The sequence below is a fragment of the Lates calcarifer genome, linkage group LG15, assembly GCF_001640805.2.
Source record: "Lates calcarifer isolate ASB-BC8 linkage group LG15, TLL_Latcal_v3, whole genome shotgun sequence".
NCBI classification, from domain to species: Eukaryota; Metazoa; Chordata; class Actinopteri; family Centropomidae; genus Lates; species Lates calcarifer.
In genome coordinates, this window is record NC_066847.1 from 27063372 (window position 1) to 27135460 (window position 72089).

General features: G+C 38.7%; 5 protein-coding genes across 8 annotated transcripts; 1 reads left to right on the forward strand and 4 right to left on the reverse strand.

Annotated features, from left to right (window-relative positions):
• Positions 1 to 33504: 33504 nt before the first annotated feature.
• trmt11 (tRNA methyltransferase 11 homolog) lies at positions 33505 to 43690 on the reverse strand. 3 transcript variants are annotated; one of them, XM_018684453.1, is made up of 13 exons: positions 43581 to 43690; positions 42502 to 42567; positions 42210 to 42283; positions 41994 to 42075; positions 41764 to 41856; positions 41521 to 41655; positions 41274 to 41430; positions 41101 to 41181; positions 40081 to 40245; positions 39571 to 39643; positions 39203 to 39337; positions 36125 to 36245; positions 33505 to 33878 (listed from the first exon to the last, which is right to left on the reverse strand). In XM_018684453.1, the coding sequence occupies exons 1-13, from the start codon at positions 43659 to 43661 to the stop codon at positions 33744 to 33746; spliced, it is 1398 nt and encodes a 465-aa protein (XP_018539969.1). In that variant the 5' UTR covers positions 43662 to 43690; the 3' UTR covers positions 33505 to 33743. The 3 variants fall into 3 exon arrangements, with proteins under 3 accessions (XP_018539969.1, XP_018539981.1, XP_018539977.1); XM_018684465.1 differs by lacking the exons at positions 33505 to 33878; positions 36125 to 36245 and adding an exon at positions 37815 to 38257; XM_018684461.1 differs by lacking the exons at positions 33505 to 33878; positions 36125 to 36245 and adding an exon at positions 37815 to 38260.
• Positions 43691 to 44178: 488 nt separating this feature from the next.
• Positions 44179 to 46388, forward strand: si:dkey-29b11.3 (actin-binding Rho-activating protein-like). Its single transcript, XM_051076248.1, has 2 exons — positions 44179 to 44329; positions 44685 to 46388. Exon 2 carries the CDS (start codon positions 44693 to 44695, stop codon positions 45230 to 45232), a length of 540 nt encoding a protein of 179 aa, XP_050932205.1. The 5' UTR covers positions 44179 to 44329; positions 44685 to 44692; the 3' UTR covers positions 45233 to 46388.
• A 116-nt stretch (positions 46389 to 46504) lies between these two features.
• On the reverse strand, positions 46505 to 49774 carry hint3 (histidine triad nucleotide binding protein 3). Its single transcript, XM_018684441.2, has 5 exons — positions 49588 to 49774; positions 49293 to 49410; positions 48981 to 49050; positions 48306 to 48432; positions 46505 to 47595 (listed from the first exon to the last, which is right to left on the reverse strand). Exons 1-5 carry the CDS (start codon positions 49723 to 49725, stop codon positions 47548 to 47550), a joined length of 501 nt encoding a protein of 166 aa, XP_018539957.1. The 5' UTR covers positions 49726 to 49774; the 3' UTR covers positions 46505 to 47547.
• A 2423-nt stretch (positions 49775 to 52197) lies between these two features.
• Positions 52198 to 56483, reverse strand: LOC108888430 (nuclear receptor coactivator 7). 2 transcript variants are annotated; one of them, XM_018684420.2, is made up of 7 exons: positions 56317 to 56483; positions 55303 to 55498; positions 54433 to 54585; positions 54150 to 54302; positions 53936 to 54031; positions 53638 to 53711; positions 52198 to 53443 (listed from the first exon to the last, which is right to left on the reverse strand). In XM_018684420.2, exons 1-7 carry the CDS (start codon positions 56340 to 56342, stop codon positions 53305 to 53307), a joined length of 837 nt encoding a protein of 278 aa, XP_018539936.1. In that variant the 5' UTR covers positions 56343 to 56483; the 3' UTR covers positions 52198 to 53304. The 2 variants fall into 2 exon arrangements, with proteins under 2 accessions (XP_018539936.1, XP_018539940.1); XM_018684424.2 differs by lacking the exons at positions 55303 to 55498; positions 56317 to 56483 and adding an exon at positions 54799 to 55257.
• An 11830-nt stretch (positions 56484 to 68313) lies between these two features.
• On the reverse strand, positions 68314 to 71941 carry cmtm8b (CKLF-like MARVEL transmembrane domain containing 8b). Its single transcript, XM_018684411.2, has 4 exons — positions 71771 to 71941; positions 70183 to 70356; positions 69360 to 69479; positions 68314 to 68967 (listed from the first exon to the last, which is right to left on the reverse strand). Exons 1-4 carry the CDS (start codon positions 71900 to 71902, stop codon positions 68881 to 68883), a joined length of 513 nt encoding a protein of 170 aa, XP_018539927.1. The 5' UTR covers positions 71903 to 71941; the 3' UTR covers positions 68314 to 68880.
• Positions 71942 to 72089: the final 148 nt, after the last annotated feature.

A 72089-nucleotide genomic window follows, 5' to 3' on the forward strand; every position in this document is an offset into this window, starting at 1 on the left:
TACTGTATTCCACAGTCTGCTGGAATCTGTGTCTACATTGAAACATCACCTTTCTAAACCCGTGTGTTCATGCAAGAATGTATATCTGAAATCTTTGGCCCCAGGACTCACCAGAGACTCCACTGCAATCAGCCATACAATGGGCGTGAACACAGTCTATTTCTCAGTCCGTCCAACAAATGTAAAATAATGTTTCTTGTTTCGGCCTGAAATCCCTCATGTGACACTCCCAGAGCTTGCTGAAAACCCGGCCAGCACCAAAGTTGGACAGCGGCTCAGAGCACACAGTCTAATCGAACATGAAAAAGGCCTCCTCTCTAAGTATTTCCTTGGCCCTGACAGCTCGCTAATGAGGGTATTGATTGCAGTAACACATGCTGATGAAGGATCAGTGGGCCAGGCACAGTATAGTGACATGTGTTAACAATGCTGCATGATTAAATTAATATGTGGCTGAAAAACTCAATATCTCTCACTGGCCAATCACACTGGAGGTAGCTTCCACTGAAAAGAGGGCAATGCGAAAAGAAAGAGAGAATACATATACTCATTGGACACATCATCAGTCTTGTAAAGTTACAAAGTATGTTCAGTAACAGTAACAAGAATCCACTCATCTGCTCATTTCTCTGATAAAACTTGAGATCTAGATGTCCAATGAAATTCTCCATCCAGTTAAAATATATTGTTAAAAACAATCAAGGCCTAAAAAATATATTGTAAAAATGTGACTTATAACCGAATAAAAAGTAAAGACATCCACAACACTGATGCATATGCAAAGGGAATATGGCATTATTGACAGGTGACCAAATGAAACTGACTGTTGCCTTCATTAAAATTATATATTTCTATAGGTTTGAAAATTGCTGGAAACATATGGGATAGTAGAAGTAGACAATTCACTGAATTATATAACTGAAGGTTTAGTCATTTTAAAACATTTTAATGCTGAAAAGTTACTTGTTATACTTTAAATAAACCTATAAGGAAAGAATATGTAATGTGTTAATAAGTGAGCTTTAGAGATGCTGATTGGAAGATTTTTCATTATAATGTAAGAATTGTAAGAACATAGACATTGGTTTGTAAGGAACTGGGAATCGTTTGGGTGGTCTGCATTAAACATATGAAAACTAAAGTATAAACCAAGCCTTTCATGCTGCACATAAAAATACACTTAGAAACACACACACTGTTGGATCTCCTCCTGTCTCACCATTCTTTGCCTCCTCCTAGGATTAGACCAGGAAATTGTCTTGTTTTCAGGGTCTCATCCATCTTCTCCCAGCTCGTCACGAGAGGCTGAGCTGGGGGTCCACACACAAGAGCCTCACTGTGGCCAGCCTAATACAGGTCCAACCAAATACATGTTTACAATGAAAACAAGAGGAATTTCTGAAATTATTATGTCTGCCCACTCATGAAACAAACAGTCCAATACAGGAGGCATCATTAATCATAGAAAAGATACGATATATGCTTCAGTAGTCATGATGGAATGGGCATCTCTATTATTCCTAGAATGAAGACACAAAGCAGGTCTTTAAAGCAGTTATTGTCAAATATCTCTCTCAGCCAAGATAAAAAAAAAATGCATCCTTGCCCAAAAAGAAGGAAGAGCACATAGGGTCTTAGCAGTTTTCCTCTAACTGCTACCTATTATATCACGGGATTCTGCTCCCCTGTGTTCAGTATTTCAGCTCTCTTTCTTTCTGTTGAAGTTTTGAGACAAAAAATAACAATATCCTGTCCGCTTTACTTTGCCAGTACATTTTCATTGATCCACCAAATCCAGAAATTGAGCTGGACAAGCTGAATACATTCCCCTTCCTATTTTCAATTATAATGTTTCATTAGCCTTGAAGCTTGTTAGGTGGAATTGATGGAGACAATATGTATATGAGGCTCCAACATGAGCTGAAGTAAACCTATATACAGACCTCCACGTGCCCTGAGCACACACAAACAACCACAGATTGCCTAAATTTGACACTAACTTGGCAGCATTCTATTTGCCAGATATTTGTCAAATTGAGCTTTGAGGCTGAGATGTTAGATACTGAAAAAATACGGACAGGTTTACATGCACATACACACATTCCCTGTTTTAACACAGTGCAAATGTCCAGAATACCTCTGAACCTCATCCAAGAAAATTTTCCAAACTCTGCTAATGATTTCAATGGAAAGAGAAAACAAACAGGTTTTTCTTGTGTGCCTGCATGATAGCCATTTGGGTGCAATTTCAAGCTATTAATACTTCATTTTCATAATTGTGGGGTCATCTCTGGGGTGTCTGGATATTTCCCCAACAGCTGGCTGCAAAGCAGAGTTTAGTCTGGCCCGGGAGATAATCAAAGCTCAGAGTCTGGTTAGAGTTACACCGTCAAATCAAAGGTGATTTTTTTGGCACTTGTTTTATTAAAGTATACAATGAAGACTGACAGGTGGGAGAGTGACAAGAATAATCTACTGAAACAAACCCCACTGTTTTTAGAGTGCAAAGAATGACTTTTAAAAAGTCTGGCAGAGGATGTATTGCCATTTAAAACAGAATAATCTGATTACATACAGCCTAACAACAGCCTAACAGGACTGATTTTGGTACACAACCAAGCATCTCTCATGTTTTTCATAGCTCTGGCTTAATTTATAAAAATAATTTTGTACGAACATAAGATTTTCTTATGGTTCTTTACTGATTTTCCATTTTTCCACTAGATGAAGAAGCACAATAACCTGTAATAAAATGAAATACTCACCTAGAATGACTACAACCACCTAGGCACAGTTCTGCTTACCACTAAGAGCTCTGTTATAAGAGAGCAAACAAGCAAATAGAACTCAGTAAACTCTCATTAACCTGAGACTGATGACCTCCAAAGGGGGGGGTGAACCCTGAGAAGTAGACAGACTCTTATTTCCCAAAACTCATCCATTTACTACTCAGCACTTCTCTACTGGTTGTCAGCATGTGATTGTTAAGTTAAGAGTGTTGAGGTCTAGAAAATCATCTGTCTGTCCACCACTGTCGGTCTCAAATCGACTAGATGGAGGGAAGGCAGGCTGACAGTTTCACGGCTTCCTCTCAGAATGCAGTCAAGTGTTTTTGTGTTCAATCAACCATCAAACGTGGCCAAGGCCATGCCAGTGTAGAGGGAAAACAACACAATGAGCCCAAAGCCACTGCAACCGCCCTGAAAGCTCTCCACATATAAACACAGGACAGGCCTCAGCAGCAGGACTCAGATGAAAAGTGCTCTGGAGAAGACTGCACTGTGACATTTGCTCAGCACCCTTCTACTCTATGAGGCTGACACTGTGTAAAGTCTTAAAGTCTTTTGTGGTCACTGTTGGTATTTTACATTTGTAATTAATATGATTATTACAGTTTATCCTGAAGATGCAAGATACTAAATGTATCAGCTGTAAGCCTAATGTGAGAACTGACAGGCAACTGTTCTTTTATCAAAGTCTAAATGAATGAATCACAGACATTGTATTCATTCAGAAACCCAGTACAATTAAAGGCTTTTTTCAGTAAAAAAAATAAAAAAAAATAGAGAGACATGAACACAAATGCAGGACTGACAGTGTCATAAGACTGGAGTCACTAGCTAGTCACTGCCAACTTTATCCATAAAAGAACAGGACAGTTGCAAATTGTTACTATACTTTTAACGAACCCCATGACCCCCAGTGTAAAAACAGTGCCAATTAACAATGCCAGTAAAATCATGGAAAATATGTTAAAACCTGTGGCACCAGAGACTAGATCAAACCAGAAAAGAGTGGGCTGATGTAAAAGAACACTCACTGTTTTGCTCTGTTTCTTTCTCTTCCATGACTTTGTTGCTGGATTAGACCCCTGTAAAGCACTGCACCTTGCAGACAGGGTCTCCTTTTACATGCAACAGGGGTCTCCACCTCAAGGCCTATAAAGTACAGCCAGCTGGCCATGGACTGGTAAATTTAACCCATTACTTTACACTGAGAGAGAAAGGAAGTAAAGGAAGTAAGAAGAGCTGGACAGACCTACAGATACACAGATATAAATGAAAAACGGGGAAAGCACCAGAGCAACAAGCAGGGAAATAAGGCCAGCAGATAACTAAGCAACCTTGAAAGACTTTTTAGTCTTGCTAGTGGTGTGGCTCTAAGTAGTAGCATAGCATAAAAATCTGGGCCCTATACATGTGGATTGTCACTGAGCAACCTAACCCTTTTTCTTATGATGTGGCCCTTATTTAAATAACTTTCTCATTCTGTTGTTATGCATGTGAGTGACCACTAACCACCAAGGCCACCAAGTACCAGTAAGACACTTATCCTAAAAAATAACAAAGCACCCATTTACCACATTAGAAATATATATAATGCTTCTCATAACTTTAGTCATTGACGCCCTTCCCGTCATACAGGCTATATGCACACAGTACAAAAACATGTCCACAAACTCTCACTGACCTCCCTGAGGGTCGTATATGGAAATAGACAGTATCCTCTAATATCTATTCCAATACAATGGGCCAGTATTGCAGTAGCATGGGGGAACTAAACGTTGAATGTCAGATTCTGTTTTACAAAAGAGAAAATATTTCACAGAGCACCTGTTTATTACTATCATTAGCCAGCTATCTGAACAAAAGGCTTTGGGTTAAGTGCATCTGGCATGGCTTAATATAGCACGCACACTACTGCAATGGCAAGTAACCATAAAACCACACATGTAGTAGTTAATATCCACCTCGCTCTGTGCCGTTAAAAACTGATTAAGGACTTCAAACAGCCTCCATTACAGAAGCGGTCTTCTGCTTTGGTTTAGGAGAAAACAGTAAGGTCTCTATAAACAGCTCTGGTTTGGACTGTTGTGGTCTGATTGGTGTTCTACAGTATTAATGTGGTCAAAGTTAGTCATTATGATTGTACTGTACTTTGACTGTGTCTCTGTAGGCAGTATATGACTTTAATGTGTTTTTGTTCTCGTACATAAGCATGTTGATGCACTGCCGGATGGATTTAATGACCCAGCCAAACCTTTGCAGAGGAAAGGTGGTTTTCAGAGCTATAGAACAGACTTCTGACACAGCATTTAGTCACATAGTATTTTATACTGCTTTGGCAGGCTTTTCTAATCCTAAAAGATCAGGGTTAAAAGCTGTCTTTAGATCCGGACAGTATCACATAGAATATAAGCTTCTTTATAAATACATGGTATATTTACTAACTCTTTTTTCATCCTTATGTCAACCACCATGTTAAAAATACAAAGAAACAGAATAGGAGGAAAAGCCAGAATGATTCCTGGTTGCTTACTCAGATCAGTGCAAATTCTATCTCACACAACCTCAGATGGTACAAGGGAATTCCAGATAGACGTGCACCTGAAAATAAACTAAAACAGACTACACTTTAAAAGCTGCCGCACAAGTGAGAGGAAAAAGAAAAAGAAAAAAAAAACATTCAGCATATGTTAGGTACCACTACTATTCTTTCACATCGTCTCCCAAAAAACATGAGGTATGTGAAACATCTGCAAAGCATTTGCAGAATTAAAAATAAATTAATAAATAATAATGGGCGTCTGGTGCCCTGCCAGGATTTTGAGTCCAGTTTAATGGCACATGGCTTCATGGTTTGTATTAATTTACCCTGGGCTTTGGCATTTGGCAGCAGGCTGAAATGAAAGAGACTAGCCCTGGGCAAAATACTTCATATTTACTAATAAAAATACATATTGGAGCTGGAGGTTTTTTCTACCTCACTTTTTCCGTCCTAAATTACAGAGCTTGAAGTGCAAATGTGTCCGTGCCTGGTAAGAGGTTAATTTAAGTGTGAATATAATGTTCCAGCTACGCATACCAGCAGTGGATGATAAGAAGTCTGATAAGACATTAATGCTCTTACGGAAATGCAGCTCAAGCATGAAAACTCAAACTTCCAACACTGTTGTTAAGATTTTCTGATATGAACACTTGGTACTTCTACTGCTTTCCAATTGATATCTGAATACGGTATAGCTCATGCATAATATATAATTCAGTATGCAACAGACATTCAGTAATGATGATGTTGATATTTGCTGCAGTGTTTTCAGAGAAATTATAGATGTCCAATATATGAGTATTTTGTGTAGTGGACAGATTTCATATTTATGTGACAGTGTCTTTTATGATTGCTTTTTATACTGACATAAGTTTTATGAGCAGGCGGAAGAAAGGAACCTGCCTGTTAACAAAGGCCATTTATATACTACAGATGGTATCACATGCCACATTCCTGATGAAAGGTTATGGCAATGTTCAAAAATATTTTTTCAGTTTGGTTGAGTCAAGAGGCAGCTTGGTTGCAGCTGCTATTCATGTTTTTATCTGTAGCGTAAATCAAATTGTGACTCAAAGCTTTTACAGTAAACTGTGATGCTAAAAATGAAAATTAAGAAAAGATCAAAAACAGGGTCACATGTTGTTAAGAGATTGTTAGATTTTAATTCATTCACATTGTATGTGTTTGGACAGACTGAGAAAGCTATTTTAAACTCATTTTGTAGATAACCACTACACAAAAAGGGTACTTTTGATAATTAGCAAGTCATTTGCTGGCCTCAACACATTTTTCTACTTTCTGCTTTGCAGTGATGGTGGCTTAAGGCTCTGAAAAGCGATCAAAGACTCTTCATACACCATTAACCAGGAAGTGCTGCCATAACAACTTGAGTTTGTTGCCAGTTTTGACACCCTTTCCTGAATTCTCCTGGAAGTTTGCATTCACCCAGAATAAATCCCTTCAGTTCAGATACACCTAATCTCTTTGTCATAGATTTCATAAATGATAACAGTAAAACAGAGAGGGAAGAGTAAAACCAGCTGTTGAAGCCAAATGCTGAAAATCATAATCAAGTTTAGTTTATCTATCTCAAGGTAAAAATAAAACCTACCGAAAAGAGAAAAGCCCATGTCAAGACAGCAAGATTAAGATGCCTAATATCATGACAACAAACATTAGTCTGGGCTGTCAGTTGTTCCTTGATCATGTTAAAAATGTCTGAATAATTATTCTGTCTGTTCAACCTTTTGCACTTTTATTTTGAAGGCTTAACAAGCAAGCATAAAACTGTGCTCTTACTTCTCCTGCTGTGAATGTCACAGATAAAACTGTATTGTGTAACCTGGTTTTACCATAAGTCAGAAATGTACATGCAGTATGCCTGAACTCAGGATGATATATGTTTGATCTAACTTGGATTTCAACTTGGACCCCCCACTCCCTACATACTTTTGCTCTCAGGTGTTGAGACCCCTTGGTCTTGACTTTAGGTCTATTGAGGTGAAATGGTTTCCAGTCCTCTCTGAAAGGCCTGATTGAGTGCTTCTGGATGTCATTTGGGTCCAAGGGGGGGCAACCTTAGGGCACCACACACACACACACACACACACACACACATCGTAGATTTTGTCTAGCTAGAGGGCTTCACTAACTGATTGGTTAACTATGTGACAAGTGCTGTGTCTACTCCAATTAGAGACCTCCAGCAGATGAATATGGTCAAAGGACAACTCACTCACTTTCACCAGAAAGGACGTTGTCTCTTTCTGGTGGTATTTCTCCTTTTCATACACTTACTCTCATACACACAGCCTGTAGGCTAATCTTGACTTTGTGAGAAGACATCTGTTGACTATTGGACTCTGCAACCTGCTTCGAAAGACCTCCAGAGTTGATAGTTAAGAAACATAAAACAGGTGCATGCAAACACACACACACACACACGCATATGCATACGCATACAAGAGAGGAAATGGCCCCCAGATTCTGACAGAGAATGTGTGAAGGGGGATTTTTCCTGGTTCTGCTGAATATCAATGCATCTTATTCTAAACACCAATACACATGTGCAGAGGTATGTGGGTATTGTTTGAACCACTGTTTGCAAGTGGCAGCGTCGACCAACGTTGATGAAGTGCTTTGAGCTAGTGCTTCGTGTGAGAGAAGATTACCACACTGAGCTTTACATCTAAAACTGGTTAACATGTAGAGGAAAAAAAAAGATAAAGGAAATAGGATGCTATAGTATTAATTAATTCATATAGAATCTATTTTATCAATCCATTTTTTCAGCTGAAGGCCAAAATGTACAGTACACATTACTGCTAGTTCTTTTATTTTATCATCAAATTTCCTTGTGGGTATGTCTCAGATCACTGTACATTATACAAAATACATTACAGTTCAGACTGAGATTAAATGTGAGATCAGTCAGTAGCTTTTTATCTTCTTTCTTTTAGCAACTGGATGAACTTATAAACTGGTGTTTCATTAATATTATCTCAGAAAGCCGACAGCATCAGAGAGTCAGTTCTCTACCCCCTGCTGAGTATACATATATATGTATTTCTATAGTAGGTAGATGAAGAGCAGGTTATTGCAGATATCAAAAAGACCAATTTGTCATGGTCTTAGAAACAGCAGGGGGTTGAACAGTAAGTTAGGCTTTGACTGATTTTTCTTACCCTGTGTGAAAGATAATTTCTTTAGCTTTCTTGTCTATTAGTTAACTTACAGTATATTAAAAACTGGAGAAAAAAGACAAGGCCTGACTTGCAACAAACAATGATAAGTGTATTTACTATGACTTGGCTTAATGTAGACATAGTGACAAATATTAAACCAGGACACATACCCGCACCCCGAATTTCACTTATGTTTCTTGCAATGTTACAATCAAATTACAAATGTGAATATACTGCATAGATAATGTTGGTGGAAAATTTTGCAGCTAAAAACAGTATACTCATACTTGTTAATGGGAGACTGTGTGTATTTTTTATTTATTTAAAAAGAACAACAATTTAGAGTCACCAGCCTTTGATTAATGCTGTTAGATATTTATGGAGTAGACCAATAAACTATTCTGTTTCACTGGTCTAGTCATTAACATCCTCCTTTTGTTTAATTTCTCATTATTATTATTATTATTAACGGGAAACACATATGAACTCATTTACCCAGTTCTCAGTCTTTTACAGAATACTTCTGGGCAACTTTTCTCAATTCCAAAAAATAAACACAATCTCAACTTAACTTGCCTACACTTAACCACAGACTCTGGAGATTTGTACCCAGTTCTCTGGTGTGATAGTTGATATGATGTACTAAGGACATTGCTTTATTCATCTGAATCATGGCAGGATTAAACCATTATTCCTCAGTATTTTGCTGCACTGGTATTTGTAATTTTGAAATGTTTTAAAGAGTCTGAATCCGCAATTCCCCTGTGTTTGAAATGTTTGATTTGGTACCAATTTATGTATACGTCTACCATGATTTTTTCTGCATAAATCTTGTTTGTAACCATATACGTTGTAAATTAGTTCATAGAAATGAGAGTAAATGAGACACCACGTGTAAGGATATGAAAAGCATCCACACACTCCAATCTATTATTATATTTAAATAACAAGTGCATATTGCACAGATCAGCGTGCGTAGATGCTTTTCCTAACATATGGTAATGGTAACATAATTGTCTAAATGATCTTGTAGGGCTTCCACGTCTCCCCTGCTTTGATGTCCTGGCAGGCACTGAAGAAGATGAGCACCTGGATACTGGAATGCTAGTCTGGCTGCATTTCATCAATGGACTCATGAATGGACTGCTGGATGCAGGCACTGCTTTGCTGAGGGGAATTATTGATGAATTGGAGCATAGTGATGATGAGGATGACAATATTGCCATTGTTGATGATAACCATGGCAATGGTGATGAAGTTCAAGCTGAAGATGCTGCTGCTGAGCCTCCAGCTGACACTGAAGTCAGTCAGCCTGTGGAGGGAGAGGATTCCCTGCCTGAAGTTCCAGGTAGGGAAGTGTGACTGTCCCCCTCTAGTCCAGTGCCTGAAGAATCCAGGAAGCGAGCAAGGGATGATGAGGATGAAGAGCATGGGAGATGCAGAAAACAATTCAGACACTACCAGAAGTTTGCTGGCTTCTGAGACAGAGAGAGAGCAGAGAGGTAGGGACAGGGAAAAAACCTTGTTGTTACATTTCCACAGAGTCCCTCACACAGTGTACACTGTTGTTAGTTTGGGCCACACACCCAGTGCCCAAAGGTTGCAGTCCAGAGAGGTCCCAAGTAGCACAAAAAAGGGAATGAGAAAATACAGAGAAAGAGCAGGATCTCTGCAGATAAACACACCCCCACACACTTCTAGTGGGTCATATATGATGACTGAGATAATCACCCACTCCCCAGTGTTCCTGCTCAACACAAACTGCTACTTCTCTCTGTCTCTGTCTCTGTCCCTCTCGCTCTCACTCTCTCACTCTCTGGAAAATCCTGTATATTAAACCTATATTAAAACTGAAGTGTACCCACTAATTACTGAGGTGAAAATAGGAAATAAATTTTGGGTCATTAAGTAACTCAGAAAAAAATAATCTGAATCAGAATCAGACTTTATTGCCAAGTAAGTTTGCACATATAAGGAATTTGTCTTGGTATATCAGTGCTATAACTCTGTATAACAGAGATAGTAAATAAAAGAGAGAAAAGTAGAAGTAAGAGTTAATACATGACAAACATGTTTTAAACTTTTCAATCTTACATGTATGTTCAAGTCACAGTCTACATTGCAGCCTTTAGCACAAATGACAGGTTTTATACTACATCATATATATATATTTTTTATAGTAAATTCAATATATCAATATATCATTAGTTTACTTGTTTGAGAAGAGTGTTAAATTGCTAAGAGGTCTTCTTAGGTCTTGTAACTTTGAATCAGAGAACTTGAGGATATGAGCTCCAAGAAAATGTGCCTGAGAAGAAGTTTGCTTAAAGAGAAAGAGAACAAGCGAGGGAGTTTGTTTGCATTCCCACATAGTGTTTATATCATTGGTGTGCCATGCAGTGCAGCCCTGCTCTCTAGGACTGTGTGCGTGTGTGTGTGTGTGTGTGTGTGTGTTTGTGTGTCTGTGTGTGTCTGCAAGAGAGTGTGTGTGAAGATCATGAATCATTCTAGGATTCTAGGATTTGGGATGAGTCTCCCACAGCAAAGTGAAACCATTAGACCCAACAACAAGGCCTTTTCATTCACAAAATTCAATACAGTGTATTTCTCTGGACCAAAAAATTTCTATTCCCCAATTATGGAAAACATATGAACATAATCTGCTTTATTTGATTTGTCTAACTTTTAAGTTATGTTTTGGTGTAATTAATTTCAATTGTTTGCAGTAGACTGACTCTGCAGAAAGGATAGATAAACGAAAGCAGTTGGCCCTGTCAAAAACCTCTATAGATATCCATTTTTGATCTGCTTCAATCCAGTCGAATGAAACGAAAACTGCTGTAGTCTTATAATGAAACATTCTTTTAGTATAAATATGTATTTGGCTCAGAAAAAATCTGTTAAAATATGAAATTTAGCAGGGCAGCATTCAATACTCAATACTGTAATAAATCAGAACTTAAACAGACAGCAGAGAGTGGTATCAATCTTTTCATTTCTCAACAAGGAAAGTGAATATTTCCCAAAGTGTTTTTCTTTAAGTAAAAGAAAAATCCCATAATTGGAGAGTAAAAGTTCTTCTCAGTTTTTATTTGAGGAACTAATAAAAATGTGTGAAGTCCAAACTAAATTAAATATTGCAAAAACAACCATTCACACTCAACATAAGAAAAAAAATCCACCCTAACTACCAGCCTACAACAACACAGCTGCAATAGCAAAAGCCAGCCAGTCCATTCCTGTGGTGTCAGGGTCCGGGGGTGTCAAGAGAGCTGACCCCCAACACACAGCAAATAAAACTGATTTACTGCTGCTTCGCTGGCTGCACCACACTTTATAAAACTGTCCTGGGCAGAGTTATGACCCCAGGTAACACATACATAGACACACACTCACAAGCACATATAAACACACACACATGCATACATGCAGTACTTGAAGACACACACACTCTCACACACATGCGCACACACTGAAAGATGGATGGGAAATTTGCTCATGAGTAAACCCATGATTGTACATGCAAGCGGATACTTTAACACAGACACATGTAGAGACTCACAACAAACCTTTTAAGGGAATGAATAGGATACTCATAAAATGATAACTACCACTGACGTTTTTAAGACCCAAAATATGACTGAAACACATGAGCCCATGTTGTTCTTATGGCTGATAGATGAAGGTTTGTATTCAGCTTTTATATAAATCATCCATATTTCTAAGATCATTGTTTTTCAGGTAATTTAGCTGTTTTAATGAAAGATAAGAGAAAGGGTTGTATGACAGAGTGAGCAAATGCAATGAAATAAGATGTGGACAGACAGAGAACGAAGGAGAGAAAAAGCCCCTCAGAGTATTTGTGAGGGTGTGAGTTTTGCCTGCTCAGCAGTGCCATGCTCCAGGGATATCGTGCAAGGCAGAGGTCTCATCTTTTGGAGGGGGTAAGTGAGCAGAGAGAGGAAGAGTAATATGCAGCAAGAATCTTTGTGTTTCTAATTTGTGTTTCATCACACTCTGAGATGAAGACACTCTGCTCTTTATCACCCTGTCTCACTTTGCTGAGCAGGTAGTATGCATGTGGCATACAAATGTATAAAATGAGAAATGCAATTGAAAAGGTAGACAATCCTCTGCATATATGAATTAAACATGGTTTCAGAAATGTAGTAATTAAGACATGCAATGTGTCATATAACACAAGTAACAAATATAAATCATATAAAGTGACAAAATGCTTGATACAGACTGTTGTACTATAATTGCCCAAACTTGATGATGCATTCTGGAGACAATTTGTTGAAGAGTACAACCCATAATTATGTTTTATTGAAGGTACTATATGTAAGGATGTGACGCAATATAGAGGTTTAATTGCTTTTTTATTACCAAGGTGTGAAAGGATTGTAACTTAACTTACAAATTAGACCTCCTCCAACTTCCAGTTGCCTTTAACAACCAGTGGATTGATTTCCATGGAGAGAACTCAGGACAAATTTTTCAGGGAAATCCAAAGGATGTGACATTTATGCTGGCTGCCCTACAGTGTCAACAGTGTGCAACACTAGCTAACGTTAGCTTAGAAACAGAGTCGACGAACATCAACAAACTCCCAGCACAGCACAGACTCCAACTCAAACTCCAAGTAAGCACAAAACCCAGAAAAGCTTCATCTGGTGAAGCCTGTGCAACCAAACGGGAATGTGACTGACTTCTAACCTTAACATTATTATGCTTGATAAATCCTATTTTAAAAGACATAATAGCAGTCATACTATATAGCATAGTCAGACTTATCTCCACACTTTGTTTTAGTACTGTGCCAGCACCAAAGGATCAAATGTAAGTTCACTGCATCACTGATAACTCTGGGAGAGATAAATAAGAAATAGCATTTTTTGAAAGGGGGAAAATGCTGACTATATATATATATTTTTTTTTTTTAACCATATGAATCCCCTTGGAAATTATCACTAACACTAAGTGATATTTATTCATACCCATAACTAAAGTTATGATGATGTTATAACTTAGCTCTAGTATCAAAGAAGAAATCTGCATAGCTAATTATTGCCAATGTAAACAAACTTTAGCCAAGTTTTGTTCATGTGTTGGCATGCCAGAGTCACCAAGCCTCTGACAGGATGATATCTGTGCATGATATGGGGCAATAAATATGGCAGGCCTGAATGTTGTTACCCTTGATTTAATACACAAACACTAATGTCGGGTAAAATCCACCTGAAAAATATTTTAGTCTCAATCACTAACATTGGATGAAAATGTGTGCCTGTAGAAAAAAACAGGGATGGGAGCAGGGAAAAACACCTACCTTCAATAACATCAGTGAGCACCCTGAAGATACCCAAGGACCCACGCAACTCAGACAGCGGCAACACAATGAAATTCATGTGAAAATAATTGCGTGGGTGAAAATCACCCGACGTTAGTGTTGTAGGGTTAAGGGAATATCTCCTCATAGTCCACCAGCTGCCCCCTCTGTGTGTGTGCTGAAAAATCCAGTGTTTCTACACAGCCTTGGTGGGAGGGTATAAAGAGGGCAGCGGGAATGAGAGAAATGTAAATTCTGGTGTATTTAACCTTCATTTTCAGAGACACTGTGCTAATTAGAAGATGACTATGTGAAACATCCAGTGGTGAGAAGCTCTGAGGACACAGTGATAAACCTAAAACCTATTAGTCAGAGGATGCAGCTCCTCCTTGAGATGACTGTACTGTGTTGTGACAACCTCTGCCCAGCTCCTATGGGATATAGCATATGCATTTGGGTGTACTTTGATATGTGTATGAGAGACTATAGGACCATAAAAACACTCATACTCAATGCTATCCATTTGCAAACAATAAGGTCAGCTAAAAATAAATTCTGTCACTTTTTCATTTCTGCATCATCACTGCACAGTAATCAAAAAGAACTGTATTATATAATGCTACTACAAATACCTTATTACTACCTAACCCTTGCATAACACACCTAAAAACACACACATCTGATACAGTATGAAGCTGTGCAAGTCCTCTGTGTTTTTAGCTGGCCCCCTTTTCTGAAAGAGGAAAAGCAGAGCCATCAGCTCATGAGTTTAAATTACCTACCACTGCCACACACCCCACTCGACTAGTTTATCCCTCCAACCCTGTGCCCTGGTGGATCGCTGACACTAAGCAGATGCGCTGTGTTTTATCTTGTCATGACACAGAGCTACTGCAGGAAACCCTTAGGACTCAGAGGTTCAACTTGAATTTGATTTTCAATACCACTTGATGTCTCATTAACTGCAGAATTGTGTGTAATTTGATGACAAAAGGTCTGAGCTTTAACATTGAGCAGATAACTGTTGGAGGTAGGCTTAACTCTTCATTTTCATCAGGGGCCTGGATACAGAAAATCAGATTCAGGCTTGTTTTTTGGGGGGATGGGGGGAGTGGTAACATATTTAAAGAGATACAAAATCACACCATCAACACACACACAGTAACATAGGTCTATTTTCCACTTCAAAACTACAATTGAATTATAATTAAACAAAGTGACATGATTTACTAATAGATTATCAAACACGAAATACAATTAAAGAATGTGCGTGAGGCATTAAAGCATCTTAAAATAATGGCTGATCATGATAAAGTGTGGGTGCTGAGACTAAGCAGATGTGCTGTGTGTTATCTTGTCATGCTACAGAATTACTAAAGTGAACCCTTCTTGTTTTCAGAGGGCCCTGCCTGCCTGCTGCCCTCCTTTGTGGCCCATGACGGCTCTCACAGTTTCCTGATTAACAGCAGCTGTCAGTGTAATGGGGGGATGACCAGACTCATTATTAACTATTAACTCTTGTGAGGCAGACAGCTTAATATTGGAAATCTAAAAGCATGTCCCAAGTGTGCACCATACACTGTTTACATACATATATGTTTATCACATCATATTATGTTCACACAAACCTACATTCATGCTATGATTATTGCTCGTCATTACCATAATAGAGTAGGAGAACAACAAAGTGAAATAAAGACTAAGTGGTCAGTGCTTGACCCATGCTAGCTTTTTAAACTGATGTGTGTGTCTCATGTGATTCATCTTGTTAAGCCTCAGTCTGCTGTGGTAGGCTGATCTGCTGTATTACAGTGCATTTGTGAAGTATAACCCACCATCACAGAGGAGATGGTACAGACAGCATGTTAGCTATGATGAAATGTTGCCACAAGCCTTGTTCAGCTTGAAGCCCACCAGACTGACAATTACACACACAATACACACAGGATCAGTTGTGTCAATAAATAGCAGCCACAACTTTCATTCTAATTACGTAGACAATATATAACGCATTTGTCAGTGTCTATCCCTGTCAATCTCTCAGTCCTCCCCACCCTCCCACTTCCACCTCTGTGTGGTGTGGTTCAGCCATGACAGTTGGACTGGAGAATCCTGGAGGTGGGAGGAGGGCTAATCTCACTTTCTGTCCCCCAGCAATGAGAGGTGATCCCAGGATTAGAGCTCTGTTGGTTCAGGCTGGGTCACTGCAGACAGACTGGGGCTGGCATAAACAGCAGTGAGAGGGACTGTGGAGGAGAGAGATGGAGGGAGGGGACAGGAGGGAGATAGGTAAAACAAAGAAATACAAAGATGAGGAGGAGGGGGACTGGTCGAGGATGGATGTGAGAAATAGATGAGGATATGTAAACAAATACATAGAAATGAGATTGTCTTGCCAAGAATGGATGGGTGGTTGATTTGATTTGAGTTTGTCATGACTATAGCTTGAGCAAACGTCACTTTGTCAGGTCTCCTGAGTCTACAGTATGTGTGCAGTCGGCTCACCCATCACCAACAGTAAGTGGCAAGTGGTAGGCCAAAACCTGCACATCTGTTCTTTGTGCAGATCATTACAGACAAAATCCTGTCCAATAGACATTGCTAAATCAATTCCAAGAGTTGTTTTGTAATTATTTGTCTTTCTTGAAAGAAGAAACCTCTAAAACTTAGTTAGTTAATACCTTAGCAGTGAGGAAAGCACCCAACTCTCACCCAGAGGTGCTGTATAGACTTAATCTATCATAGCCACTCTGCTGAGGTGACCTTTTCCCCCCACATTAACTATTACAATCTTTCATTGAATTCAAACCTGGCTGAAACCCAAACTGAGTATGTTCAGACACACGAACAGAAAGAATAGATAGCTTCTGTCACGCAAAAGGCTTCACATAGGACGATCTGCAATACATTTCACTGTTTTAGACATGTTGAACTGACACTGATAATGAGGGTAAAAGAAGAAGTGAATCAAACTAGCCTGCATGGGACCTCTTCTCTCCACAGGTGCAGCACCTATTCTGTTTCAGAGAGAGGTCATTGTCATCCCCTCTAAGGGGTGGAGAGATGAAGGGAGGGATGAAGTGACCAGAGGACAGGACCCTTCAGCGGCTTTTTGGTTTGACAATGGGTTACTTCTGCCTGGCTAAACGGTTGGTTTGTGTGGCGGGAGGGGTTAGGAGTATATGTGAGAGAGAGCACAGGAGAGAGCAAGGAAGAGTTGTTACCACATGGAATCGCTATCCTCCACATACACACACACGCACAGACACACACAGGTCCCCACTCTTGCTCTGTGCTCTGACCTTGTACTGACCTGAGCAAGTATCTGGTTCACCTGTCCACAGGGGATCTCCTCATCCTACTATCAAGTCATCCCTCTCTGTCCAACCTTTGTATCTTTGTGGCTGCAGACTTGGCTGAAAACTGTTGTTAACCTCTGTTTGCAACAACTGTGAATTAGCAAGAGAAGGGGGGTAATTTCATGATGAATTTACACTCTGCAAAGACAGGGAGATAAACATGAACATCTGATGATACTAAGGCATTTCTCCAGATCACTCCAGAACACTCTTTCAGTCACATCTGATTTCACTAAATGTTTTCAGTGGAAAATCTAACAAGAATACCAAAAAAGGTGACTTTGCAGGTGTGACTGTGTAGAAACTGAACTGGTACGTAGGGAAAAAATGACCCAGGAATGGGGTTTAGGTGGGGGCTGGGAGGGTGGGGGTGTCAATAACAAATGGCCCTTTTGCTCCCTCCTGTGGGAAAAGCAGTCACATGTGGGTAACTGCCAATCTACTCCAGTTCTCTGGTGCAAATACAGACATTGTTTGAATGAATATATGAGAAAAATACAAAAAAACAAACTTAAAAATGCATAATTTGTTTACACAGTAAACAAATTAAACAAGTGTGCATCTGTGGAGTTCATGCATTCAACAGCTTTTTGAAAATGTAGATGTGCACGACTGCCTTTCAAAGATACACATTTTTTTGTCCTGATTGCTGTAAAAAGCAATTAGGTTCGAAAGTCCTCTTAAATCCTGAAAGCAAAAAGGAATAATTACAAACCTTGTTAGTGGAAAATAGAGTCCAGTGTAAAGACAAACAGTAAATGCAACCTAGAACCTTGTTTCTTGGCATAAAATTTGCAATTTGTCTGACACCAGGCTGTAACAATCATTTTCTCAAGCAAAGCATAAAGTTAAAAAATAGTGTGAGATGAATAAGATAAACACTGTAAATAAATAGAGGGATATGAAGAGAACTGTAATGTAGAGTGATGTATGGAGAGGAGCAGTGGTCTGGAAGTAATAGTGTTGTCCAGAGTTTTCAGTGGCTCCTGCAGCGAGGGCTGAGTGATGGAGAGAGGAGAGCACGGCCTTCACCTCTGCATGACACCCATCCATCCACTGTCGTAACAGGAGCGCATCAGAGCGACAGCCAACAAAGGCAGCTGGACTGGTTTGAGTTGTGCACTCACCACAATAAAAGGTCATGGAGAATATGTGTGTGTGTGTGTGTGTGTGTGTGTGTGTGTGTGATTCTGTGTGTGTCTGTGTCTGTGTTTCATGATGGAGACATCCATGGTTTGGTCTACTTAGCCTCTGTCCTATCATCAAAGGACACAGGTGAGAGCAGCTTTGTGGGTCCTGAGTTCTCATGTTACCCTTTCAGCTCAGGGAGTGCACATCAAAGACAGGGGCTTACAGAGTACAAAATACATGCACACACATCCACACACTCAAAATCATAAAAAATGCAAGAACATATGTGCATACATACAATACATTACATACATACACACACAGAGTCAGGAGCATCATCTGTATGGGTAAAAGAATGCCTGTGTGTGTGTGTGTGTGTGTGTGTGTGTGTGTGTGTGTGTGTGTGATATAACTGTAAATTATATCAGGATGCCACCTCATCATGTCACATATCTACTACACTACACTACCACTCCATGTTACTCATTCATTGTGGATCACAGCCTTGAAATTTTCCATGCCAAAAACATGAATGTTGGCCTATAAGAACTGATATTCATGCTATGCAAGCACCCAAAATAGTTGAGTTCTGCCCTTGCTCATAGCTCATCTGGCTGATGTAGGGATCCCATGGAGATACTAGTAATGACCTGCCAACTCATCATAATTTAAGACCCATCTTAGAGTGTTTTCCTCCTCTGGACCTGCATGAAGCAGACCTGTCAGGACCTATTAGCAAGACAGTGGGGGTATGCCAGGTGCTTCATAGCAGCAGCCAATGCATGCTTGACACACCATTTGCAGGCACAACACACACACAACTAGACATACCAAAGCTTACTCACGACCCCAAATACCTACATGCCTAACCCTATATGTATAGTAAAGAAAATGCATTCTGCTGCTCTTGAACTGCAAAAATGTTAAACCTCATTAACTTAAAGGAGGTTTTCAGTAGAAAAAAATTAAGGTTGCAAGGCAAAAGAATGGTTCTGACATCAATTTGAAAATGAGGAAGTAGATGGCATTTTCTAAATGTGATAGTTTTTCATTTGGTTCTGGCCCATGGATGCAGACAGAGGATCATAACAATGCTTACCAAGCTTGAAAAGGCAGAGAGCGTCTGTGCTTTTTGGAGATCAGTGTATCAGAGAGATTGAGTGATACAGGTCATATGTGTTTATGAGCTCACAATGTGAAAATGAAAACAAACCATGCCTCAACTCACTTTCCCAAAAGCAACTCAGAGCTAACATTGCATTTTGTTCCATTTTAGGTTTTCACACATTGTATCATAAAGTTGAACTGAGTGAACCCTCTGTAACTTGAGAACTGATGTGAACATCCACACTAAAAACTGAATTTGTTTCCAGATTGTCCCTCAACCTCAAACTCGCCAACAAATCCATGATTACAAGTGCTTGACTGACAATCATGAGTACATATGAAATGTCTTTTTAATGTCTTGTTCTTATTTTAACACACAGCAGGTTAACCATTCCATGTTAGCTTCACCCTCAGGAATTCAGACAAAACAACAACACATATAAATGGATATAAAGAATAGTCAACTCGTGTTAAGTATGGAAAAGTGACTTTAGGTTGCACATAGCACAAAGTTTTGCAAATCTAATGTAATCATCATGATTTGTTAATACTGGTCCTTTGGCATACACATACATACACAACAGATTTAAGCATTAAAGACTTTTCAACCATCATAAGGAAATATTCATAAATGGTCATAACTAGATTTAAAAATAGAAGAGCAGCTGAGGACAAACTGAAAAAGAACATGCCTAGCCTCTGGAGCACTTCAGTTGTCATGATTTACAGAGGGGTTAGTGAAATCATCAAAAGTGAGTTGTCAAGTCCAAGACAAGTCAAGTTTTCATAAAAACATTGAAAGTCCAAATAGTAGAGGTCACATTTTACATCAATTACTGCTGATTAAAGAAAAAGTTGGAAACTCCATTCTGTGCATGTGCATTTTGCAAGTGGAAGAAACTATCAGCATGTTTCTGCAAGTAACTGGACATGAAATGACCAAATGAAACATTTCTTATTAAAATGACAGGTGCCTTCTCTTTTGTAATTTTTCATTTCTTTTTGCCATTTTGTTAAGGCCTCTTTTGGAGGAAAAACACATAATGATTTACTACCTTCATTTAGTACACCAACACCATAGATAAATGTACAATGATCTTTATAGTATGGAGATTAATATGTTCATTTGCAGCAAATGATCAACACAGGTACAGACCAGTTGTCAGTTTTGTCATTTTTGTGAAAGGTTTGATTTGAACTCTGTATTTGTTTTCTTCAGATCTCTCCTTTTATAGCCCTTTCCCAATGAAATGATGAGTAAAACATGAAGAAACATCAACATTTAGATTTTTAAAAATCCTCTGTACTTGAAATTTTCCTCTGAAAGGATGTTTTGAATATGAATTTAAAAGACATTCTGAAAGGTTTTCCTAACTCAAAAATCAAGTCTATTCTTTAAATCAGTATTGTGTATTTTGCATTCTCTTTTACTAAAACACTGAAATGAAGTTATGTTACAGCTGAAACACACAAATAGTTTTGATTTCTTTTTTGCCCTATTTACCAAAAAAAAAGGCATGGTCCTCCCAGTGTTTTTTTCTTTCTTTTTTAAAAACTTTTTTTTCTGTGTTTCTCCACATATGAACACCTGTGGAGCTGGTTCAGAGCCTGATGTGCTCCTTGTGGTTTTTCTTCTTTAATAAATACTGCTGCTTGCCATGTTGTGAAACACTTAAAGTAACTGAGGTAATGCTTTCCACTTGGTCGTACAGCACAGTTGGTCATGACAGAGTCTGGCGCATAAATACAACTTTGAAGTCAAGTCCTCATCTGATCCAACGTCTGTTTTAGTTTCTGAGACACTATCTGTGCCATCGTCAGCTCTCAAATATGCATTCAGAATGATGTGAATCTTATATGTATTATTAACAGTCAGATGTAACAGATATACCTTTTGAGCATTTGAGGGTCTAATTTTTTTGTTTCCAAGAGTATGCATGTGCATACACACACACACACACACACACACACACACACACACACACACACACATATCTATATCTATGTACATATACATTCTGTGGAAAAACAATAACCAATAGTTTTATTTAAAAAAAAAAGATAAAAACTAGTAATATATCTACCTGGATATCTACTGGATATACATCATAATTGTTTCATGAGTCATCTCTACTGTAAGTCTATAAATGTCAAAGCAAACATGTCTCAAGATGCCATATGTAGTTTCTCTCCCTTCTAGATCTCAGATATCAGATGTCACATAAAATGCAAACTAAAGCCACATCGGTGCTAATCACTATCATCTGTGTTTACTTGGTTGTCCTCAGTCTGACTCAGATATGAAGGAGGTCAAGTCTTTCACAAAGTTTAAACACATTTAAACACATAAAATGTGAGACCTGAGATTCAGTTTTCAGTCAATAACGCTCTTTTTTTAACAAGTAATTTAATCCTTCAACCTCTAAACATTAAAAAGATGTTCGCTACATGAAGCCATTGCATCAGTGGCAAAGGCAAGAAAATAATCTAATGCAGAGGAAACCTAAAAAAATTTTTTTCATTGTTTCTTTTCACAGACACCTCCACTACAAGTGATTATTCTGAGCCCAAGAAGTGATGTCACCCCTGATTGTTTTTCCCTAATGACATCCGCAACACTTGAATGACTCAATATGGTTTATTTATGTGTGTGTGTTTCTACAAACACACGTGTAATGTAGCTGATGCCAGTGTTGTTGTCTTGGCACAGTCGTCACTTTGAAAATGACTCTTAAACAAAACTGAAGCCAATCCAGCTTAGTGCTGTACTGGGATCAGCTTACTTCACTCCCAAACTTCTTGTACATTCAAACTTTAGGGACAACCACTGAAATGATCCAGGACCTGCTGTTTGAGGAGAACCATAACCAACCCTGAGTCTGTTTCACAGTAGCTTTCTCATTGTCTCATTACAAACTTCTGAGTAGCAGCAGTAGCCAATTATGTGGTAAGAGGAATGAAGGAAAGGGAAAAACTAAAGAAAGACATAGGAAGACATTGGGAGATAAAATGAGACTGGCCAGACAGAGTGGTTGTACGTAGAGAAGAAAGTTGCTATCTTCTGCTAGTTGGAAAATAAAATTAAACAAGGGAAGTTTTGAAGTTATGGATGGATTTTAAACAAAGTAAAGCCTGTGCGTATGTCTACTACAGACAAGCTTATATTTTATGATAGACTCCATAAACCATTGTAACAAAAGCTCTCACACACTGGCCAGAGATGGCCTGTTTGTTGTCTCTGGGATCAGACAAACAAGAGCTGAAGATAAAGAAAGCCCATAACAGATTTCTTACACTGCACCTCAGACTTGAAAAACACAAACAGTTCTTTCCAAAAACTATATGTTTTCTTCTTTTTTTCCTCACCAGTAATCCAATAGCCTTGCCTGAGTTCAGCTTGCCATATACAGCATGCAGCGTACACTGAGAATGTGTGTACATGAGCATTTCAGTCTAATAAGCATTACTTCTCTGCATGCACACTCCAGGGTCAGTGTCAGGTAAGAAAACAAGGTGTGGCTGAATTTGCAAACTGTAAATTCGTTATGCTCGATAAATAATGTGAATGATCAATTACAAACCATTACCATCAGTTAACTGGATGTTGGATGTTAAATCACAGAGCTTTCATTGCCAGCACATGTGCTGGATCTGATTCCCCACTATAGAGGGTGTCAAAAAGAAATACAGCACAGTAGTCCATTACCTCATGGCTTCAAAGCTTTTGCTGGACAATAATAAGCACAATGTGGATTTTAGAGGGTATTTTATGCCAATTACTGTAAGTATTTCACAAAGCCAACTTTGTTTAGTTGCCAGGATGAATGGAAACAGGTGAATATGATATATCACAAGATTAATATTTGACCAGGGTTTAAAGTGTTTCATCTTAACTCCTACATTGTCCCATATTTTAAACAATACATACTGTAGTCTATAATAGGGGTCCCTGTATAAACAGGAGAGTGATCCCCTGCGGCTGCTGTTCAAATCTTGCAACACTTAAAGAGAACCCACTGCTCACCTGTTCAGGATTATCCAAGGTAACAGAGTTAAAAGTCCATGTAGGACAAAGACACTTTCCACACATCTGCTTGCATTGACCTGACTGAGTGTAAGTCACTTTTACGAGAATGACCTGCTCTTCCACTCCTGCCTTCACTTCACATCCCTGACCAGCACACCTCAGTTTTTAATTCCAAATTTCACACTCCTTCACCATACAAGATGCAAGCATAAACAAGGATTACATTCATGTCTGCAATATTATGGCTGGATAACACTGGAATGTCTATAAACTTAATTCTCTCAATGACTGCAGTGATTATGAAAACATTTTCTTTTTCTTTTCTTCTTCTTTTCTTTTTTCTTTCTTTTTTTTTTTACAAAGACATAATAAACGAAATAAAATCTAATATGCTGTAATTAAATAGCAGCTGTTTGCTTGTGCCTCAAACGAGCTGTTATAGAAAAACAGATTCAAAATACTTATTTGTCAAAATCTGCAAAATTTCAATATGGTTCAGTTCTACTATCATCACTGTGATCTTGGCATAAACATTGCTTCCCTGCAGATGTTCTATCACCAACCCTTTCTGCTTCTCCTAAACATTTTTTTCCAGAGACATCTGCCTTGCGCTGGGCATACATTCTCAACATTTGTTTGGTGACATCTTAACAACGGAAAAATGTACCTCAGTTCTGGGAACATGGCAGTCAGTGGTGATGCTGCTGTGCAAGAGCATTCAGCTATTAAGAGCCAACCCTACACCGGTACGCTTGGTTCTGAGCATCTAAAGCTCTTTGCACCCAAGCCTTAATTCATTCCTTATAATGTAATGTTTCCCCACCACCACCACCTCCACCACCTTGGGGAGCACTGGCAGCAAATGAGACGTCACCTCCTTGCCTCCTACATGGCATGTCTGTTTTTTATTACAGGTTAAAAGTTTTTTCTATTTTCTCATTTTTTTCCCCCCACTGAGCTTTCATAACACAAATGGGTCTTTTTTGGAAATACCTATACAATGATAAATGACTGTTGGAGGCATACATGGTGTTACACTGCGGGCACATGTACCTTTGATGACAAATGGAGGGAGGGATAAGAGGTGTGAGGCTAGTGAGGTGGAAGAGGGATGAAGTCCTATTTTTCTCCCTTAAAAATAAAGGTTCCCTCAAGACCATTTCAATTAGTCATCAAAAGTAAATTGGTCAGTTTATTTCACTGAATGCAGAGCAGAGTTCAAGAAAAATGAGTTCAATGCTTATGAAGTCAGAGAGGAATTTCTCACCCAACTCCCTCCCATTAATGCAACTGTGTGCTTCACATGTGGTGTAGGACTATGTGTGGAGCAGTGTGGTGCAGACCTTGACTGCTTTGTTTCTAAGAGGTTTTCAGACAAACTTCAAATATCTGATAACTTAAAAGATGAAAATGGAGTGTGGCCATGCATCATTATTAAAACCCGTTTTGCCTCATGAAAGCACCAACCTTTCAGAATGCCTTTGTGCTGACCGCTCAGATCATGGTACAGCAACTTTTAAAACAGACGCAGCCTGTTCCCAGTATGGTGTGGACCATACCGGGAAATGCCACCAATGGAAACACCCACCAACACCTGCCAGTCATGCTCACCATGGCTGCTGGTTGGCAAGCTTCCATTCATCATTTTTTACAACAACTCTGTCTGGAAAGTTCTGATGAGGTGCTAAGTGTCTAATAAAGGGTGAGATAAAACTCCTTAAATCAGGACATGACTCCTTCCATACTCCTTTAACAATCTCTTTATCATTTGCCAAGGAATGTGCTCAACTGTAACTGGCAGCACAGACGGTCAACAGACTCACTTGAATTTACAGTACATATGTTATAGCAACTAAACCAAGCAGCTAAATCTCAGGTTTGTTATTTGCTCACTAAAAGCTATGGTCAACCGCATTGCCACAGTGGTCCACAAAGTACATCAACAGTGCAAACAACAGTTGTTTTTTGCACAGCTGGATCCTGTCCATGTGACAGCTCATTGTTGGTCCAACTTCAATATTTAATGGAGGGACTTCATTTGTTACTACAGGTCTGTCACTCTTGTCCCAGTAACACACACATAAATAAATAAATAAATAAATAAATAAATAAGTTGAGAGAAGAAATATATTTTATGTCTTGATCGTTACAAGGACCTGTCACAGTGACATGCCCCACCCGCCCCATCACTTCAGTCCAACTTCTAAAACCTTCTTGATGTCTCTCTTAATATCCTGCTGTGTTGCTGGAATCCAGATCCATCTGGCTCAGCTCTCAGAGGAACTATCACCAACTTTGAAGTGTGTAGATCACTGAAGCTTGCCTGCAGGACAATATGACAACTCTAAATAAATGCCAGTTTGTATCAAAGTATACAGGTCAAACAGAACTCAACCCTGAAAACATAAGAAAATTAACAGCCTGAAAGTTTTCTTTCCCAGCATTTAGAGCCATATGGGAACATCAGACAGTGGTGAATTGCCCCCAGTAATGATGAGAGAATTCTTTTGAGGAATATTCAAAGCAGGTATAAATACAAAAAGTAAATGTCCAGGCCTTTTCTGCTGGTATGTGCAGACACAATTCTTAGCAATTACAGAAAAAAGAAACAGACTATTTGATTTCAAACTGCTTCAAACCCTAACTAAATATTTAAAAATGAATCATAGTAAAATACCAGATTCATGCCATGCATACATTTTGTAAAAAGATGTAAAAATCTGAAACATTTGTGCTTTGCATGTGGAAAAACCTTGGGCTGCAAAGAATGACCATGTTACACCTTGATTCAAATCAGATCCAAATAAAAACAGAGTGGTGGTTTTAGACTACTGGGGCTTGTTGCTGTTTTAAGGCAGATGCTGAATCATTGCATGAGTCTGGCAGGTGGGATGTGAGTGTAGATTTCAATGGGGAAGAATTTGCAAGCAAAGAGAGAGAGATGTTCTGGAAAGCCCCCATGATACAAACTGCACAGATCACTCACACACACACATACAACCACTGTCGTAGGTGTGCAGACACCTACACACACTAACATGCTCCTGCATGCACACGCAGAAGCTTACACAAACACACATTTTATTTATTTAGATTCATAAAACCTCAAAATGTTCAACAAAAGCTATGCAAGAATGAAGTAAAAAACAGTAACAAACTTTTCATCATACAATATCCAAACACACAAAGTAAACAATTGTAACCAAATTCCCACCAGCCTCATATTACATACTATAGATTGTAACGTGCAGCCTGCATTCACATTACAGCCCATGTTTTGGTTTCCAGGTGGAAGACTGAGTTAGGCTTTGTTCATAAATTATTCTCTGTCTCCTCCAAGTCACCCACCACAGTAGAAGCAGAAACACAAGAGAGTAGAAGAAAAAAACATGTGCATTTTACATGTACTGCATATATCCCAGCAACCAGGCAGCCCAACAAGCGTGCCCTAAGCTACCAGCAGGGTCTTTTGCGGTTTGCAAATTGTTTATGGTGATACGGCAAGAGGAGGTAGCATAGCAACATTGTTTAAAAACAGTAAGTAAAGAAAAGAACAAAAATAAACATCACTTCTTGTGGTTTGTTTGAGAATGTTGTACTTTTGTGTTAATCTGCCCATAACACTTAATTTTATACCAACCATTTAAAATACCTCAAGAATCCTCTTCCTCCAGAACTCTGCCTGTTGTTGGTCAGAGAAGAAAATAAATAACTTTGTTTCACAAATATACTATTTAAGTATCTCTCTTTTAAAACTTTATAGACAATTGAAGCTTGCAAGAACACCTTTTTTTTATCTACTATTAGTATGGTATGACAACTTACAGACAACTTAGACATTTTACTAGCATTACAGTTTTCCTTGCTGTCTTGCAATACAAAACAAAGTTGTTACAGCTCTGGGCAGCTCTGAATGCTACATGGATGAAATTCAGTGTTGGTCCTGGCCTGCGCCAAGCCAAAAAGCTGTAACAACAAGAACAAGCACTAACTCAAATCTACAGGGTTTATTTGGTTTGAGTTCCACACTGTCAGATACTGGCGAGGCTGCTTTTGGCCACACAGCAGAGCAGAGAGGAAAATGAAGTTAGAAAAGTGCTCCATCCAGGCACTTTTATATGAGCTGATTTATCAGATCAGAAAAACTAAATGGAAAAAATATATATAATTAAGTTGTCTAAATACTGAGGACAAGCTGTTATTTTCACCTTGCTTGAGGAAAAAGGTTTTTCTAGGTCATTATACAGTAAGATGCTGGATATGAAGCTATATTATAAATTTATTATATGTATTCTTTATACAGCACAAAAATATGGTTGACTATATAATTATTTTCCTGTCTTTGTGGATGCATTTATTTGATGTAAAAACTTTCTGCATTCAGAATATTGTTTGTTTTCTTTTGTGAAATTTGGTGTGAAATCTTTACAATAAGAAACTGCAGCCAGTGTCCATCAGTCCTCACTTATTGAAAAATAGCATAAAAAGAATAAAAAATTATTGTTGCTGTGAGTGTGAGGTTAAGTGACTCTGTACATAACTGCCTGTAACATCACAAACTGTACACAAGAAAAGATATAACATGTCAGCTGGTGAGCTTTATGGATGCTCATAGGTGGACCTTCAGACAGATCCAGGCAGAGTGGTATCAATGTTCTCATCTATCTCTCTGCAAAAACAAACAACAAGCTAATTTCCCCTGTTCCTTTAAATGACAGAACTTGCATGTTCTGTACGATTTTAGATATCGCTGCATAGTTAAAGTGAAAAATGCTCAGGACGTGCATAGAACCTTGCAAGAGAAAAAGGAACAGGCATAGACATACATACAAACAGAGATACACTGATACACAGAGAAACATAACCAGATGCAGGCAGGCATGCAGGTGAGCTGGGCTCAGCCGATCCTCAGCAGGCTCACCTGTGCAGAAAGGACAGGTGTGAGTGTGTTGGTAACCAGGAGGCACCTCACAGATTCAGCCAGCAGTGATAGGGGTGTGATACTGTCCGCGGGTCGCAGAGTAGAAAACATTTGAGCATCATGCGTGTATCATGGCCCCAACTAACGTACACCCCCATGGATAACACATTCCACTCCACTAAACAACCGTGAGAGTGGTCGGTGTGATCGGCAAAGTACACATCTATCTCAGCCAGGGATGTTCACAGACACACAAATTCTTGGAGTACACACACACACACACAGTACCCCTACACCTCAATCAGACCCTCCCAAGAGGCACTGAGGTGCATCGCTGAAATTCAAAGCCTGCATAGACAGCACTCTTCACTGCTGAGAGTCAGAGCAGCTCATCCTGAAAGATGTAATTTCTCAGGGAGAGGGATGATGTGGGGGGATGCAGGGACCATGCAAAGTGGGCTGGAGGTGGAAGAGATAAAGAGGGGACTTCAGGAATAAAAAGGAATGGAGGAGCAGGTATCTGCTGGTACTTTTACATATCAGAGTGTGGACGACATAGTCTTATATTGCAGAGGGGAAGTTCTAGAGAGAAGTCCAGTACTTGGCCATTAAGTTCATGAAAAAGTCATTTTTAAAATGACTGCAAATATATCATGTAAAGCGCAGAGAATATTAATATTTCTTCTCTGTGGTGTTCTTCCCGTGTTCACAGATATTTCCTTTGGCAGCTCCAGTTTCCTCCCACTTTGCAAATACATGCAGGTCTGGTGGGACTGGAGACTCAAATTTGCTCATTAATGTGAATGTCATTGTGAGGGTGTGTGTCTGTTCTTGCCCTGTACAGACTAGTGACCTGTCCAGGTTGTTTCCATGCCTTGAACCCAATGCATGCTGGGATTGGCTCCTGGTATCCCTGAATAGATAGCTGTGGAAAATGTATGAATGAATGAAAATGGCTACATCCTCAATGGTGTCTTATATTAGGGCCAGTTAGAGACATTAGTGCTTTATGATCCTTGCAAGAGTAGAAGAGGAAATGTGTCACAGCCACCATGTTTGCCATCTTGGCTGTGTGTGTGTGTGTGTGTGTGTGTGTGTGTGTGTGTGTCTGTGTCTGTGTGTGTGTGGGTGACTGTGTGTGTACCCACTTGGCAGTTAAGACTCATTAAAAAAGGGCGTGAGGGAGCCATCCAGCGGTTTCTTGTCATTAATGAAGAACAGCACTGACAACCACAAGAAGCCACAAATACACACAAACACTATAAACACAAAATTAAGCACATATGCACACATCCAAATACACCCATTGACTGTTTGTCTTTGGCTCTTTGCTCCCTGCTGCTCTCTGTTACAAACACTTTTTTCTCTTCTTCTTTCCGGCCATATTAAGTGTGATGACCCCATAAACACACATAAAGACATGCAAACCCAGACAAATTTTAGAAAAAAACAACGATGCATGTGTGAAATATTCTGGAGGACTTTAAAGTCACAAAAGGAAAACAAGGAGCTGTGTAAACAACAAAGTGAGATTTCTGGTGGTTTATTCAAAGTAAAACATGAGTGGTTGTAGCATAGATTCCTTCTCTGTGATGCTGATCTAACAGTCAAATATGGTCATTGTGAGTGGGCCCTGAATAGGTGAAAGATGGATGAGGAAGTTGTGTGACAAGCCGTTCAGTCACCCCCTTTACTTCCTGGGCCAACAACCCTCATCACTTCCAGGCGAGCATCTTAAAGAGGATGTTGTGTGTTCAGAGTTGCTCTGCACTTTCTCAACCACAGCTCTATCACTTCAAAAGCTTAGCCCCTGAACTGTTTGTTTACAGGCTGCGCAGCATTGATTGTATGGCAAACAGTCCGTAGGCTGGAGTACAGTACATACAGCACACAAAGAACCTCTGGCTATCAGTTTAAGAGACAGTTCTGCTCAAGGCTGTCATCTAGTGGCACTAAATTCAACGGTGCTAGAAAAAGATGCACTGAAGTTGCTGTATCATTGAGAAATAATTGGAGGACCTTATACAAGATAAACTCCCCACTTCTCTCTGACTGCCCTTTCTTCATTCCTCTTCTTCTGCTTTCTCCTAAGCATGGTTTGAGTTTCACACAGCTGTGTGGGATGGGACCAGTGTGGTGATTTGTAGTGTTATAATGGCTCATCCTCTGCTGTGCTTCTCCTCCCAGTCATTGAGATAACAGCTCTCACCTTACCTCGATCAACAGCTAAAGGGGCTGTGGAGGGCTTCCCGGGGTGCATGAGGGCACCTGGGTGACCTGAGGGTGGGGGAGGCAAGGCGAGAAGGGGTGGAGGACTTGCAGGTGTCCAAATTCCCCTGGCTACAGACAGGTGCACTGCACCTGTGCCACATATGTTCAGTCACTCATGTGTGTCTGTGTGTGTGTGTGTGTGTGTGTGTGTGTGTGTGTGTGTGTGAGACGTCTGGACACTCCTGAATACCAGCTGTGCGCTGGTATTATATAAGTTTCTCTCTTGCGCCTTCACACACTTAGCACCCTGCCTCCTAAAACACCCACACTCACATTCACAAAGTTTCTTTCACATACAGTCCCCCTGTGAGGCATACACTTACATATTCAGTCCATCGTGCACCCAAAAAATGGACAAAGATCAATTCTTGATTAAACTAGTGTTACAGGTCAATAGATGTGTAATTATTTACTATCCGTCACTGGCTAACAGATGTATAGACCATCTATCCATCACAGCTAACCAGGACTGATAAGGACATCATGACAGATACACCTCTCCCTCTGACTGCAAAGATCTTCCTGAAGACTTTGAGGGTGGTATACATTGTGCATGTGTTTCTTTCTCCATATAATTTAATGTTTTGAAAAATACATATTCACTTTCTTACATAGAGTTATTTGAGCAGACTGACACCACTCTTGTGTTTTTATGGTCAATATGACACTTGTGGGTACGGCAAAGCAAAGCATATATACTAGCTCTGTCCTATTGTTCGCTAATTAGCATGCTATGTTGTGTTTGTTTAATGTGTTCAATGTGTTCAAAAACCAAAGTGTTTTTGCTCTGAGCTGTTTCCTCTAGTTTCTTCTTTCTTCTTCTTTATGGGAAGCTAAGCTAACCTGCTGGCAATAGCTTTATAATTAGCATTCAGACATGCAAGTGGTCGTCCAACTCTCGACAAGAAAGAGAATAAGCTCATTTCCCAAAATGACGTCAGATGAGTTTGAGATGCTCAGAGTAAGGATATTTTTGCAAAGTTCAGGCATTTTGACTGGTTTTCTGCCTCTTTTTAAAGCTGGCAACTGATCTAAGCTTAAAATTAGGTTTGGGTTTCAGTTATACCAAGGTTTGCTGTATATGTAGGTTGCCTATGTGTGCGCACTGAACCTTTCTGTGTATTAGCTGATTCAGCAGTGTGAAGGTCTCTTTCAGTCTTCAGACAGAGGGGAGTTTAATCAGAAGCCATCGTTCCAAAACAGTGGTCCTCTCCTCCTACAGGGAATTTGTCTTTGAGAAAAAGAGAAAGAGGAGTGAGGGGCAGAGTTGAAATGGGTGAAGAGGTGAGGAGGAGGCTAGGAGAACTGGTGAAGGTAAGGTGTTATAAAATCCACTGAATAAATGTAAAATAAATAGATAAATAAAAATAAATACACATCTGCATGCGCATTCTTACATAGGGTACTATAGAGATATGGAGAGAAAAACAGTAAAGAATAAAGACTAAAGTAAAAAAGGACTCAATTTTGTAATTGTGAGGCACTGAACCACTGGCTGGGATATGACAATTATTTACAGGTTAGGTCACAATCACAAATCATTTTATTGTCACAGAATTACATGAGGAAATGGCTCTGCTGCAGTTAGCATCCAACATAAACCAAAACCAGATCTCACAAGTACACACATGCACACACACACACAAACAGAATTTCCTCAACGTCTGGACAGCATTACATGGTGTAGAGAGGAACCCCCCACCCTCCCCCTCCCTAATTATAGTGTGCATCATTGGAGACTGAGGACTCTCGAGAACACATTTTATCACTGTATTGTGGCAGACCAAACACACACACACAGCACCCCTCAAACACAACAACAGACAGCAGCTGCATTAAAACTACCATAGTCAATGTAGAGGGGTCTTCTCTAATGGAAAACATAGTACTCATTTACATGTGACAAGAAAGGAAATGCCAAGGCAGAGAGGACAGAAGCGATAAGTAGAGAAAGACGGGGTCTTGCGGTATCATTTGATTTTGCTTGATGATGATAGACAACAAAAGGGCACTGTGGGAACTGTAAACAATGCACACCGCAAACGATGGCGAGCCTGGTATCATGTGATGGTGCCTGGAACTCTCTGCCTGTGAAGGAGGGCAAACAGGGAAGTGCGGTGGAAAGGCAGAGGCCCAACTGATAAACACAGCGAAGGGGTAATGTACATAAAGGCCTGCTGCGTTGCTCTCAGGAGATGAATAATGAGCCAGGCTGCATATAAACTGTGGTTGGAAAACAACAAAAGCTGCTGACTAACTGTAGTGGTGTTTGGTGGGGTGGGGACGCCCTGTCATTTGGGTTCTTTCCTGCACCAGGAGGCCTCTCTCGACTAAACATGCTCTCTTTGTCTGAATAAAACAGGACCGTGGCTCTAAATGTAGTTGTAGATTCTGTATTTAGAGTAGCACACTCCTTTGAAAAATAACAATAAGTAAAAAAAAATTTAAAAAAAGAGTCAAAATTAATGTCAGTCAAGGGCAGTCTGGTACAATAAAGCCTGTAGTTAATAAGAGGCACATTAAAGACACTGATACTATATGGTGATTATAATTTAGTAAGTGGAGACTGTCAGCAATTTCACATATAAAGATCAGTTGTTAGGGTTTTCTCATTTTGGGCTTGGAGAATAAAGGGTTTAATTAAAGATGCTGAGTTGCATTATGGGAAGTTTAGGATCCAGTGTTTTGGAGCTTAAACCATATTGACACTCAGTTCAGGACATTTCGACCTCTGCTGCCTAAATTTTAACTGTTCCTTGTTTTATTTTTTCTTTCACAAGTCTTTCAATCCAACCTCATGGAGGTGTGCTACTAAATCACTATTATCACACTGACATTTCAGACCATTTTGTAGTAACTGTTTATTACACGGCAGTTATAAAAGAACACTTCTGACACATTTTTTCCATTTATTTGCAAAGAAATAAGTAGAGGCATAAAAATAATCATAATTAAAACTGTGAGAAAGATTTTTTTTTTTTAAATGTTGAGTCCACTGCCAACCATGTCCTTATTCTTGTGTATGGTTGTTTTCTTTTGTGAAGAGTTTTCTTCCAATTTTCGTCTTGAGGCATCAATTTTTCTATCCATTAAAATCAGATTTGTCGTTCTCCTTGCCCCTCTTGTTAAGTCCGCTGAAATACTTCTCTCTGAAGGCGTTGTGTCCCTGGTAGGGGCTGAAGCGTGGGTCTGCAAGATAAGCCAGGCTGTCTAATTCCTGTAAAGAGACAAACAGAGATTATTAACCTGACTGCCTAAAAGTGCTGCCTGTTTTCCCTCAATTAGGGAACTTTTTACAGCATGTTGCCATATTATATATTGTGGAATATGAACTGGAGTACAGGTATTTATTGTTTATCCTTCAATGTTTCTAACAGCAAAAAACAAACCTTTATCAGGCTTCCTGATACATTTTGCTATTCAAATTTACATCTTTTTGAAGTTATGAAAACAATAAAAGGAATAACAATACACCAGGATAAGACGCCGCTGCTGGTTATGCTTTTTTTCCTCAAAAGTGTGTTGAGCATGTGCTGAGACTAAAAATCTGATAACACTATATTAATATTTAAGTCATCTGGATATGAACGTGCAAACAGTTCCTCCTTCTTCCAGTCAATGAAGCTACTCCCACTACATGTCAGTATAATATTGGCATCTCAAGGTTTGCATGCAGTACTTTTTCCATGTTGGCATGTAGGAACAGGGCTGTGCTCATATATATGTGCAATCTATATGAACTGTCATGAATCCCTACAGCTAAACAGTTTGTCTTGGCTGTAAGGTAGCTGCTGGTCAACGGAGGGATGAAGGGAGGAATAGAGATGATGAGAAGTGAAATAATGAGGTGAGCTGAGTTGGAAGTGATGACTTCAATGCTGGGACCTGTAATTTGTCAGCAACACCTTTCCTTTGGTTGCTGATACTGCCAAGCAACCAAAAAAGTTTCCATGACAACCCTGGGGGAAAACTCTGGGTAACAAGACTGACAACCTACCCATGACCTCAAATTAATAAGGACAGAGGGACATGACCGCAAGCAGCTGAAAAACAGTGGAAATAACTACATGGTCTTTGCCAACAATCACACAGGTGAGACAAGAGACACATATATTTAGTGTTAAATTAGGCAAACGACGAGTTATTTATGGCCACCAAACACATTACATCACACCCCATGAATAAGAAAATGTGAGGTTTCAGAGAGATTTTTCTACACTAGCTTAATGCAAAACCCTACCAGAAATTAGGCTGGTAATGTTAAGTGTTCACACACATCAAGGTGTGAACCCTGGCAAACGGGTTCAGATAGGTGCGGAGGTGCTGAGACCTATCTGGAAAGGAAAAACCTGAGAAAGATAGCAGTCAGATAAGATCAAACAACTGTGTGTTTGTGTGTGCGTGTCATACGGGACCCTTTATGGGAGCAATTTGGGGTTTTGAAGTGGAATGGATGACAGATCCAAAGATGGATTGTTTTCCATATGATGTGTGATTAAGTCATTTAGAGTTCCAGTATAAAAGAAATGGGCCAATCACAGCCAGATGGTGGGGATTAACCCTAGACAGACAGAGAGACACCATCACTTCCACTGAGATGAACACAGCCATATACTACATTCAGTACATGTACATAACACATACTTATGTGGTTACATAAACAAACAAGTCTATGAAATACACATTAAAAACATGAAAGAACAGGCAGGCACACACATGCTCTCATTTTACATAAACTAAGTCATCTCTGTGTTGCTGTTCAGGCTCACAAATGCAAAAACAGTAAACTAGATCTGGAGCACACACAGGATGGTACTGTACAGGTATGTTGTCATTTGTAACTATGCACCCACAAAACATAACTTAAAACTACATATTTACGAAGTTGTGCTTCCAGTCAAACAATGAATAGAATTAGATTATATGATCAACATTACAGTCACACACATACAGACATGGGAAAAATGTGTTTTAAATAATGTAAAATAACTTGTTTTTCCTGCAAATTAAATGAACATGGAGAGTAAATGTTTCTGCTTCTTTACGCAAAAAAACAAACAATGTCTTTATCTATATGAAAAATTGTTATGAACGGAATGTAATACAGAAATGAAATGTACAGTATGATGCACAAAACAAAAATCAAACATGCAGGCAAAGGAATCCCTACACATGCTCAAACTTTTGCGAACTAATACACAGGCCCTCGTGCAACCTAGGTTTGCAAATAATGATTATTTTTATGATTGATTAATCTCCAGATTACTTTCTCGCTTTTTTTATATTCAACCGATTTTCCATTTACTATAACAGAAAAACTGCAAGTCCTCACATGGGACAAACTGGAAAATGTCTGGCATTCATCGTTATATGCTGATTAATTTTCTGTCAACTGACTTACCATTTAGATGACTAATAAGTACATCTCTAATGCAAACACACTCAGACTCATAATGCACACACCTCTGGCTCTTTGATCTTCTCCATGGTGATCAGGCGTCGTGAAGTGTGGCTGGAGAGAGTCTGCTCACAGTTACTGATGAGCTGGAGACATGGATTAAGAGGGACCATCTCCTCACAGTACCTGGGAGGGACACACACACACAGTTATTAAACTGTCTCTGAAAGAAAAGGACAGCGTGAGGGATGGGAAAACAGAGGCAGACCCTTTTCCTTCAGCTAGCCAAACAAACTGACTGCACATCTAAAAAAATTAGATGTATGGAATTTGTCAAATTACCTAACTTTTGCCAACTTTCTCTACCGCCTAAACCAACATCTCTGTGTATGCCTTTTTTTGTTTCTCCAATCAAATCACAAACATTCAACCAGCTCCTTGTGTGCAAAGATGAAGCTGGAAAAAGTGACTCTGACCTGACAGGTCGACTGCTGTCTCTGTCATCACCAGCCAGGCCAGGTTAGGGCCTATTAACAGCAGATGATGTATGTGTTTGCATATTTGTGTCAGTAGCACTTTCTCCCACTAACCACCATCACAGTAGCAACAGTCCCAACTCAAAGCCAGATTTGCACGTCACTGTTTGTCTTCCCTGTTGCCATGGCCACATGTGGGCCTCTGTGGTGACGGGATGTTTGGTCGTCACGGTGACTAGCAGTGATGCAGCCAAGCGATAATTCTCTCCTGCCAATCAGAAGTCGTTAGTGGTGAGCCCAACCTGTTGAGATGGTGTTAACGTCTAAGCAGAGGCAGGAGTTGTCTTTCATCCTCTGAGCTTCTTTTTCTATTAGAGTCTATGACTTTACAAAGGGCACCTTCACACAAACTGCTAATGCTCACTGGCTCTTCTGTGTTACACAAGTTAAAACTTTTTCTTTTTCATATAAGGATGAGCCATGAGGATGCCCTTACATTTGACCCTTTGAACAGATGCATGTAAAAACAGCCTGATGATCATCACAGCAGGGGACAATATTACATAAACTGTATCACAAAAACATGATTTAAAATGTATTAAAATTATTTTATTTGCCTCATAAAATCTAGCCAATTTAAATTTACTCTCAGTTTCAATATTTGATGCAGAAGCAGTGACCTCCAGTAAAAGTGCCAAATCAGTGAATGAGCGATTGGCCAAAATGTCTGAAAACATATACTGAAGTAAAAAATTAGGACCTGAAAATGAAGTATCACCTTACTTCTGACAATACAGTCACTTCATGTCCTCACTTCACTTGTTTATGTTGTAATTAGGTCACTTTATGGCTGTGATGACTGAAATTCAATCATCTGTCTTGATACTTTTTCTCCCTTGTAATTTATTATTTAAGGGGAGAAATGGAAGAGAGTTTAAGGTCTGACCTGATCTAGATGTCTTTTGCTGACAGGACTTTGTGTCACCTGTCGTCACACACATACATACATGCAAACACACACACATCCTCGCCATTCTCATGAGAGACAGACAGACACACACAATCCCCACTCTTTCTATCACAGCTATGGCATACTCACATATGTGGGGTGACAGAAACCCGATATCTCCCCTGTAGAGCCCCAGATTAGGCCCAGGAGACAGGCTGAGTCTGGGTTTACACACACAGACACAAACATCCACAAACACACATACAAATGCACACAGAGACACTCATGCAGGTCAGCCTGCAGACCACAGGGATGGATACTTCACATATCTGACTTGGCTGGCCTCAGACGTTTATTTTGGCACGGTGCTCTGACAGGCACAGAGTCAAGCACCGGTAGATGAGTAGCAAAGACAAATGATGACACACATGTATATATGTGTTCATACGGAAGACCACACATGTTCATGCATACGCACAGATTTGAACACACAAACACAAATGATAAGGGATGTGAACAAAAGTTGTACGTTTGCAAGGTGTGTCTGTACATGTATCCTTTTTTTCTTTTTCTTTCTCTCACACAAATACACTCATACTAAAATCCAGAGTATGCGTGACTATCTCATCGCCCTCCCGGTCTTATAATCAGTGACCAGACGGAGTTCCAGCCCTGCAGGGTTCTTCTTCCCAAAACGTCAGTTGCTGCCGCTGTCTGTTGTGGTTCATGCCTTTACAGTCAAACACCTGCACTTCCAGTCAGCACTTCACTTTCTGCTAATGAACAGAATGTTTAACAATGCACAACTTTGTTTCACAAGAGCAGCCTTATATGTGGCCCATGTATAAAAGAGCTCACCACTGTCAGTTGTGGTTTACTGAGGCCCAGCTGTATGGGCGGGAAAACCTCAACACACCTGTATACTACTGTGTATAAACACTGTCATTCACACAGGTGGTTACAAATGGAGGACAATCTTTTATTGGAGCCTGAATTGAATAGTGTTAAAGGGAAATGCTGCAAGGTAAAAAAAAAACCCAAATGGAAAAGTGGGGTGGAAAGTCCTTAGTGTGCCAGTCTACTGGAATCAAACTGAGCTGCTAATACACCTAAAAGCATTTAGTAGCTTGCAAACTAATTAGTCAAAACTGATTAACATACAGTCATTACCACAATTTCTGTTTTGTTAACATTTCCTATAATTAATCTACAAAGTCAAGTTTAATTATATGCAGTGATTAGATTTTATAAAAGTTACCATGTACATTATAATCCTTTGTTGCTCCATGTTGTTTGGTTATTCAGGAGAAAAATTTGATCAGCAATAGGTTTTTAGGTTGTTTTCAATAGGTAAATTTTGTAGGTTGTGCTCTGTATTCTAAGTTTGTGATGTGCAGTTCTGGTTTGTGGTATGAGACTGCCCCCTATTGATATAAATTATTATTTGGAGAATAGTTCAGCAAACAGTTCTCTATCTAAACCTATTAGGACAATCAAATACATCAAATATATTATCAAAATATAAACTATCACGCACTAAGGAATATTTATATAACAACATGCTAAAAAAAAGGTCATATGTGCAGTGTTCAAATGATAGTAACAGAAATCAGTATCCTTTACTGATCCTAGATGTTACTTTGAGAAGCTGAAGTTAAAGATAAACCACAAAAAACAATGCATGTGGCAGCAGACTCAGCATAAGTCTGTATACTCACTCTGGCCTGTAGACAGGCAGCCAATAGACGAGCCTCCCGCCCATGACCAGGTGGTGGGCAGAGAAGTTTAACAGATCTGTGAAGATGTCACTAAGGTGGTACGCCTGCGAGACAGGGACGTGAGACTCTACATAGCTTGGCAGAAGATAGAGAGAAATGAAAAGGATTAGAAAGGAGCACATTTTTCCCTCTTTTATTTGAGACTGATACCAAGGAAAAGCCTGAAATTCACCCTGGGATATACTGGAAGTAAATGCTACATTTACTGCAGTTAATTTCAAAACTGTGGTCAGCCAATTCATTTCAGAAGTACAGGCTTAGATACTAATACTGTCTAATATTGGTGTTGGCAAATCAAGTAAACTTACATGCCGTCTGGGGGTTTTGTGATGTCTTTGTGGGAGCCTGTTCGTCTTGTGGACTCACGGATACCATATGGAGCTGACAACAAAAACACCACATAAAAAAAGAAAAGAAAAACAAAAGACAAGTTTATGTTATATTTTGAGAGAAATTCAAAGCCTGTACAGAACAGACCAGTTGCTATACTGCAAAAAAACATCTAAATGCAATGTGTGTTAAACAATACAAATGTAATGTATACAAATTAAGCTCACAACAGTCTAATACTTCAACAACATGGTGGTTTGGCCAAGCTTCAGGTTTATGGACCAACACATGGTTCCTGATACAGATAAATGCATTTTTTTTCAGAATACGAGGATATTTCGAAAAGCTCAAAATGCATACAACCCCATTTAAAAAAATAACAAACGGGAGGGATTACACAACAGCAATCCACACATGTATCACAAGTTTTCAGTCAGCATGATATAAACTTTTAATAGTTGTCTGTTAAGAAAATACTCAAGACCTACGGTCAGTAATGATGGCATCAAACAGAGCAGCCTCCTTCCACACAGACTTAGATGCATCAGACACCATTACATCCACATACATCTTCTCTGTTCCATATTGCCGCAGGTTGGCTCTAATATTCTCATCAGGTCCTCGCCACTTCTGGTTTTTACGGCTCGACCGGCCTGAAAGATAAAGAAACGCTCGACTTTACAAAATAGTGACATAAAAACAAACATGACAAACAAACTGCATTTCACATTATTTTGCTGTGCGTTATTTACCAGTGCAACATTTGTGATAGCCACTGCCTATCACAAATGTGAGTGAGTTAACTGATATGATATAAATGGTGATAAAACCTCCAGTTCCCACACAAAACCCAAACAAAAACACACATAAAGAAAAGAGAGTAACCAGACGAGTTGAGGGACAGTGACAAGGAGTACGAAAAGAAAATGGAGAGAAAGTTCCAGTCACACTGGTGAGACCACTGGGATTGGCTGGAACATGATCTGGCTAATAATTTAGTCTTTTGCCAAATATGCCAGCCAATGCTGACAGACGCAGACAAGTAGATGATGTGTAGAAATGATAGAGACAACAAGATGCTCACACAGTGTAGGAATGGCTTGTTATCTTTTCTGATGTGTACATTAATCAGTTAATGAAGAGCTCAATTAATTAAGTAGCCAAATAAATTTAATAAAGACTTAAATAAATTACTTTTGTATGAAATCATTTCATTTTTATCAAGTGTGTAATTTTTTTTTTACTGTTATTTGCCAAATTAAAAGTAAGGGTCCAGGCCAGTGGCTTTTCAAGATATAACTTAATGTAATCCCCTGAAAGACATTTTTAGGAAATAATATAATAATAAATAAATAATAATAATAATAATAAATTCTGAGCAGTCAGGGCAGAGTCCTGCCACTGTTGCCTCTGAACACAGAGATGATCTGAAGCCATATTTTCAGTTACAGTGACTAAAGGAGACTATAGCTAGTGTGCCATGTAAGCTCTGAGTCAACAACACTTACCTTTGCCATGAATAGTGTTGTAATCAATATCTGTTCCACAGACATAGGCTCCAAAATGAGAACATGCTACCAACAGGCTCCCTGAAACAAATAAAAACAAAGAAAAAAATCACTAGTGTGTGGAAGTCTATGATCATGTATGTGTGTGAGATGAAATGGGATATGTAACTCACCTGTGCCAACAAACGGGTCAAAAACAAGGTCATTCTCTTTGACCTTAGCGTGGTTGGCCATGATGAATGAGAGTCCAGCATCCATACTGGTGTTTCCAATAAAGTGTCTGTTCTTCACACTGTGGGAACGAATCAGTTCACGCTGACCATCCGCTATCTGGAGCAGGAGTGTATAAGGATGAAGAGTGTTCAGTTGCAGATTACCTCTTATTAGTCTAATAAAAACAAAAAGTCATATGTATCTCACCCATCGGCCAAAGTAGATGTAGTCTGGATGTTCTGGGATGTTGTTGGGGTCTGTGCCATAATCCTCTAACAAACAGAAGATGTGCTGGGGGCTCTTCAGACTCACTGTGCCTTTAAACGGAAGATACTCCATAGCCTGACATGGAAGTACAAAACATGATATGTTAAACATATACACAGGCTTACAAAGACAAAAATATACCACACACATTTCTGGGTTTATCGCGTCCATCTTAATACTCACATCAATCCTTTTGATTCTGTCTGCAAACGCCAGAGTCTTGTTGAAAGTGTAGACGTTGATTCTGTATGTGGAGTCTTTGTGCATGAATGGTGACTGTAGGGGAAAGTGGAGGAAATACAAACACAATTACAACATGTTAACTTATTTTCTTTATGTTATGAAACGTTTCCTAAAATTGCATGGATTTGCCTTTCCAACACAACAGGACTGTAAACTGTATCATCACAAACCATGTTCTCTGATGGGTAGTTCAAGAGGGATGTTCTGAGTTCAGTGTGTGTCTGTCCATGGCCCCATAACTCAAAGGCAGACCTGGAATGAGTTATAAAATTTTACCGCTACTATACTACAGAAAATATTGCCACAGGGCCACAGATTAATGGATCAATGCCATGTGCAGCATGTTAAGGTCATTCTATCACCACAGGCCAAAGGCTATCACCTACTTTGCACAAACAGATCTGGCCATAATGCCACGGACATCCTCCTCAGACAAACCGTTCAGACACCAGAAAGGAGACTAGAGAGAAGAGACAAGAAAATGAGTGGTTGTGGGGAAAATGGGTCTACAGGACAAAGCTGTCTGATCCAGCTGCTCCACATCATCACTCTGTGGCCAAACAATGTGTTAGAAAAAGCAGGGAAGATAAGATAATCCTTTATTAGTCCCACAATGGGAAAATTTACAAGGGAAGACAAAAGGACAACAATTAATCCCAGTTCATTAGACTTGCAAACCTTTTCTTTGAAGCTTTCGCAAGGATGAAACGGTTTTCCACTGAGAGCCAGGAGAGCCTTAATCTCCTGCAGGAGGGAGCAGAAAATCATGAATATTTATATACACACTGAGCTCTACTGAACATTATATATACAGGCAGATTAAAGGGACACAGTGTGGATTTAACACCTTCATAAAGTACAGGGTCTTAAGAGAGATATTAAATAATGGTCAAATTTATTGCAGTACAGGTTGACATATCCTTTAATAATTTCAGAGCACTCAATTTACATGATGCAGTGACAGAGTATCTTTTTATTAGACCCTTCCTGGTAAATTGCTCACATCTTTCATTATTTCACACTCCAGGTTGATAGTGCAGGTTTCTGGTTATAAATGTGGACAAAAGCAATCTCAGATTACTTTTGCAGATTTTCGAAAACTGTCGGAGGCACAGAAGACATTATGTTGTTGGATTTCACCGGCTGAGTAGTGCTCCTTGTGATCAGTTAACTGATCATCATGTGTAAAATCAGAGGAATGTCCCTTTAAGGATTCCTTTGGGTGGGCTAGGTTATCACAGCACAGTAGAGTTCATATTTTTTTTTAAAAGTAAAGACACCAAAACATATCAAGCATGATTTCCAGTTGTACATCACTAAAATGTATCTCCATGAATGCAGGTGTGCTAACATAAATGATAGTCCTGTTCACTTAATAAGACTTTAATTCGGTGATATTATAGTTGCAAATGGGCTACAGAGACCAAGCAAGTGTGAATTAGACGTTTTAACCATGTGGACAGAGTACACAGAGAGAGGTCTGATGGAGAGATGTATTTATGTGCTACTATCGTTGATAAAACATCGAGAAAAATTCTCACATGAAGCCAAAGCATATATCTACAGAGATTACACATTATCTAGAAATTAGACTTAGGTTTCACAGTTTGATTTAGCAAGTGCGTTAGCTAACACAGCATACACCAGGGGAGGTGAGACTCTGCTCTGCCGAACTCTGCTCTTTCCCCGCAAAGAATTTCACTTCCATATTCACATTAAGAGCCACACAGGAGTTAAGAGTAGTTTGAGAAGGTTACCGGTAACCTGAAGTCCACATTATCTTGGGCAAGATGTAAAAGATACTGGAGGCATGATCGACTACTGGAAGTCGCCATCATTGGTGCTAATTCAAAATAAGTCCGGGTTGAAACTGGGCTCTCAAACACAAGTGCCCCTTGTGGGTCAAATTGCCATAAATGGGAGAAGAATGAGGTTTTCTCTTTCAGTTTATTATAATGCACTGCCGGAAGTTGAAATAAATAATGTGTTTGATTGTTTTGTTTTTGTTTTTTTTTTTCGATGTGCGCATTGGATATGTTTCTACAGATGAATAAAGTATCCACACAAGCTGCTGTTGTTTAGAGGATCTTAGCATCTCTGGTGTTTACCTACCTATCGCTATTTTACTAATGTTTTTAAACTATTTACTTTTCACCAAATTAATAACACGTCACGTATAAACAACTTTTCGTCAGTACATTTCAGCACTGCGCAGAGTCCTCTTCAGACTGTAATCTGCTTTACTTCAGAGGCACCTTATCATCTCCGCCCTCTCTGATCAGTGATTGGCTTTCCGGGTCTCCTCTAACAGGCACTGGCCGAGACAGATGTCCATCAGAGCGGTTTTGCCTCAGACCAGAAAGGCATCCACACTCTTGCTACTGTCAGCCCTGCAGCAGTATTGATAAGTTGGACTATGTAGTTACAGTGTAACCACAGGACTGTGTTCGCACTTTGGCTACAATGAAACATTATTGCAGGTGAAGATCGAGTCAGTGTGTGACATGTAAGTGGATTTGTGTTTTATACTTGTTTGCTCCAAATCTCTGGGAGCCTGTCTAGACTACATAGGCTACATTACTTTACAACTATAGTTTTTATGATAAACTGATAGTGGTGTTGTAAAATATTTACTTTTTTCTTTAGTTTTAATGAATTGTCATCAATCAGTCAACATAGATTCATATACAGATATATACAACTGTATCACAAAAGGCATCTCAAATATAAAACAGGCCAGCTTAACATCAAGATTAACAGAGCAGTAACAGTAAAGGGCTGTTTTTCAGTGAGTACAACATTGTGCTCCTTTTCTGTAAAAATGACCAATTAAAATTGTCATGTCATCTTCGCCCCAAAAGAGCTAGTGATGGAGACAAACAGTGAGAGCACCACCATCTTGGAAACTGAAGATAACGTCCCAGCTCCTTCTCACTCCAGGGATGACACTGCAGCGTGCATTGTTTCTGTGAAAGGCTTAAAGGAGAACTGGCAGAAGTGGTCTGACGAGCACCAGGTGTACCAGAAGCACAATCCCTTCAGTCACGACACCAGGCCCAGCGTGGTGGTCCCTCAGAGGGGGCAGGACGACTATGGGAGGCCCCTGCAGGGCTCTATGACAGAGCAGCGGGGGAAAGATGCTCACACACACATCAGCAGAGAGGTCCAGGAGCTGTGTGAGGTGATAAGGATCATTGGGGAGCCGAGAGACAGCGTTGAGGGTGGAAGCAGCAGCAATGGGAAAGTGATCACTGTAGAATTTGGGAAACTGTTTGAGCATTATGTGACTATCTCTAATAAACTGGTGGGGATTCTTCTACGAGCGAGGAAGCAGAAGCTGGTTGACTTTAAGGGGGAGATGCTGTGGCAGGGCAAGGATGACCATGTACTTATCACTCTGTTACAGTGACCAGACACTTGGATTAGTGTTGATGCCTTGATTCATGTTAAATCTGCAGTGGCAAGTACAGAACTATCTGATGGCAGCACTCACTGAAGTAGATGTATTTAGGAAAAGTAGATTTTTCTTGGTTACACAACTAATAACCTCAGTGGCTGGTAATTCAAACGTCCTGCCTGAGGAATGTACAGTAGGTATACAAGTGCATTTTCTTTTCATACTACAAATTAAATAACTACAGAATCTACTGTCCAGACTGCTGATGAACACAGGACGTAGAGAAAAATCAGGTAAAAACCTGAAAGAATCACAGTTGCAAAAGCTGTTACAAACTTGGGTCAGGTGAAATACCAATTAGGATCATTTGTCAGGTCATCATCAGCATTTTAATATGTGAGTTTTCAAAGCAATCCATAGCCCGTCAAACCAACTGAACCTGAACTACAGGTGCATCAGTCAAAAAACAATGAATCATGACAGGATATACCAAACTAAAAGTTTAAGAGAATTATTAGCTGTAAATTTAAATGTAACAAGACAAAATGCAAGGGTTATGCTGCATACACTGGATGTATAGGAAGGTTCAGCCCAATAATACTCACCTTTGTAGCAGTATTTAAATTATTTCATCTGCTAGACTCTACTCAGCGATGCTAAACTACACCTGCTCTAAGTAACAGTGGGAAATGTTAACAGCTTTTTAATGTGGGGAAAGTGGAGGAGTGAGCAGCTGAAATGAAGTCAGAGTGGTTAATGAGAGTGAACCAAAGCCAAAGAGAACATGAAGCTACCCGTGACAGACAATATGGTGCTATAGGATGAACTTGATCCGACTTGGCTTGGGTGCTTCAGAGCATGTATTTATTACAATCATGCTTGTAATTTAGGCAAACTTGTCATAGTTTGAAACTGAGTGTACCTGAATCACACAAACAGATGTACCAAAATAATGCTTTAATGGAGTGAGAAGCACATAGTAAAGAACTATGCACTGTCTTATAGATGCCATAACATCTGCTGCTTTTAGAGGTCCAATAAAGACAATGCAAATTAATCAGTTTTCCTTGCATGAGCAGTAGTTGATTGATGAATTAACAAGTACTGCTTATGGCCTTATAATAAAGAAATAAAATATATTGTGTCCATTTTTTATTCTGTCACAGTAGGTGATTTGTGAACTGCACTGACTGATGTAGTTAAACTGATGAATGGGAGAGAACTACTGATACTGAGACATCAACGTCAACATAGCCGAGAGAATTATACTGAGAAGCAGCAACATATTGTATATTTTTTATTCTAAATTAACAATTCAGAAAGTGCATATATGTTTGTATAGTACATACAGTGTGATTTCTTCACATTCCATTAATATAGTATACTATAGCAGTAATAACATTCACTTCATGCACCATCCAGCGTGTTCATTTTATATATATCTTAACCCAGTTTTGAGACATTACATAAACTCAAACATGAGATGAGTAAATGCCCCATTGTATTTCAGTGCTTGTTGAGATCATTGAGTGTACCACACTTTACTCTCTGTGTCAGAGGATTACTCAGTTGCCTCCACTGTAAAGGAATCATGTAAATGATTAACGAAGATGTCACTCCGTAGTTTGATCCAACAGTAAAGAGGTAACTCAACATAGCTGAGGAACTCGTGGTATAAGCAGCTGTCTAATAAATTATCTCAAGGTATGAATTTTACAAATTCATTTTTAAAGAGTTTTAAATACATTTCAGTTAATACATGTTGAAAGTCAGATCTGCAAAGCACTAAAGCAGCCCTGCATGACAGGAAACCAGCTCATGAAGCATTTCTGCAACATGATAATGAAAATACAAATACAAGTCACCTCAGTAAATCTATTCTATTCAACTCACCTTTGCATTCAGAAGAGAGAGAGAATGCATTAAATGCATTAAAAGATCTGAGTCTGTACATTACTTGGTCCATAAAATTAATATATTTTTTTTATGGCAGAGTAATGATGGTGATGAATGATTTAATTCATTTTTTCTGTAAAACCATAAAAACATATACTCTTGGAACTTTTGTCTGACAAGTATCAAGCAGCAAGAAACAAGATTTGGCTTCATTCAAGCTTTTACTTGGCGTCATCTGAAAAGTTTTCATAAAACTAAAAACCTAAGTGGTCACTTGTTACAAATATCATAGAAATCCAAATGCCATTTGCTGTGGTCAAACAGACGGCAACTTAACATGAGTGTGTACCAACCAACATGACATCTGCAAGAAGGCGGATGTCTCAGTCACTGCATCACAGCCAAGTACTGCAAGAACTGAATTCAAGTGATCAGTTGGTCTCCTCTTTAGAGCTGAGAAGCTCAATCAGCTGGTCTGCCTGCAGAACATCAACAAATGTGGACAGAACAGAAATTAGACACAGTAGAACCACTTGACCTTAAAACTCCACCAGAATGAACTCATGTACGGTGGCACCACAGGGTTAGTATTACTAAAAATAACATAAATAGTTGTTTCATGTGTTGACTATGTAGATCTACAGTGCACTGTCCTCTAATCATTTTTTACAATAACAACTTTTCTGCTGTACATCCCCTATGCAGCAGGTGGTAGAACCTAGCTTTATGTTTAATTTGAAGCAGCCAAAAAATCATCACAATATTATCTGTGCACAAATGAGTACTGTCAAATCTTGTGTAGAGAAACTCAACATACTCCACTGTGTACTGGTTGAGTGGTTTAGAACTAATTTCACAATGAGAGAAAGAAATGCGCAGGAACAGTGAAAACAATAGGGCTGGTTTTATCATTTATCTGATAAAAATGTATTAGGCCATCATCACCACACTGTTAAACCGTACTGCCTACAAAAGATTGATACTTATTGACAGGATAAAAAAAGCCTTCTCTCTGCTTCAATCTTAACATAGTAAAATGACAGTGGACCTCTTTTGCATCCATGTCAGCCTGATGGGGCACAAACTTAAGACTGAGAAGCAATTTTTTTTAAAAATCTTTTATTAATCCTAAAACTGTTTACAATAACACAGTACCAGAGCCCAGTGCAAATATGAAAATGGGCCTTACCGTGATAAACCAATAGGAATTGAGTCTGTAGAAGAGGCGGGACATGAAGCCCATTTGACTGGCAGGTGCCAAGACATGAAGGTGTAGGTGTGTAACAGAACAGAATGGGGGCCAGTGGAAACCAAACCTGCAGACAAAGTTAAGGATGTTAGTGGACAGAGACTCACTGGTTTACGATATGATAAGTTTTAAAGGCTCTACAGCAAGGGTGTTTACGCACTTTAAATTGTCTTAACTTTTACATCAGCAAAGCAACAGGTATGTTAGCAAAGCAAAATAATCAGTTGGTCAGTGACACAGTTACACAACAGTTTAGAAGATTATCTATTACAGTTTCTATTAGATTAACTACTGCTCACTTAGCACATTGTGATGACTGATGGATGTGTACTAATGATAATCAATGTCAGACATCACTGTGGATTGTTTGTTCTTCTATCTAGTCAGAAGAAAATAAGTATTAATTGTTATTAAACAGTCAATTCACCTTAAAATAATGTTCCAGTCACTATTTGTAAAGAAAAAAAATGAAGTGACCCTTAATTTCATCAAATGATACAAGCTGCTCCACTGAAAATATCTGGGCATGTTCCATTTATAGCAGATTTGTATATTGTTACATTTACATTCATGAGACACTAACCAGTACCACATGTACCACTGAATGAAGCCCACCTGACATCACTGAGATCTGTTACATTGTTCTTCTGGAGGATCTCCTTCCCTGTCTCAACCATCCGTTTCACTGGGTATGACAACATAAACATATGATAATTTAAAAACAATTTGCTATTAAAAATAAGACATTTTTTGTAACAGTATTTTTTTCTGCAACTATATTTTCTTTAGTTATAGCATAGGATACAAGCATAGGATACAAGCAATATATTGTCAGAGAAATTGTCTAAACTGAAAACAGAAAACCTTCTCAAAGTGCAAACACTTCCACAAGCAGTAGCCAGAAGGCTTATTATTTAAACCTTATACCTAAAGGCACATGTTCTTTGCTGAGTGATTTGCAGTTCCCAACATGTCTAGTTGGGACGACCAGGTAATGGTGGGGAGCTCCAGGTTTGATGTCTCTGAAACATGAGATCTCTTCATCCTGTGGCAAAGACAGATAATGAAGTCAGCAATTGCAAATTAACTGGTGCTACATCTTACCAAAGCTAGCATTTGTTACAAAGATACTGTAAACACAGGTGTTTATAAAAGGAACAGGCTAACGCTGGCTAGCTGAAGACGCTCAATATTCAATATTCAGTAATTACAATGCTCTCACACAGTGAAGAAGCTCCGTTCCCATTTCATTGTTTACTATCTTGCAGAAAATACATTTCTTGTCATATCCTTCAGCTGGCACGTTGCTAGTTTTGGAAATATCAGCCTGGGCAGGTTGTGTAGCTTCGACCCCTGCCATTGTCGTACACTGAACTGTCAACGATGAGACGTGGTTAGTCGATCGCAGAGGTCATCGAGCTCACAAGGGGACGTGAAAAGATTGTTGAGACTCGATCGAAGGACGAAAACGAAAACTGCCACAAGAGGGCGATGTGGTCCAGCATATTGTACTTCATTATCTTGGATGACCAACAGGGTCACAAACACCACGTCTTTCAAAGTCCTTGTCTTGTTTTTACACCTCCCAGCTCTAGCACTGTGGTCCTTATCTGGATTCAGCAGTACCACATGAAAAAACATCAGGTGCCCTTATTATTTTGTGAATAAAGTGTCAAGCATTCACAAAATTTTAATCCAAAATTCAGAAACATTGTAATGAGAGTGGATGACTCCACAGGTAGGACTGTTGCCTTAAAGCAAAGATAACCTACATTTAAACCTAACTTTAGTCCAACAGAGACATTTTGACTTTGTGAACAAAACAGCCAATCGCATGAGTATAGTATATGAGCTGAATAAAAAGGGGATATTGAGTTCGTTTTGCTCAGCAAAGGCAGATAACCTTTAACCCTTGAACACTAACGATTGACTGATAACTGATTTTCACCCACACAATTGTTTTCACATGAATTTCATTGTATTGCCGCTGTCTGAGTTGCGTGGGTCCTTGGGTAGCTTCTGGGTGCTCACTGATGTTATTGAAGGTAGGTGTGTTTCCCTGCTCCCATCCCTGTTTTTTTCTACAGGCACATATTTTCACCCAACGTTAACGTTTGAGACTAAAATATTTTTCAGATGGATTTTACCTGACGTTAGTGTTTGTGTATTAAATCAAGGGTAACAACATTCAGGCCTGCCATATTTATTGCCCCATATCATGCACAGCTATCATCCTGTCAGAGGCTTGGTGACTCTGGCATGCCAACACATGAATAAAATATACTAGAGCTAAGTTATCTAGATAGCTACAGGTGAAGTTGTAGTGATATCAACATAACTTGAAACAGCTAACTTTAGTTATCGGTATGAATAAATATCACTTAGTGATAATTTCCAAGGGAATTCATATGGTTAAAAAAAATTGTAGTCAGCTGGTCATTTTCCCTCTCTCAAAAATTCAGTTTTTTGTTTATCTCTCCCAGAGATCAGTGATGCAGGGGGACTGTAACTTCACAGGACAAGGCTCACATGTTCCAAGAATAGTTGGATGAAAGAATAAGTTCTCAGTTCTCTCCAATATTTATTGTTTTTGTTAATGATTCCCTAATTTTTCACTAACCTTAGAGCCTTTTTATAGGGTACCCCCATGATACATTTTTTTTCATTTTATGAGACGTTGTATAGAGGGAAATGAAAGAAGGGTACTTCATGTATTGTTGTACATTAATATATTTTGATGAGAAGTATTTTTCTTCCAGGTATATTATATCGGGTAAAAATATACCCGACGTTAGTAATGGTGGTACAAAAGTGAAAGTTAGTGTTTTTAAGTAAACAGGAGAGCAGCTATGGCCATGGTGATTCTGATATTTACAGTCAACAGCATTAAGGATGGAAAAGGAGAGATAATCTAATGATGTTAGTTAATGTTACAGAATAATAATTGTGGCCTTTCCATAGACAGAATAAGATACAATAAGCACAAAGCCACAGAGGAAACCCCCCCCTCCTGCAGTGGTGTACAGTACCTTCCACTGCACCTACACTCCTGCGTCAGTCACTGTGGTTTTGCATCTATTTCCATGGTATTTTTCTTCATTGTGAAACTAGTTTTTAAAATTCTTAATGGAAACAAAAAGAGATATAAGTCAGACATTTAATTCTAATGTGGCCATTGCATACATTGCATGGTGCAGTTATGTCAGATCAGGTTTGGCTTCAGTAGATCAAACAACAAGATCAGGGCATCTTTACTTTTGACAGAGCCCTGTGACTTCCAGAGAAAAATTCTCACAGGCTCTTGCTTGAAGCTCTAGGGGCCACTGGGCTGCGGTTCATTTTGTAACTCATCCCTGCATCTGCATTGGTCTCCTCTGGGTACACTGGCCCAACTTATGTAGGTCAGGAGAAATAAAAACCCATTTTCGATGCCTGAAGTTCCTGAAAGTGCAACAACCTATTGTCTGGGAGCCTGTGTTAGTGCATCCTTGCAGTTTTTCAGTTTCTTCTACTTTTGCTTTATTATTTAATCTTTTAGTGTGAATTTTTAATGGGGAAATTCTTTATGAAGTTGTTGTATTTTTTCGATATATGCTTGTGTTTCTTCCGTGTATTTATTGTAGTCATATTGTAGTACAAGTATAGTGGCATCAGTGAGATGCTGATGCAGCTTGAGTTTAGTGTCAAACAAATATTATATTTCATATTTATAGTCTACTTCTACTTCATTAATTGGAGTAAGAAAAATGATCTTTCTTCCTCAGTGAAAAGTATGTTTTGAGGGTGAGGTGGAGGGTTTGTTTGTAATGAAATATGACTGCATTACTCAGTGTCATCAGGAAAGAAAGACGAAGTTTTAATGTGGGTCCATATCTTAGTCATAAACCAAAAACATTGGCAGTGCCAGCACCACCTGCCAGATTCAGTTTTGTGCTCAATCAAAGAAATGTAAAACAGACACACAAGAACAACAATGAAATATGCTTTGCTTTCCTTTTCACATTAAAAAACATCTTTAAATATATAGATAGAAAAAGATGTAAAAGATTTTAAATGTTTCCTTAAAATATTATCCATCAATGCAAATAGGCAGGCAGCTGTCTCACTTTAAAAAAACAGAAGTGACACTTAACAGTTGAGCTCCCTTCCTACATAAATACACACATCAGTGACAATAAGGTGTTTATAGTGCAATTATAGTGGTTAGGTCTTCATCAACTGGGGTAGTGTTCCAGTGGAGAACATTAGAACCAAACCTCATGTTAGAAAAAACTCAAAAGTACAATTAGAGTCTACATAGGGTTTTCTGGGTCCTATCATGTTACAGTGTTTTTACCATAAATTAAATATGTATCATTTTTTGTCTTAAAGGTTTATATGGCTGTTGGTGAGCCACGTATTTTTCATAAATCTCAAACCCATGAAACCAAATAGAACATGGAAACACACATGGAAACATATATTATAAACACATATTTTTAAAAGAACATTTTCCTTAAAAATGAATGTGCTTACAGTAGTTACAAACTTTTTATCCAACAGTGTTATGACACACTTAGTCTCATAATGCTCTCCATTCCCAAAGGAGGACATGGAGGGCTTAAAGCTTCAGATGCCAGTTACCGACTGGGCTTAACATGAAGCTACTGATGAATAGCCAATAGTTTAAAGCAGCAGGATCTTGGATTCCAGGATTTCATCTCGCCACTTCTCTTTTCAAGGCACAGATCAAACCAGCGTAAACAGAGAGTCCAGCCTAAGAACCACTAGAACAGGCTTCATACTGTGTATGGGCTAATCTCAGCCAGGTACACAGATCGCAACTGCTCTGTCAGGTTTTGTACACTGCATGTACTCCTTCAAGTCTTGAAGTTCTGACACTCCAGACAGTACTGCAGGTTCTGCTTTGTTTTTATCTTGCATTTTCAGATATTCTCCTTCAGTTCTGCACAGTCCAGACCTCAAGGTCTTGTACGATAAAATCTTCCTGTGTGGAGAGAGGCGCATTGTGGAAGGTAGGACAGGAAAAACTTGCACCGTGATACAGATCAGCATCCAGCCACAAAGCAAAGCCGCCCCTACAGACCAAGAAAAAATAGCACTTTTAACATCAAATCTTCTCTTGTGGATAACTGGCACTGTATTCTAGCAGGTAAAGTAATTATTTTATGGTATTTTATTACTTTATGACACTAACAGTTGTAACTGCTTCTTTTTCCTTTGGTGAGCACACCTATAGTTTATGGGATAAATCAATAACTACATAACTTACCCTCCTCCACCAATCTGCAGAGATTCCAAGTTGCCGCTCACAAAGTACGAGTTCTCCCCGCTCCACCTGTATGCCTGGATAAATGCCAAATACAAGACATTAGTAATGAAAATTACACTCAGAGGAGAAGTTTCTAAATATTTGAAATCTTTATTATTATTATTATTATTTTTTAAACAGGAGAAATTCTCCTCAATGATTGCAAAATTTACTGAGTCTTGATGAGTGAACAACACATGTCAAATTTACTGATAGACAGACTATGAGGTAACAAAAGACTGATATGTCCCAGTCTTACCTGAAAATCAGGGTTGAAGCTGAAAAGGAAGGTTTCTCCTGTGCCATAGCAGTATTTACTAACTCTGAATGGATGTGAAGAAAAAGCCCCAAACACCTGAAAAGAACAGGCAACAGGTCATTAAAAGAGCACTTACAGATATACTGTTAATCATGGTCTCATTTTGATTTTTTGTATTGAAAGTGCATTGTAGGGTAAAGGCAAAGATACAAACCTTTTTGTGCATATCTTTGATGATCAGCAGCACAGGACTGTCTAGATTAGCCATATTCCTGTACAGTGTCTTTAGGCTGCTCCCATGGATGGCAGTGCTGTAGACCAATTGCCATGGATAGCCCTGGGTCCTTGCTGGCATGTGAGCAGCAAGCTGTTGGGACAGGGGATGTTAATCAAAAGATGCCATACTGACAGATATAGAAAGTAATTACCACAATTCATCGAGGCAAATCTTGCTGTAAACTATAATTAATGCTAAATCGTTGCCGGGTACAACTTACTTGGCCCAGGTGGTGGTCATCCAGCAGCAGGCTGTGGTTGTTCAGGACAGGGAGAGCATCTTCAACTTCCTCCTGGTACTCAGGCTCTTCTGCCTCTGAGTCCTCTGAGCTACACAGACTCAGGCGGCGTTTGGAGTCCTTCACTCTGATAATCTGAAAGGGCACATGATGCAACAAGTTAGTTACTGTCAAAACTTGTTATTGCACTGGTACACTGCAAGATGTATCACAAGATGTACCAGTGTATTAAGTTTAACACAGCATAAACACAAATGAATTACAATGAATGAATGGATCATGACAAAGCAACAATCTTCAAAGTATCTTCAGTAAAGTAGCGTATGATTACATGAAGCATAGTCCTACCTCTACATACGGTTCCATACAATCACTAGCAAAATAAAGTACTCTGATATTTTCTGGTAGCAGCTTCATAATTCTTGATTTCTCTGTCAAGTTCTGCACTCCAGCTAAACCAGGCAGCATGCATCTCTTTTCTACCTTCTAGCTTACTTTCACTTACTGTGTGTGAAATGCCATTGGTTAGAAACTTGAGTGGAAGGGCTTCCTATTGGTCGGCTCTGATACTCGAGAGAGTTTCTTTTTTTGTGAAACAGGAAAATGAGGCACAGTCCTGTGGTACTGGGAGGGACTTATGAAAAGGATGTCCATATATATACATAATGGGATTTCCCACAACCTCTGGGACAACAGCCAAGCACATTTCCTCTGTTACTGGAATGTCAGATGCACAACTGTTTAAACTAGAACTCATCTTGATTTAACCTGCTGTTAAAAAACCACAGAGGCTTTTGACAGCTTTTGTTTCATCTTTACTTGTGTGTGCATGTGTGTTAAAGCAGTTCTTACCTCCCAGTTTTTAGCAGTGGGGTTAGCAGGGTTGCTGAGGAGTTTGTTGATTGCAGCCACCTTGTTCTTCTCTATGACTAGATAGCGGCCCTGATGCTTCTCTCTGATAAGGTAGCGGGGCTGGCGGTGCTTCTTGTTGCCTTTAGTGTAGATATCTGGTGACCACTGCACAAAGAAGGTGTAGAGGTGGTCAACCCTGCAGGGAAAAAAGAGAGAAAGTGCAATGTTTAAAAACTAAAAAATAAATAAGCATCACATAAAAGACTTTTACCATCTAACACCACTACAAAGTTACAATCACATAATGGCATTAGAAGACAAAAAATAAAAATAAATGCAGAATTCTGTAACATCATTTTAATTGGAATACAGTAGATAAATCTTAGACTAGTGCTGCCACAATGCCTCAAGCTTCAATGACAAACTGAGAGTTGTCCATTCCAATGCAATGATTCTCTAATAATATTGGATAACAGTGGAAATATTTTACACAAGGGAATTTTTTGGGTGGAGGATTAGGAAAGCCCTACTCTGAGTTAATTTTTCATTCATTTCACAGTTAATGAAAGCAGTTGTACAAGAATACATCATGTAAACCTACTTCAGATGTAGAGATTTATCTTTCCCTCACTATCCTATCCCCTTACTGTCACAAACACTAAATCTCAAACTCTTTGGCTTCCATATATTAATCTTCCTCCAACAATTGAATGACAACAACAGTTTCCATTGCACGTATGTTATACACTGACCACCAAGAACACTAATCACCTCCATATAGATTTGAAAAAGGTTTATTTCCATGTGTTTGATCTGATTTGCCCTCAAATTAATTTAGAAGATTGGATTCAAAATCTTGTCCAAATTAAATATTCTTTGCAGTTTTAAGTTTACTTTGTCTATAGCTAAATTAGTAAAAACAAGCAGACCCCGTTTCAAGTCCAGGTACCTCCACCATAGTCAGGACCCAGCATAACTATGTTTACAGCTGTCTTGATGATGCGTTTCACTTACTCTCCAACGCTGTAGGCAACTCCCATGGCTTATTGAAGATGAAGGTGCTGAAACTGTATGGAGAAGGAGAGAGTAGATGTTTGGAGGCTCAGTGCTGAAACAGCATGACTGTTGTGAGTCTCTGCCATCGGCAGCATTTTATACCTGTGGATCAATTGCTGAGATAAGCCCCTTTGACCATAAACCCTCCCTTTTTCCCCCAACAGCTCTGCATGGCCAGCACGTAGTCACTCAAGGATTTCACAATGGTGCCTGAAAGCCAAAGCCAGTGACATATTAACTTGACCTGCTCTGGGTCCCTGTCCTTAGGTTTGGCTGGAACTCAGACATTTACTGTGTCAAGGTTGTGGCTCAGTGGCTGAATGAGATGGCTTGACAGAAAGATAAAGGCCTTCATGTCTGTATGTCTGTCAGTTTGATTGTCTTTTCACTGTGCCTCCTCCTGTCTGTATTTCTCACTTCCCATCTCTTCAAATTAATTAAAGTGAATTCTGAGGTACTTGTACTTTACTTGAGTATCCCTATTTTATGTGACTCCACTACATTTCAGGGGGAAATATTGTCCTTTTCACTCCTACAGTCATTGTGATCTTAAAAACCTACCAGCATCATAAAATCCAATGCATTGTCATACAGGACATGACAGTACCTAGCAATATCTGAAATAGTTAAAATTATCTCTACCTCCACCAGATGCAACATTAAAATGCTCATCACATATAAGTGCATCAGTAAAAACACTCAAATGTGTATATAGTGTAATAATATTGGAATGATAGTGTCCATTGTGAATAATGACCAATACTACTTTTGATACTTTGATTGCATTTTGTTGATAACACTTTGAATACTTTTGTTTAAAAAAGAATAGTGCAACAATTTGGGATTTTTTTTATATCTACTCTCATGTCAGTAAAGTAAATGTGCCAGCAACCATTTAGCCTAGCTTGAAGACTGGAAATGGGGAATAACTCACCTTGCTCAGTCCAAACATTCTAAAGTGCCTTGCTTGCTTGTTCAATCCGTGCCAAAACTGAGGTGTTAAAACAACAGATTATGCTTTACCAGAGTTATGCATGTAAATCTTGTTTTTATACCTGGTCTTTGTATAGATTAAACAAATGAGATATAACATGTTGATTAATGAGTTGTAGAGGTGTTGGTAGAGGGATTTTGTCATGTTTGGACTAAGCCAGACTAGCTGTTTCCCATTCTTTTTTAGTCTTTATGCTGAGCTAACCGCTGTGGGCTCCTGTATTTCCCAGGGAAAAAAAAACTCAGACTGGCATAAATCTTCTTGGAACAAACTCTTAGCAAGAAAACGAAGACATGTATTTCCCAAAATATCAAACTGTCCCTTTAAGTGTGGTTTGGCATTTACTTGTAAAGGAGTATTTTACACTGTGGCATTTCTTCTTTAGAAAAAGTTCTGGATACTTGCTCCACCACTGTATCCATCACATTTATTTCTTTCTCATACTTTCTCTTTCATTTTTTTTCTTTCTCTCTTACAGCATGTCTGTTTCTCAAAAGGGGAAGTGCCTAAAATGGAGGTTTCGCAGAGAAGGATTAGGGGAAAGTTGTGGTCTGTAGTGGGGCTGTCATTATATGGGAATGTTGGGGATTATGCAATATCCAGGAACTGGCAGAGAGGCATGGTTTAGCAGGCCTGTGCAAGCTTAATTAAGTACAGACATTTAATGTTCATGCTCAGGGTGTGTGTATATACTATATACATGTTTTGTTTTTCAGATTGTCAGTTTGACAGTTATCTCCCCACATCTTTCATTTGAGGCCTTTATCTTAACAGTCTCCACTCTTTCAGGATTAGTCTCAGGCTCAAGCCTTTATATCAAGATTTAATCAAAGCAGCAAACCTTGACTAGAATGTTGACCATTGATAAATAATCAGTGTTCAATACTTACCATTCAGACTTGATCAATTTCCAGTGTAGGCTATCATCTCTTTAAACTAAATCTCAAACAGAATCACAGAGTTGCTTGTTTATTCTGTCTGTTGTCATTGGGATTGCTGAGTAAACACAAATAACCAGACTTCTCAATGGTTCTGGAGCATCTGAACATGCTGAGCTGGTGAAAGAGTAGTGCTGCTGTAATGTATTTATTAGAATCATAAAATGTACTCTTCATGTAGGATTTTCTACTAATTCAAAATGTACACAGGAAAGGGGCTAGAATATCTTCTTTAGAGTTAAAACAGGGTGCTACAGCTGTAATGACAGGACTGCAACCAGTTAAACTACAAGATGATTGTTAATGATAAAAGTCTCAGTACTCAAACACAGGTTTGTTCAGATATCAGGTCAGGAGATTACAATAGGGACACACTAGGGTCAACAATCAGCCATGATGTTCTTACTCAAGAGAAATAGAAATAGATCAATTTGAGACAGTGTCCGGTCTAACACACGGACAAGATCAATAGGTAAACACACAGGCACACAGATATATAGATATACATACTTGCATACATGCAAACACCAGTGGACATGCATGCTCCCATACTCACACCTGATGCATGCATGCATACGTGTCAGTCCCCCCCCCCCCCCCCACACACACACACATACATATATATATATATATATATATATATATATATATATATATGTGTGTGTGTGTGTGTGTGTGTGTGTGTGTATATATATGTGTGTGTGTGTGTGTGTGTGTGTGTCGTGTGTGTGTGGTTCATAATGTTCTGAGTTTCTCTGTATTGCTGTTCTGAGAGCATTTTGTCATTTGAACCTGCATGCCCATAAGAAGGTTTTAGCTTTGAGACAGGCATTTGTTACTTGGAATTTATATTGTCATTATTATCTTCTTCAAATATTCTATACAGTATCAACTTTCATTAGAAACCATGTTTTCAAAAGACCATGCCATTTGAGAGCAAAAAAATATTTTCTAATTAAGATTTTGTTGTTGCTGAAATCTGTTCATAAATTTACAGAGGATGAGAAAAATTGGACAATAAATGAAGAAATTAACATATATGATGCAAACATTTAGGGTACAGTTGTAGAGATTTATACTCAACACAAAACCATTTCTATTCCTTTAACTGTAAGATAAATGCTCAATCTATCATCTTTTCTTTTCTGTCACCATGGGGGAGAGTGCCTGCATGTGTGAATTCTGGACAGAAAATGAGTGTATATATTGATATGCGGGCTTGTATGATTTTTGTTGTTACTCTTTCTACAACTATGCAAGGCATATATTTATTTATTTCAGCTAGAATTTGTAGGGAATGCAAAAATTAATGATGAAAATAGGTTGGAACTCATGACAATAAAATATTCTACAGTTTGTCTGGAACTATACTCAGGCCACCATAACGGATTACACAGGCCATCAGATATCGTTTGGGTCTTGATGTGTGTATACAATTAATTCATTCATTCTCTCTCTCTCTCTCTCTCTCTCTCTCTCTCTCTCTCACACACACACACACACACACACACCTTCATCAAATTTCTTGGCAGCAGTTGTGGCATCAGTTGCTGCAGAGCTGTTATTGCTTCACCTCTCCCCCAATTCCTGTAAATCCTCTCTGCCTCATTCGTGCATGCTTCCAGCCAGACTTGGGAAAAATCTCCATGAGCCAGCAAACTCATTTCTATGAGTTAACTACAAAAGCAGGCACAAAGACATAAACACAACAATACATGCTTGCACACAGATTGGCGTCACTCTGCAGGCTGACATATTAGATCTAATTTACTAATTTACTAATTTACCTTGTGGAGTTTTTGACCACCGGTCTTGCATTCAAGCATGTGTGTGACACAATACACATTCACATTATTTTGCAGATTAACACGCAAATAAATGTAACAAGGGACCCGTGAAGGCAGTGAGGAAGAGGACAGTTGGTAAGTACACATGAATGTTAAGAATTTTGTGACAAACTAAATCAATTTGGTGTAAAAGTCACAAAATATGTCTTTACAACATTCAGTAATCAAAACAGTAATCAAAACAATTTTCATTTTGATCATATAAATATCCATCTTTACTGCAACAATGTGTGTGTGTCTGTGGTCAGTATGATGCTAAAATGAGGCAGTGTAGAGGTCATTTAAAGTTACATGACCACAAGTTGAACCCTGCAAGCTTATTGATTTTCAGACATCCAAAAGGCCAGTGGGGGTTATTGCTAAAACCCACAAAGTGTATGTGTGTGAAGAGGCACAGGATTTGTGTGTGTGTGCATTTTGCCTTCTTAGATTTCTGTTTATGAGTATACAGAATATCTATGTGTAAAATATCCTCTTCTAGCTGCGTGCAGGTGTACATACAAGTCAACAGTGTACGTGTCTAAATGATAATACAGCAGGGGTGAACACTTGTCAATCAATTCAGAAAGCATGGCCACAGTTCACAGAAAGGTTACAGGTGAAAGTGCATCAGATTCAGTGTCCTGCTGGATTAGTTTTACATGTCAATGTCCATATTATACAAAAGTGTAATCTTGGCCAAGATGATTCAGATGGATCAACCAAAGCAATACAGTCAGTTTATTCAGTCTCCTCTCTCAAGATATTCTTCAGTGCCATTTTTCGGTGTCATTATACATCATGCAAAAAGATAGTACAGATTCCTGCTGGCTTTGATTTCAAACTCATCACTGTACATTTAGCTGAGGTTGTGTAAAGGGCAATTTTGAAACACATGACTGCAGTATATAGCACTTTAAGATTTAAGGATGACTCAAACTGTTCTTGAATATAAAGATGGCTCCAACTTGTTTGGATCTTGACATCCAAATTATGTGTTGAGTAGTGTTTCCATTATCATGATTTTTCCACCTCCTTAGGTTCAAAGCTTTCCTTTCCTTTCTCTGTTTGGTTGTGTATAGTCATCAACTTTTTCCTGACAGCAGGTCATTGGGAAGTGTTAGAGCACAAAAGAAGGTTAATGCAATTATGCTGTTGTTCTTTTTTTGCCTGCATGCTGAGAAGCCAAATCTCAGAGCTTACAGAACTGGTTTAAACTGAATACAGCACTGCTCTATTTTCTCTCTCTCTGTCTCTCTGTGTGTGTGTGTGTTTTATTTAGTGTTAGGGTTAGGCATTCAATTGTGATACGTTAAGGTTAGGGTAGGGGGCTAGGAAATACATTATGTCAACAGCAGGACCCCAAAAAGATAGGCGTTCAAGGATCCGTGAATGTGTGTGTGTGTGTGCATGTATGCATGTATGCATTGTGTGTGTGTTTGACCCCGGTTTGAGATAAGAAAATACAGAAGCAATACAAAGTATTGGCATAGACTACAAGCTATACCTGGAGATTGTAAACCTACATGACTTTATATGGGACCAATATTCTTTCTCTCTCTTCACGTCTTACTCTCTATTCCCTCTCCTTCTCTCTCTCTCCCAATTGAGGCAAACTGCTTACTTAGCATTCTTCTCCCAGAGTTATTTAACTTGAAATACCTTTTAGTGACACACTGATGCAACATGTGGGGCAGGGGGTAGTAAAGGATAGATTTAGACTTGATGATAGTGTAATAGCTCTTAGTCTGCTGTGTCAGTAAGGGTTAATCAGTGATGTTTCAGCGAGAGTAAGGTTTTCTGTGACCCATATGCAGGATAAGTGCACTGTGGGACACAGAGGTTAAGAAAGACCACAGGTGAGCACTTTCTCAAGAACAAGCCAAAACAGGACTTCCTCTGTAACTGGGTCATTGCTTCAAGGGAAAGTTGAGTGGGTACAAGATAAAAGGATGTTTTAACCGTCATCAACTATCTAACTGTATTTATAAAAATTAACAATAACAATAAAAGTTCTTCCATTGAAACCTGTTATTTGAAAAGGTCAAATGGGAAAAGAAAAGAATGTATTTCTCTCAGAACTGTTGAATGTTGATTTAATTTTATGTGTGTGTGTGTGTGTGTATATATATATATATATATATATATATATATATATATATATAGACTGTGATGGTGATGAATATGTAATCACAACAGTGGACTGAAATCCCTTTTGTAACTCTCATTTTTAGTCAAGGCTACAGGGTGGTTCTCTCTGTGGCTGGATGTCTATTTGTTGGTCAGTCCAACCCTGTCCAGTTGTAACGTAGGCGCCTCTCTTAACAGAAATTAATAAGGTTGTTGGGCGCCAGACAGGCAAGGTATAAACTAACCCACCTATACCTGTCAAATATATTTTTGTTAATAACTTTAAATTAGAGAGTGCTTGCATCCTAGCTACAAAAGGAACAGTAGATGAATATGGGAAAGTGAATACAACTCAGTTCCATTTGGTTCAGTTCAGTTCAGTTTGTGTGTAGGTGTGTGTGAGTGTTTTTGGGTAGAGAGAGGGAGAGGGAGAGTAGGAATGTATTCAGGTGAGCATGGGAGAAGTCAGGAGAGTTTGGGTTGTGAAGGGGACTTATCTGGGGGTGGATAGTTGAATTGTCCTCTGACCCCTCTGAGAGAAGCCTCAGAAAACCGAGCAGGACAGGTCCAGCTGCTCCAGGGTTCCCTTTTCTCCACCTACAGTCCTAGTCCCACTAATTCAATTTTCCATCTCAAACTTCCTCAGTAAAAGTCCACGTCGATCCATATTTGATCCATGTTACTAGTCATTTTTTTTCCTCTCACATTTCCTCACTCCTCCAGTTATCAAACCTCCTTCCAGTCTCTCCTTTGTTTGAATTTCCCACCTACTCAGCTCCCAGGTGTGACTCCTACTTGTACTTGTACCATCCCCCTCCTTTTCAGCATGTCATTTCCTGTTTCCTGTCAAAAGACAAAGACATTCACATCAGCCTCCGCTCCACTCTGTGCTAATTACCAAACATTAGTGTGGCAACTAAACTAAGACAGTGAACAGAGTAAACATTAGCTGCTAAATATCAGCGTGTTAGCATTGTGAGTATGTTAGCATTTAGCTCAAAGCATCACTATATCTAATTACAGTCTGACAGGGCAGCTTACATGGCTGTGGACTCTTAGTCTTGTAAATATGGCACTGACATAGTTTGAAGGCAGCATGTGAATTATTTTCAGGAAGTCTAGGTGCTTGCTAATACAGTTTGCTTTAGACCAGTGACTGGCTTTTTCATCAAGTGCATTATGCCTGCATACATAATTCTGACTGCTGTCTGTAATAAAATCAAGGTTTTAAAAATTATGTTGTACCTTTATCAAAATGTCAGATTTAATGGCTCTGGTGGCTTGCCAAAATCAACCTGATGCTCAGCAAACTGGACGACAGTCACCTCTGCACTTTAGACCAGACTGGGTTTTACATAGCAACAGCTAATGCCAGCGTTCATTTTACTGTAGTTGTGCAGTCTTTTATGGGCTGGACTGCCATAAAATTAGATGTGTCTTTAAATGAATAAATAACCCATTGACATAATATTGCATCAGTTTGCATTGTTACCTGAAGTTGAGGGGGTGTTTTCACATAAGGTAACAAAGCAATTCTCTTTGTCAGTCTAAGTTACTGCTTCAATGCAGGAGAAGCAGAAATACAAAAATCAGTACAATTGCTAATATGTAATATGTACTGTATTTCTGTCTGAACCACAGACTGTTGTCTGATTGAGACCTTCATGACAAATTATTACTTACATTTTCTGTGATGGTGATTAAAATCAACAAGACACCCTTTTACAACTCTTATTTTAAGTTATGCTTATAAGGTTATATGAATGTCAGCTGAAAGAAAGTGGAATATTTTTTCGCTATATTTTTGGTGAGAGTGGGGTGAGTATGTTGTCACTCGTTTGGAAAAGGCGTAGGAGGGGACTGAAATGAAAGTCAACAGATGCATTGCCACTGCAGGAACATTCCACTGGGAACAGGTACCATTTGATGAACTCAGTCAGACGTGTGAAAACATGCCTAACAAAGTTCATTCATCCTATTTTGATTCCACACCTGAGGTAAAAATTCAGTGTTTTCAGTGTCCTGCCAGCTCTTTCTGCTCTGCTGCAATCTCATGTGTCTCACGTAGGGCACACTGGCATGGTTTCAGTCCAAATCAGAGGTCGGTGGCAGTGACCTATTTCAGGTCTACACACACACACACACACACACACACACACATATGCACACACACTTTTCACACTGAGTTTCAGCTCTGCACAGAATCTTTTCAATATGTTTTATAGACAAATTAATTAGTCCTTGGAACATGGAACTTGGAACATGAGAGAATAATGCAAAATCAGTTATTTCATGTTAATGAGTTTATATCATAGGGGAACTCTGAAGATTTTACAAATAAAGGTCAGTTAAGTAGTCATGGGCCTCATCAGCCTGTGAAAACACTTAATATCTGGTGTTACAAACAGGGGGCTGTGGAGTATAAAAGACATTAGCATTTACCAAACGAGGAGGGTCTATGAAAGATGATGTTACTTGCATTTCTCCTCACTTGGTTTATGACAGAGTACTGTAGAGCACTTTGTGACTGTTGAGCTATAGAAGCATACACACACACACACATACACACACACAGTATACTTTGATAACAATATGAAACCATTGTGAAACCCATGCTCACTCATAAAAATGGAGCATATGTGCTCACAGACGCACCCTAATTAAAGACAGATGCTGTTTCATAACCTAGCAACACATTCAGGGTGTATCAACAAGTATGCTAATGTGATTATTTGAACAGGTGTGATGGTACCAGTTCAGAGTGCTGCTTAAGTCAAGGTGGATTTTAACATTCACTTGCAATTCATGAACTACATTTTAATCAATAAACAAAAAAACAGAGTAAATTTATTATGAAATGTATATGATTACATTCTGGGTATCTGTTTTATGGATAAACATAGTCATTATGCTCTATTATATGATATAGGTCACACATATATAGACATCATATATGTGTCATATGGTGTGTTAAGTGTGATGGTTTTCTTAGCTGCACCACACATAAACATCTAAGGTACAGTGCTTGGATGAAAAAACAATTTTCACACATGAGATGTGTGGGATACAAGGTCTAAGTTAGTTTAAGATATTACATAAGAGTTACAGAAAGTTTTTCTGTTTCCTTTGGTTAAAAAAAACTGAAAAACAATGTGGTTTGCAAAAGTCAGAAACTCGAGTATGAGGAGGAAATGCCCTGAAGTTGATATGATGACATTTTTGTAAAATGATAACAGCTTGCAGACCTTTTTTTGACAGGAAGAGCACAGGTATATATTATAAAATGAATTATAGATGAATTCCATTTAACTGCCTCAGTCTCAGGATCCTGATATTATTCATGCTGGTTTGCTATCACACTGCTGTGACTTACTGGAACACTTGAATAAAACAGAATCAACATTAATGTTATCAGTAGCACCTGTGCCTTTCCTGCCATGACAACTCAGAATGCTTGCTGTGCTAGATATCAAGATTTATCAAGTATGATATATATATATATATATATATATATATATATATATATATATATATACATGGTCCCAAGAAACAAACTTCTTGGGACCATGTGATTTATTGCAACATCTCACGTTTTATATAGCAGTGTCTGTGTATATTTGACTGCAGAATCATTTCTCCCCTTTTACCAAGTACTAAAAAAAACATATATATATATATATATATATATATATATATATATATATATATATATATATATATATATATATATATATATATATAAGGTTATATAAGGCTCTATTTGAGCAACATCTTTATCATTGCTGTGAACATCATCATATGATTTGCTGAGGTCTGTGTTCAGAAAGTGTGGAAATTCCCACCATCAATAGACACAATGTGGATTATGCAGTGTATGCATGCTTTTTTTTAACATGATGTTTCACATGTTAGATTTCTGTCAGTAGAACATCTTTAAGTCAATCTTTGGTTTGAGCTTTTCAACTAAGAATATTATTACGAATGATGATTAATAATAATGGTGGTGGTAATAAAGGATTGAGTAACCTAAATTCACTTTTGTTCTTTGTTCCATAGTTCCTGGGGTTGTTAAAACTTGAATGTGGTCTAATATTCCTTTGTTGCTTCATAGCATTTTTCTGCAGGTTCCCCTGCTTTTAAAATAACCTATTAACTTAAATTACCTGATTTATTGAAATCTGTTGAACTCCAGAAATGTATTCATGGAGCCTTGGAAGCCATTAATGTTAAACTGGGAAATTCAACACAATAGTGAAAGTGGGAGACAAAAAGATTACTTCAGAGTAAAACTGCCCTCTGCTGTAATGTACCTCTTCAGAGGCTCAATGAGGGCGCCTGCTGGGGAGAAGAGGCATGACATGACACAATGAGTGAAGTAGAAACACCTTTTATAATTTTTTTAATGAAACACCTTGGTTGGTAGCGGCCAAATATTAATGTGTTTATTCTGGGCAGGTGATCAGTGCAAATATATGGTGTTATGTCTCTGTCTCCTGGAATTCTCACTACTTTTTTTAGGCTACAGCTTTGCTTGGTTGGAGAGGAAGTTGGAGTTGTGGAGCACTCACACTGCAAAGACAGCAGAGCTTGTTTTCTTATGGGCTCATTCAGCTACACTGACTCCAGGAAAATCATTCCTTCTGTTCACTGTAACACTGTTCAATACCTCACCTCTGTGTGAGAGGTGAACACACTGCTGCAGTACAATCTGTACATGTTTATCATACTTATCATACTATTTACTTATACTGTTATTACTTTTATTTAATGTATTTATTCTGATTTAATTTCTAAAATCTGGCTCTTTATGGGTGCAACATTTTTGCCTTCAAACATGCTTGAACAAAATGTTGTATAAACAAACTTCTTGGGACCATGTGATTTATTGCAACATCTCACGTTTTATATAGCAGTGTCTGTGTATATTTGACTGCAGAATCATTTCTCCCCTTTTACCAAGTACTAAAAAAAACATATGTATAGCTGTAATGAATTACATACAGTTACAGAAATGATCATTAAAAAACCTGATACAGAAAAAATGTGAGAGTTACATGCCGTATGTTTTCCCAATCATCACAACCAAGAAGTGAACCTAATTTCACTGATCTTCACTCAAATGTCTCTTACATTCATTCAATTAAAACTCCACACTGCGGTTCCATTTAATGAGACATGTACTTCATTTGCACATTGCACATTTGGTGTTTTTGATTCCAGCCTTTGAAGGTCTGGTAGCACACCATTTAAAGTGAAATGATGAAGTGAATACTTTATATAATCCTGAATTTGGTGTTTACAAAGAGATACTAAGTGTGTATGTATATACTTTGGCTTCTTTTTGGTATCAATATTTGTTCTTACATTTTCTCAACTTGTATTGGTATGAGGTATGACTCACAATTATTCAAGTCATAAGTGAAGAGAAGAGACAGCAATGATTGATCACTGGATCACTGACTGATGCAGAGGCATTGTGTCTAGGTAGCTATCCTCATAAACAAGAAAGACCAGTTCCTCCAGTTTGTGACACTAATGCTCTCACTTACGGGAAAGCACTCACAATGAGGGCCAAAACCGTTTACTTAATTACTCCATTTATTTTTATTTCTGTTTATTTATGTTTGCTCCATCCTTAAAACACAGGATTAGAATCTGCATTCACTCCTGTACTAACTCACAAGGCATAATCAGAATTTATTTCTGTTATCTTAAAAAAAGGTCAGCATTCCATTTTAGATAGTAGACACCTTCATTTGTTCTTTTCACCTTCACTTTCTTTCACTGTCATTATTTTTTTCTGCATTTACTTTTTTCTTTTTTTATAATGTATAAAAATATCTTATGTGTGTGTATTTAGTGCTAATTACTAAATGTTAGCAACTAAACTAAAATAGTGAACATAGTAAATATTTGAATTTGTGTTAAAATTTTTGGAGCAGTAGCTTTCTGATCTTTTAAAATGGCTTCTATGGAACTATATCTAATTAACAATGAAAAAAATAAAATGAAGGAGCCTTAATTAAAAGCATTTTGCACAGCTGCATCACTGAAGGAAAAAATGCAGTAATATATCACACCTTTAATCAAAACCACATGTATTTTGTGGAAACTGTAAGGATAACAAGAGATTATTCATGGTTTTTATGTTTCCATATTTTTAATGTAAAATGTTTGCCTTATTAAATTCTGTTGCATGCAACATACAACATTTTGTGAAATGTACGATTCAGGCTTTTTTCCTCTTGTGAAAATAAAGTAAAAACAGCTTGTTTGGATGTAGTAATAATGAAGCAAAACACTTGTAAAAAGAGTAATGAGTCAAGAAAGATTGAACTCTGATGGTCTATTACCCAATACCTGTACCCAATATTTTCTCCTTTTTTGTCTTATTTTGTTTCCACAGTGGGGACAATATGCACTTAGTCACATACAGCAGCAAACAATTTGAAAGTTTGAAACTGATATATGTTCTCAATGACCTCTGCTTTATTATTCTTCATTATATTCTTCTATACAAGTTTTAATTTGACTGAGGCCTTGTGTTATCAGAAATTGAATCTCTCTCCATCAGACATGTTCCTCATACTGCAGAAAGCCTGATCAATGTTGTCATAAAACATGAGACATGAGACTACTGCTCCTCTTCTGTGGTTTTCCAGGCACGATAGCTCAGGTAACTGCTTCCTGCATAGCACAGTGTGGTCAGAAAAGCAAAGAACTGAGTGAAAGGTGGAAAAGAGGTAAGAAAAAAGAACACAGGAAAATAGAGAACAAAATGAAAGAAAAAGAAAATGTTTTAAAATTCAACCAACTGTATATTTGTAGAATTTAAAATCCTCCACAGATCATTAAAATCTCCTCAGTCCTAAAAACAGCACTGAGGGCATGACCTTGGTGTCCCTGTTGTAGATCTGCACAGCTACACTGCACTGCAGAAACCCTGACTGGTTTTTTTGTTTGTTTGTTTTTTTAATTCATAGCCTGCACTTCACTTGTTTTTCCAACACTGTGCTGCTTCTCTTTTGTTTTATAAACTCCAATGATGAAACCAGATACATGGATAATAACAAAACATTAGTATACAGTACATTTTAACAAAAGTGCTCTTACTGCAGATGCTGCCCAGCAGTTGTAGTTGTGTCGCCCCTTAATGGCCTGGTTAACTGACAGAGCGTCTACCACTGCTGTCACCAGATAGAGTGCTGCTGCACTGCAGTTCAAACATAGCGACTAGAGGAGACAAACACAAACAGTGAATTACAGATAGAGACACAAAGCAGTCCAACAATGTCTCCTAGAGATTACATTCATATAATGCTAAACTGTTTCCCAGGTATGATGGCATGGTAACATAATCCCTGCTGGAATATATATATATATTTTTCATACATCATTTGTTTGTTTGTTTGTTTGAGAGAAATGCTAAATTCATTAACAACAGCAGAGTGGCCTGAAAGTGGTTGAGGTGGACAGCAGGCATACAAAGTGCATCACTGTCACAGCAGAGATCGGAGTCTGCATCCACAGTGGACTGATTCTCGTATTGGTTAAATGTAAATAAACCTTTCCGTCATTAAACTAGACGACAGTTTTCCCTAACCTTTACCAAGTAATGTGAGGGTCTAAACATGACCACAAAAAAGTCTGACACTGCTGTGGTGACTCTAAGTGGATATTGTTCTGCAAAACGAGATGTTTTGGTGGGAAACACATGCTGCCTGTGAACATTTTACTGATTCAAATATGTATATTTACAGCATTTTCCTCATTACGCCAGTAGAAGATGTAACATTCCTACAAAACATAGTGCGTGTTGCTAATTAGTTGTATATAAAGTTAGACAGGGTGGGGCAATCAGATCATTCTGAGTGAAGAAGAGAACCAGTGTGTGTGTGTGTGTGTGTGTGTGTGTGTCCATGCATGCACACATTACCAGAGTAGTCCAAGGGATCTGTGATATCCTTTTGTGAGCGCCAGTGAGGTAAATTATAAACAGGAAAACCGTCTGAACCCAGCACAAGATGGCAACAAACATCACCCAGCACAGGGCAGACAGTTGAAAATACTCTGTACCCCCAACCAGAATCCACACTAACATACCACACACCTTGAGGAGAGGAGAGGAGAGGAGAGGATATTGATTTACTTCAGTGTTCATGCCTGTGTTTGGTGGTGCAGGATTACATTGTCACACTGTAAATAAAATGTTTTGAAAGAGGAAAAGATAAACCTGGAAACAAGAGTAGAAAATGAGGTACGACACGGGTTTTTTGTTGTAGGCTATTTTCCCACAGGCTGAAGGACAATATTAAATCTGTCTATACTAAATGGAGAAAATATTTGGCTCAATTTCTCTTTGTAAGAGATACTGAGCTTTTAAAATCATGAAAAGGAGATAGATATGGGACATGAAATGTAGCATTTTGAGCAAGCTGGTGGGCAACCAGAATGACCAGAATCAAATGAACTTAACTAAATACTGCCACAAAAATCAATGTTTCCTGTCATGTTTTTTAATCTGTTACTGTTTTATTTATTTATTTATTGTTGATGTTCTATGAGTAATTTCCAAATGACATTAAACCCTATGTTCTCCATCTCCACTGCATCAAAGTATTGTGGGAATGAGTAGTTAAATTTCTTTCCTCCCAACACTATTCCAAACCCACCCTTCCTGTTCCACAACAAAAGATTCCTGCTGGATGTTTCATACCACAGGAAGAAAACTTTTTCTTGTGTGAAACATGACTGTGAGCCAGTTGGTTTCTTGAAATTTATTACCAAATTACCAAATTAATCTAATTTCAAGTTATAATATACATAAAGTATGATCTCACAATCTGTTTCTATCAATCTCTTTTCTAAGATAAACAGCTTTAGAGTGTGTGCAATTCCATTATACTTTAATCAGTTTCAATTTTTTGCAATCCGATTCCTCCAAATGTGGCTTGCCCAGTCCTCTGAATGGCAGCCAGCCAGACTGTATTTACAGAAAAGCTGTCCTGTCTTTTTCCCTCAGCTGATTTGGAAAGGAAGAGAGACAATGAGGGAGACAGAGGAGGAAGAGTTGATTTGCCTGATGTGTCTCTGGTTAACTTCCTATTTTCTTAGAAACATAGTTTTTAGTTGAGGAATGCCACAAAAATCCATTTGCTATTATTACTCAGATGAATTTGATGTTTATTTTATGGAAAAAGTGAATAAAAGTAAAATCCTCCTTTTACATGTTTCTGTACAGTGCACAGCTGTATAAGGATTATACTGTAGACTAGAAACAGCCTAAACAGAGATCCAGCATGTGGTGGTTTGTTGGTTTCTGCATTACCTGGTCAGAACATGTGCATTTTTAACATTAGTGTAACATACTTTTCTGATGAATATCAAAAGTATTACCATTTCCTGATAATGGCTGTAAAAGTATAATCAGATGCGCCAATAGTAAGTTCTTGTCATTAGCTCTAATGTCACATCAGGACTGATCAGTAGACGTCTTAATACTTAAAATCCATTTTCACACTTACTATCTCAGCCAGGAGAAGAATTCCTTCAGCAGTTGTGGTGAAATGTTGGTCGAAGGACAAGGTGGAGGTCGAGATGTTGTACTCTGGTACTGAGGGACTCCTGCGGCCCGACACCACAGCAGCTCTCTCCATGGTGCACTGACACAGATGGTGTGTGTGCTCTCTGTGAGGTTGTTGCCACAGCACAGGAAGTTGTGTTCCTGTCCCGGAATCCAACAAGGACACCCCTCTATGAGCTGATAAATATTGTACATACATTAAAAGCAGTTACATGAACAAATATTTGAGTTGTGCCCTGTCTCATTTGCCTTGATTTAAA

Coding starts and splice junctions, on each gene's coding strand:
- LOC108888430 (XM_018684420.2), bottom strand. CDS start 56,342: ATGGGAGTTGCCTACAGCGTTGGAGA. Junction 54,303..54,432: donor ATGACCACCACCTGGGCCAA/GTAAGTTGTACC, acceptor CTGTCCCAACAG/CTTGCTGCTCACATGCCAGC. Junction 53,444..53,637: donor CTGCAGATTGGTGGAGGAGG/GTAAGTTATGTA, acceptor CTTGGTCTGTAG/GGGCGGCTTTGCTTTGTGGC.
- hint3 (XM_018684441.2), bottom strand. CDS start 49,725: ATGGCAGGGGTCGAAGCTACACAACCTGCCCAGGCTGATATTTCCAAA. Junction 49,411..49,587: donor GAACGGAGCTTCTTCACTGT/GTGAGAGCATTG, acceptor TCTTTGCCACAG/GATGAAGAGATCTCATGTTT. Junction 48,433..48,980: donor ACAGATCTCAGTGATGTCAG/GTGGGCTTCATT, acceptor CTTTGTCTGCAG/GTTTGGTTTCCACTGGCCCC.
- si:dkey-29b11.3 (XM_051076248.1), top strand. CDS start 44,693: ATGGAGACAAACAGTGAGAGCACCACCATCTTGGAAACTGAAGATAAC.
- cmtm8b (XM_018684411.2), bottom strand. CDS start 71,902: ATGGAGAGAGCTGCTGTGGTGTCGGGCCGCAGGAGTCCCTCAGTACCA. Junction 70,357..71,770: donor TTCTTCTCCTGGCTGAGATA/GTAAGTGTGAAA, acceptor CCTCTCCTCAAG/GTGTGTGGTATGTTAGTGTG. Junction 68,968..69,359: donor ACTGCTGGGCAGCATCTGCA/GTAAGAGCACTT, acceptor CCTTTCACTCAG/TTCTTTGCTTTTCTGACCAC.
- trmt11 (XM_018684453.1), bottom strand. CDS start 43,661: ATGATGGCGACTTCCAGTAGTCGATCATGCCTCCAGTATCTTTTACAT. Junction 40,246..41,100: donor CAACACTATTCATGGCAAAG/GTAAGTGTTGTT, acceptor TTTATCTTTCAG/GCCGGTCGAGCCGTAAAAAC. Junction 33,879..36,124: donor AGAAGATCAAAGAGCCAGAG/GTGTGTGCATTA, acceptor GTCTCTTTACAG/GAATTAGACAGCCTGGCTTA.